This window comes from Benincasa hispida, chromosome 5 (genome assembly GCF_027475165.1).
Source record: "Benincasa hispida cultivar pf3 chromosome 5, pf3_genome.v1.1, whole genome shotgun sequence".
Classification (NCBI taxonomy): Eukaryota; Viridiplantae; Streptophyta; class Magnoliopsida; order Cucurbitales; family Cucurbitaceae; genus Benincasa; species Benincasa hispida.
Window position 1 is genome coordinate 44,704,329 of NC_143482.1, and position 72,089 is coordinate 44,776,417.

Consider the following 72,089-nt stretch of genomic DNA (forward strand, 5'->3'; position numbering starts at 1 on the left):
TTCGTTGCATTCAAGTGTTGCTATTGGACGTATTGGAGACTGATCAAGGGATTCTTGAAGAATAGTTCTTCAAAAGTATGAATACTCTATCCCTTGACTCTCTTGTAGCATGTTGTAATTTCTGTTTGTGCATAATTTGTATGTTTCCGGTTAGACTGTGATTGTTGTGTTCAATCTGAATGGAATTTGGAACGATCCATTTTCGCTGCTCATGGAGATCCCCATTTGTGATTTTCTTCAATTGGTATCAGAACCAAGTTGTTCTGATATTCCAAATTCCATTGTTGTATTGAACTTCTTTTAGTCGTGGTGGATTTTAAGTGTTTTGCAATGCGTTTAAGAGTTAAATGTGTTTATGGATGTTTACGGGATGGTTGCCTCTGTTTAAAGCTTTTTTTAAGATTACAAAGTGTTAATTTTTAAGGGCCCTTACGTTTCTGGGCATAATTAATAAGCAATCGAGTATGTATTCAAAGTGTTTGAAGTTGTTTGAGTCGTTCATGATGAAGTTTCGAAGCATGAAGATGCAGTTCTCATCAGGGAAGAAGATCAAAGGTTGGTCGCATCGTGTAGCCTAGGCTAAACGATCGTTGAGATTTGGCTAAACGATCATGTAGAAAAGTTTTGCTCGGTTGTTTAGTATTAACTAAACGATCGTTTAGCTAATGCTAAATGATGTGTAAAGAGTTTACTCTATCGTATAATGTTGGTTGTTCGATCGTGTGGACACTGGAGGTAAACGATCATATAGAGTTTTTGACACTCATCATTTAGTAAAAGGTGCACGCACTAAACGATCGTGTAGTTTAGCATGCCTCATCGCATAGTCACTGACTGCATGATCACCCAATATACGATACCTTACGCTTACTCAGCGATCGTTTAAACGATTATGCTTCACCACATCGTTGTTGTTTACTTAATCGTTTGAAGTTTGTGTTGCACAATATGCGTTGCACGATTGCATGGCCTTCATACTTCATCGCATAGTCAAAGGTACACGATCATTGCTAAACGATCGTTTATGCCCACACAGCGTTGCTAGGCGATCACAAGAAGTTGTTACACGATCAAGGAGACACGATCTTTGCCCGGACGGTTCAACACCCAGTTCGCCTGTTTGAACTAGTGGACTCAATTGTTCTTTGTAATAGTTAGCTTTATTTTATTATTATTATTATTATTATTATTATTATTATTATTATTTTTGAGGATTTGAGGCTCATTATCCCAATTCATCAACTTTGATTTAATATACATGAGATATATGTTTGTTTATATGCCATAGTGTATGTGTAACACCCCGAATTTTTATTATTTATGTCATTTCAGTAATTTTTATTAATTGAGAGAATTTTTGGAATTTTTGGACTTAAGTGTAATTGCAGGAATTTAATTATTGACGTCAAAATTATTCAATTTGAAAATTAATGGTAGGAATTAATTTCATTTTGGGAAGGAAAGGAATTTAATAAAATAAAGTAGAATAAGGAAATAGAATAAACTATTCTATTTCCTTTTAATTTTTTTTTTTTTAAAATTATTATTGTATAAAACAAAATCCCTTTTCTTCTTCTTCCACACGCATACCCCCTCCCCCTCTATTTTCGTTTTCCCCTTGCCATTCACGTTCCCTAGCAGCCGCCTCAACTCCCGCCGTTCAGACTAAGCCACATGCTATCGCCAATGCCGTCAAGCCACATTCTCACGTCGTCGACCTAGCCAGCAGCGTCTAACCGCCTGATCTGTTCCTCTAGCCCTTACACCAGCTCGCCACCGAGTAGAGTCGTCCCGACAGTTCGCTCGCGCCAGATTTACCCAATCGTTCCCAATTAACATTGCGTCAGATTTTGCCAGCCCTTCCGTCCGTTCTAGCGCCACATTCATCTTGTTAGTGTCGGATCATTTCGTCTGTTCCATTCACACCCTCTGTTCGCTGTCTGCCGCCGCCGCCATTGTTGGGTTTAGCCGGATCTGGTAGTTTTGGGTAAGATCAGTTGAGTTTTGAAGGTTCTTATTTGCCCATTAAATTTTGGATTTACTTTTTGGTTGATACCTATTGTATTTGAAATTTAGATCCAAGATTGAAGTAGTTTGGAGTGTGCAACGTGCTGTTCAGTGAGTCAAGTTCGTTTCCAATAAGAAATTTGGTAACATTTGTGGTTCTTGAGGTTGATCTTCGAACACGCACTAATGATTGGATTAAGTAATGACTTAACTATTGTATTTTGAAGGTTTAAGGTCGCTGTCCATCAGAATTAGAGGTTGTTTTTCTTTGTGGAATTTAGTGGAGATTTTGGAGCCAAAGCTTGGAAGTGACCATTGATCAAGCCACACTTTAGGTAAATTATTTTGGGGTTGATTAATGAATTGATGGGTGGAATTAGGCCTTGGTGTGAATTAAATGTTGGGTTTATGTTGTAGGTTTAATTTGAGTTTCATTATTGAATAGTTGCTTGGAGGGAAATATTTGGACTTGTGATTTGAGGTAAGTAATCTTACTACTGGAACTGCCCACGGGCCAGGCACTAGATGTATGCTAGCATGATAAATGAATATTATGACAGAACGATAACATGATAAACGGATAGTATAGTATAACTGATGTATGTTCTTGTATGAGGATCTGAAAGATTTTTTTTGTGCACGTAGATACTTGCATGCTGGCATGAGATGATACTTGATTCCATGAGGTTGTATTTTATATGAGGATATTGAGGTATATATGTATGTTGTAGAGCCATGATGTTGAGGTGTATATGTATGTTATAGAACCACGTAATAATAGTTGTGATGTTGAGATTGTGATAGTGTCCTTATTGATTAATTAGATTCCTACTAGATGTTGTGTTTACTTCGGGATTCACCAGAGATTGTGTTTCCTTCGGGATTCACCAAGGGTTGTGTTTTCTTCAGGATTCACCAGATATTGTGTTTCCTTCGGGATTCACCAGAGGTTGTGTTTCCTTCGAGATTCACCAGAGATTGTGTTTCCTTCGGGATTCACCAGAGTTTGTGTTCCTTCGGGATTCACCAGAGGTTGTGTTTCCTTCGGGAATCACCAGAAGATGTGGGTCCTTAGGGACTTACTAGAGGTAGTAGGCATACTTAACTACAGTAAGATAAAAATCATTTTTTCATGTATGTATGTGTCCCATGTGTTGGGGTTGATGCCCTAAAGTCTCGTGTCCTGTAGTTTGTAAATAGTATGTACGAACGCTTGTGTTGTTAATATATGATATTTAATTCACATCTTGTATTTTTGCTCAGTTGCTTGTTTTATTTGCTTTACCACAAACCAATCAACATAAAATCCCTGGTTATCTGTATGTGACTCAAGCATGTATGTGGTGACATACAAGTGGATCATGTCTTCAGTGATAACCAAAATGGTTTGTAGTATATGGATATAGGAGGGAAACCTTATCCTGGTAACGCTACGGATACGGCCCGCTTTTTGGAATGGTCACAAGTATTGTCACTTGTCACAGATGGTCTGATCCTAATCATTCATGTTGGGGACATGCGAGCGGGGGCATCCTATACAAAGAGTTTGTATAAAATCTGACCACAAGTGTTAACGTCTCGTTATATAACACCGTTCATGACGGAGACTTCACTTCACTAGGATGACCATAGGTAACATGACCTCAATCTTGAGTGAGTTGGGAACTCTTGCCATTGAGGGCGGTTCTTTGATTTGTATGGGTGCGACTGGCCAGTTTACTGATTCAAACCTATCATTTTGGGGATTCATTTGATTTAGGAGCTGGAAACTCAGCTACACAAGATGGAATTCACTCCTTCCCTGAAGTAGGGGTAAGTAGATAGATAGCTTCTTTAAGGGCTGATTCTGGGGCTTGAACGATGTGGCGCCACACACCTTCTCTTGGCCCAAGAGGTGTTCACACATAGTTAGACTATGTTGTATTGTTCATTAGAGGAATCAGTGGTAGTTAAGAAGTGAGATGTAACTACAGGAGCAAAATGGTAATTTGGCCAAGCTGTACTTATGAGCATCTGTGAAGGGTCATCGTACTCATGATTGATTATATCTTATGGACACAGAAATATATATGTGGTAAGAAGAGTTCAGTTGTTGGTCTTTGGTGAAATGTCTGACAGTTAACGGATGGTAGATCTCGTGGTTAAAGAGTTTAGTCAGCTATTCGCGAACCGTTGGAGCTTCAAGCCATAAGTCCATTAGGTCCCCTGGGTAGCTTGGATAAAGTCGAGAACCAGTATTTGGGTTAATTTGAAATGTTCAAATTGACAAGAGAAAGTTCGATTATATATGATATAATTGGACTGGTTAATTATATATGATATAATTGGCTAAATGTATGAGATACATTATTTTGGAGAAAATTAGATATAAATATGATTTATATCAAGCAGAAGAGAAAATACTATAGTAAATATTTGATATCAAACTATAGGATAAAAATATAATATGATTATATTTATTTATTAATTAATTGGTTAATTATATGATAATTAAGCCAATTTTCACGTTTGGACGTGGGTTAAGGGGAATGAGTCGGTTATTGTAATCGATGAAATAAAAATGAAATCGTTTCATTTTTTAAGTGAATGTTCAATCGTCATCCAAAAGAAAGAGAGCGCGCGTTGGTAGAAAGTAAAAACGATAGCTTAAGAAAATCGAAAGACTATACGATAGCTCTTCTCCGCCTAAACGATCATCTATCTCGCGCTAAACGATCTCATACTGTCGTCTACATGATCGGATAGCTTCTTTAAACGATCGTATAGTGTGTTGAATTTACTAAACGATCGTGTACCTTTTTCTAAACGATCATTTAGTAAATCCTACACGATCGTGTAGCTCCTCCTAAACAATAAGCATTTCTGCTATGCGATAGTGACTTTCTCCTTCCCACTTGCTTATCGCCTACACGATTCATGTTTCCTCCTTCCTTTACCAAATTCACCAAAGACCACCCTTTGGGTTTTCACTCCGAGAATACCTGAGGCTCTTTAGTGGTAGTGTCATCCCCATGGTGTTCGTGTTTACGGTTGTTCGTGCTACTTTTGTTGACACTGCTGCTGGCCGGTGGTAGATCGCGTGGAGGGTTTCCACTGCATTGGAGTTCTGAAGTGTGAAGAATGTCTTCAACTAGTATGGAATTATTTCCCTTATTATTTTTGTGTTCAAAGTATGCCGTTAATTTAGATTTGTTTGCATAACTGTATGTTGAATGTATATAGTTGTATTTCGGTCACTGTGAGATCGGAGCGATCCAATTGTGCTCATGGAACTCTTAAATATGTGGTCTTTCACCATGAGGACTAGAGAAGTTTATATGTTTCCACCAAAGGTAGGTATCTAGAGGACATAGATGCCCAGCTTGACCCCAATAGTGGGGTTACTTACTGAGTATTTTGTACTCATCCTTTCTCATGTTATTGTTTCAGGTAAAGGTAGAGATGCACCGACGATTGATAAGTAGATTCCGTGATCAAGCCATTGGGACCTCTTTGCATGTTCTTTTTAACTTTCAGTTTTGGTGTTTGAAACTTTCTATTAAGACTTGTTTTCAGACTTATTTACTATCATTTATGATTTATGGGTACCCTATTGTTTTTTTTTTAATATTTTAATTTAATGAAGGACTTTTGAATTTACCTTATTTATTTAGCATTTATTTCACCATAAAAGGGTGTCATTTTAAGTTTCATGCATGCATGTATTTAGTAACGACCTAACTTGAGTCCTAGGGGGTCGGATCGTTACGGTATGACATATAGATTCAAAACTCACCTTAGGTTATTCATGTTATTCATGCATCCTATATTATAAGTTTTATAATATAGTTAATGACATGACGAAATTACAAGAAAGCATGCTCATGCATCATAAAATATAAGAGTTATATTTATGGATGAATTAAGCATATTCATACATCATCTTTATATTATAAGAGTTATAGTATAAAGGTATATAAGAGCATGTATGCTTGGTTCATTTCTTTGTTATATAAGTGTTATATACAAGCAGTAAAGAATGAACAATGCATGGAGCATGACACTTAGATGAACTCATGTTTTAAAAGGGTTTTAAATTTGGATTGAGATAGACCTAAGTTCCGAGTTCTAATGAGATTACATACCTAAGTTTAATCTTTTGAATCGGTTTAATAGGATTAAATTGATTTTCATAAAAGATTAAATTTGTATTAAATCTATCTATAAGGGACCTTTTGTCTAATGTGAGTTCTTTCTAGGCTGGGGTATTTAAGTTGACGGAAACGGAACACCCCTACCTGGGAACCTACCTGGAAAAGTGAACTAGATAGATTTGTTACAAGCATGCATCAGTTGATCAAAGATTTCGTTAAAGAGTTTAATGGATGATGATCAAAAGTTGTTCAACTTTTCAAAGTAAGCGTTACTTTTGGGCAAACCTAAAAAGTCACTTAGTTAAAATCCTTAGTCGTGTTTTTTTTTTCTAAGTAAACTAAACCCTAAATTATAAAATACTCAGTGGACGAAAATATATATATGATATTGTTGGGGTTGATGCCCTAAAGTCTCGTGTCCTGTAATTTATAAATAGTATGTACGAACACTTGTGTTGTTAATATATGATATTTACTTCACATATTGTATTTTGCTCGGTTAATTGTTTTATTTGCTTTACCACAAACCAATAAACATAAAATCTATGGTTATCTGTATGTGACTCAAGCATGTATATGGTGACATATAAGTGGATCATGTCTTGAGTGATAACCAAAATGGTCTGTAGTAAATGGATAAAGGAGGAAAATCTTATCCTAGTCATGCTACGAACGCGGCCCAATTTATGGAATGGTCATAAGTGTTGTGACTTGTCACAGATAGTCTGATCCGGATCATTCGTGTTGGGGACATGCGAGCGAGGGCATCCTATACAAAGAGTTTGTACAAGACCTGACCACGAAGTGTTAATGTCTCTTTATATAATACCGTTCATGACAGAGACTTCACTTCACTAGGATGACCATAAGTAACATGACCTCAATCCTGAGTGAGTTAGGAACTCCTGCCATTGTGGGCGGTTCTTTAATTTGTATGGGTGCGAATGGCCAGGTCGCCGATTCAAACCTACCATTTTGGGGATTTGTCTGATTTGAGAGTTGGGAACTCAACTACACAAGATGGAATTCACTCCTTCTCCGAGGTAGGGGTAAGTAGATAGATGGCTCCCTTAAGGGTTGATTTCGAGGCTTGAACTATGTGGCTCCACACACATTCTCTTGGCCCGAGAAGTGTTCACACATAGTTGGACTATGTTGTCTTGTTCATTAGAGGAATTAGTGGAACTTAAGGAGTGAGTTGTAACTAGAGGGGCAAAACGGTAAATTGGTCCAGCTGTACTTACGAGCATCTGTGAAGGATCATAGTACTCATGATTGGTATATCTGATGGACATAGAAATATATCTGTGGTAAGAAGAGTTCAGCTATTGGTCTTTAGTGGAATCACTAACAGTTAACGGATGGTGGATCTCGTGGCTAAAGAGTTTAGTCAGCTATTCATGTACTATTGGAGCTTCGAGCCACATGTCCATTAGGTCCCCTGGGTAGCTTGGATAAAGTCGAGAACCAGTGTTTGGGTTAATTTGAAATGTTCAAATTGACAAGAGGAAGTTCAATTGTATATGATATAATTGGATTGATTAATTATATAAGATATGATTGGCTAAATGTATGAGATACATTATTTTGGAGAAAATTAGATATAAATATGATTTATATCAAGTAGAGGAGAAAATACTATAGTAGATATGTGATATCAAACTATAGGATATAAATATATGTGATTATATTAATTAATTGATTGATTGATTAATTATATGATAATTAACCAATTTTTCCACGTTCGGACGTGGGCAGTGGGCAGCGTTGGTTATGGTAACTGGCGGGTTAAAAATGAAAAGAGTTTTCATTTTTCATATCGAGCATTCATTAATTTCGTCCGCCTAAAAAGAATTTGTGAAACGATCGCCCGAGAGCCTATACGATAAAAGCTCTTTCGTCTAAACGATTATCTACCTCAAGATTTATCTAAACGATCGTATACGTTTTTCCTACACGATTGTTCAGCTTTTCCTACACGATCGTGTAACTCTTCTATATGATAAGCACTTCTGCTATATGATAGCACTGAATTATCTCCCACTTGCTTATCTTCTACACGACTCGTTGTCCTCCGTCCTCTAGCAAACTCACCAAATCCCACCCTTTGGGTTTTCACTCCAAGAATACCTAGGGTTCATTAGTGGTGGTATCATCCCCGCTGCAGCGTTCGTGTTCATGTTGATTGTACTGTTGCAGTCGACGTTCCCGTCGGGTGTTGGTAGATCTTTTGGAGGGATCCGCTGTGTTGGGATTCTAAAGTTTGAAGACAGTCTTCAACTGGTATGGAATCCTTTCCCTATTATTCTTTTTGTTCTGAGCATGCCTATAATTAGATTTATGTGCATAACTGTATGTGTTGAATGTATATCATTTGTACTTCGGTCACAGTGAAATCGAAGCGATCTGAACACGCTCATAGAACTCTCGATATGAGATCCTTCAGATATGTCAATTTCACTCACGTTTCTCCCTGAATGTTCACGTCATGAGATTCATGCTTGGCCTCGTGGTGCTCTGGAAGCATCCCCCTTCGGATGGTGTTTGCACGAATCAATATCAAGGTGGATCGAGAGAGTGTTTATAGTAAGTGGGTGAAGGATGTGTCTCAACATGTTTTGTGGTCATCTTCATTGGTTTGCACCATGAGATCTTCTTACACGGCCTCGTGGCGCCCTAGGAACGTCTCTCTTCGGATGGTTTTTGTGCGGTTGGTCAATATCAAGGTGAACTCTATAAATGGATAGGTCGCTTTATTTTTTGCCCCAATCGATTTTTTCCCTTCGGATTGGCTGCTTAGGGCAGAACTTTAGGGTCTAAAATGAACTGTCACACTTACAGGAAATTGTTAAGCAATTTAATGATTTCTTGACCAAATTAATTATTGCTAGTCGTTATAGGAACAAGAGTTGTTCTGGTATTAATGATTGGTTGAGAGTGTCTCAATTCAAATGAGGAATAAATTGACTCCCCTTCGGTGACTTTTTTCCTAAACCACTGAAGCGTCATTGCAAAACTAGATGTCACATGGGGTTCATTTAGATTTTACTAAACCAAATTGAATGTTGTTTTTCAAGAGTATTTGCTAAAATCTAATGTAGATCAATGTGTTTGTTTTTTTAGCAACATGTATGATTTTCCGTTAGTTGCCTCTTTTAATTTACCAATTACATACATTGGAAAGAGTCTCTAAAAACATATTTCGTGGTAAACAATCTTGAGTTTGTCAGGATTGAGGAGTGTTCTTAAGTCCCACCCTTGATGCACCGCGAGGTGTTCGTAATGCATATGAGGTGTGGATGAAGGCTAACTCGTTAGCCCGACATCACATTTTGGCTAGCATACCTGTTGCATTGGCCAAAAGGGTTGAGAACATTCATTACATGTAAGATCATGGATTCATTGCAAAAATTGTTTGAACGTCAGTTCTCATTTTTTAGCACAAAGGGATGGATGACAAAGACACTAGTAGTATTCGTTTCCAAAATAACCTCTAGTCTTTCTTGAATGTCAAGGGACTACAAGAGAAAGTAATTGTTGTTGACTCTGGAAAAGTTCATCAATGAGAATTGTTTTCTAAAATGGAACTTAGAGCTTATTTAGGTTCTGATACTGATCCTACTACTCTCTAGAAGAGGAAAAAGCCTAAAGACAGTAAATGTGATTTATTTGTCTTGGAGACGTAGAGAATGATGATTCTACCTGGATACTTGATTCAGGTGCTACTAATCACGTAAGTACTTCCTACCAAGGATTTAGTTCCTGGAAAACATTGGAAGATAGAGAGTTGACAGTTGGTAGTGGTGAGGTTGTTTTAGTTGTTGCTGTAGGTAGGCTGAAGTTATTTTTGAACAAGAAACGTTATCTGTTACTAGATAATGTTTTGTAGTACCTCATATCAAGTGGAACTTAATCTCGATTTCTTGTCTGATTTAACAAGGTTACATCGTTTCCTTTTCTGAGAATAAAGTATTTATTTTCAAGAATGGCATGGAGATTGGTTTTGGTTCAATAGAAAATAACTTGTATGTACTAAGGCCGTTAGTCATAAAAGCCTTGCTTAATACTGAAATGTTCAAAACAGCGACAACTGCAAAAAGACCAAAAGTTTCTCCTAAGGAAAACGCTCATCTTTGGCGCCTAAGGTTAGGTCACATCAACCTCAATAGGATTGAGAAGTTGGTGAAATGTGGACTTCTAAAGAGTTTAGAAGAAAACTCCTTGCCGGTATGTGAGTCATGCCCTGAAGGCAAGATGACCAAATGACCTTTTACTAGAAAAGGTTATAGAGTTAAGGAAACCTTGGAGCTTATACATTCAGACCTCTGTGGTCCGATGAGTGTTAGAACTCGAGGTGAATATGAATATTTCATCTTTTTCATAGATGATTATTCAAGATATGGGTATCTATACCTAATGCAACGTAAGTTTGAAGCCCTTGACAAGTTCAAGGAGTATAAGGCTGAAGTTGAAAACTTGTTAGGTAAGAAGATAAAAACACTATGATCTAATCGTGGTGGAAAGTATATGGCCCTTGAATTCCAGAACTATATGATAAAACATGGAATCACGTCCTAACTCTCGGCCTCAGGTACACCTTAGCATAATGGTGTATCAGAAAGGAGAAACAAAACTCTATTGGACATAATTCGGTCTACGATGAGTTACGCTCATCTTCCATACTCGTTTTGAGGATTTAGTGGAGATTACATGTTAAATTTTGAGCAACGTTCCCTCGAAAAGTGTTTCTACAACACCTTTTGAGATGTGGACAGACCGTAAAGGTAGTTTATGCCACTTCAGGATTTGGGGATGTTCGACCCACGTGCTAGTGGCTAACCCTAAAAAGTTGGAACCGCGTTCGAAAGTTTGCCTCTTTGTAGGTTACCCCAAGAAAACGAGAAGTGGATACTTCTATGATCCAAGTGAGAATAAGGTGTTTGTGACGACAAATGCTATCTCTTGGAAGAAGACCACATCAGAGATCATAAACCACGAAGCAAGCTTATTTTACATGAGATTTCTAGTGAGACTACTAAGAGTTCAACAAAAGTTGTTAAACAAACTGATAGATCAACAAAAGTTGTTGATGTCGGTTCATCTAGTCAACCATCTCAAGAGTTGAGACTGCCTCGACGTAGTGGGAGTGTTGGAAATCCATCAGAACACTACATAGGTTTGACTAAAGCCCAAAACATCATGTCTAATAATGGAGTTGAGGATCCATTGTTTTATAAGCAAGCAATGGGGGATGCTGACAATGATGAGAGGATTAAAGCCACGAATCAGGAAATGGAGTCTATGTACTTCAATTATGTTTGGAACTTGTGGATCAGCCTGACGGGGTAAAACCTATAGGGTGTAAGTGGATCTATAAGAGAAAATGAGGGTAGATGGAAAGGTGCAAATGTTTAAGCCTAGACTCATGGTAAAAGGTTATACCTAGGTCGAGGGAGTGGATTATGAGGAACTTTTCTCACCTGTTGTCATGTTGAAGTCTATCAAGATTCTCCTATCCATAGTCACATTTTATGATTATGAGATGTGGAAAATGGACGTCAAGACTGCCTTACTGAATGGTAATCTTAAGACCATTTACATAGCTCAACCAGAAGGGTTCATTGTTCCAAATCAAGAGCAAAGAGTTTGCGAGCTTAATAGGTCCATTTATGGGCTGAAACAAGCATCTAGATCGTGGAACATTAGATTTGATAGTGCGATCAAATCATTTGGCTTTGATAAAAATGTTGATAAGCCTTGTGTTTACAAGAAAATTATCAACAACTTAATAGCTTTCCTGGTACTATATGTGGATAATATCCTACTTATTGAGAATGATGTAGGTTTTCTGACTGACATTAAATCGTGATTAGCCGCTCATTCCACACGAAATATTTGGGAAAGCGCAATATGTTCTAGGGATCCAGATCATTCGGGATCATAAGAACAAAAGATTGGCCTTATCTCAAGCATCGTACATTGACAAGATGTTGATCAGGTACTCAGTGCAGAATTTCAAGAGGGGTTTATTACCTGAAATTGTATTGTTTAAGGAACAATATCCTAAGAAACCTCAAGAGGTGAGGAAATGAGATGAATTCTATATGCTTCGGCTATTGGAAGCCTCATGTATGCAATGTTATGTACTGGACCTGACATTTTCTTTACAGTAGGGATTGTCAATCGTCATCAATCCAATTAAGGATTAGATCACTGGATGACGGTCAAAATAATTCTCAAGTATCTTCGGGGAACGAGAGATATGCTCGTGTATGAGATAAGGATTTGATCCTTACAGGATATACAGACTCTAACTTTCGGACTAATAGAGATTCTAGGAAATCGACATCAGGGTCAGTGTTCACTCTGAATGAAGGGGTTGTAGTATGGCGAATACGTAAGGATGCATCGCAAACTCCACTATGGAAGCCGAATACGTAGCCACTTGTGAAGCTGCTAAGGAGACTGTTTGGCTTAGGAAGTTCCTTACAAATTTGGAAGTTGTTCCAAATATGTCTTTGTTGATCACACTCTATTGTAATAATAGTGGAGCTGTGGCAAATTCTAAGGAACCTCGGAGTCATCGTTGAGGCAAGCATATCGAACGGAAGTATCATTTGTCAGGAAGATGGTGCATAGCGGTGATGTGATAGTCACAAAGATCGCGTCGGAGTACAACGTTGCTGATTCGTTTACAAAAGCCCTCACGACTAAAGTATTTGAGGGACATCTGGAGAGTCTGGGTCTATGGGACATGCGACATCTTGTCTAAGGCAAGTGGGAGATGATACTAGGGTATAGAGTATGTCCTAGTTTATTGTATATTGTACTATTTTTATATATTGTACATTAGTCTCCCGAGGCATTAGAACAAGTGGAAGATTGTTGGGATTGGTATCCTAATTCTCCCAGAGTCTCGTAGTTTGTAAACTTCTGTACACATTGTTATTAATAAAACAAGTGTTATTTTATTTGAATTTACTCATATCCAATAAACTAAGATTCGTGATTATTTCTTGTAACTAAAGTATGTATGTGAGACATACAAGTGGATCATGCCTTAAGTAATAACCTAAATGGTCTGTAGTATAAGGATAAAAGAGGGATACCTTATCCTAGTGACATTACGAATATGGACTGCTTTGTAGATATTTACAAGTGTTGTAAAGTGCTACAAATGGTCTGATCCAGACCATTCATGTGGAGACATACGAGCGGGGGTGTCCTATACAAAGAGTTTGTATAAGACCAAACCATGAGATAATTAGTCTCTTTATATAACGCTGTTGATAACTAAGACTTACATTCCACTAAAATGACCATAGGTGACATGACCGATTAGGGAGTTGGGAACTCAGTTACACAAGACGGAATTCACTCCTTCCCTGAAATAGGGGTAAGTAGATAAATTGCTCCCTTAAGGGTTGATTCCGAGTCTTGAACATAGTGGCCACACCCTCTCCTTGGAAGAGAAGATAAAGTCATAGTGGGATTATGGCTTATTGTTCATTAGAGGAAACAGTGGTACTTAAGGAGTTAGATGTAACTACAGGGGCATAACGGTAAATTGGCCCAACTGTACTTATGAGCGATTTGTGAAGGGTTATCGCATTGTTGATTGGTTATACGGAAAGTACAGTTGTCGGTCTTTAGTGATGTGCCTGATAGTTATGGATGGTGGATCTCGTGACTAAAGAGTTTAGTCGGTTATTCACGTACCGTTGGAGCTTCAAGCTACAGGTCCATGAGGTCCTTTTGGTAGCTCAATGGATTTAAGTTGAGAATCAGATTTTGGGTTAGTTTGAAGTGTTCAAATTAACAAGAGGTAATTCAATTATATGTGATATAATTGGTGTGTTATACGAGATACATTAAATGGAGAAATTAATATAAATATGATTTATAGTAAGTACCATAAAATAGAAAAACGACTAGTTTATATGTTTCATGTGATGAAATATTAAAACTATAAGTTATAAATATATTATGATAAGTTGGTTATCATATTTATTTATAATATATTAATTATATGATAATTAATCCTTTTTCTCTAATAATGGGAGGTTATTGGAAGTTTTATGGTAACATGAGATAAAAGGAAAATGGTTTTCCAAAAAAAAAAAATTAAAAGATAATTCATTCGAAAAATTCTCACGGAATAGGGCTATCAAGTGAAAATTGTTTTTACTAAGCGAATCGTTTAAGAGTTGACTACACGATAGTTACTCAGCTGATCGTTGCTACACGATCGAGTAGCAAAGTCTATGTGATAAACTTGCGTTTTCTAAACAATCGAGTACATCGCCTATGCAATAGACAGTGTTCTTATCTCCCACTTACTTGATCATATACCTCCTCTCTTCCTCAATTCAAGATCATACAGAGCCCACAACTCCTGGATTCTCACATCGAGAATACCAAGGTAATACTTGTGGTGATGTTCTACATCCATTCGTGAATCGAGTTGGACTCGATTGGGTTTGAGGAGCATCAAATTTTTTGTGTTGTTGGTGTTTCGTTCATTGCATTTGAGTGTTGCTGTTGGACACATTGGAGATTGATCAAGAGATTCTTGAAGAATGGTTCTTTAAAGGTACGCATACTTTATCCCTTGAATCTCCTGTAGCATGCTGTAATTTCTGTTTGTGCATGATCTGTATATTTCCGGTTGGACTGTGATTGTTGTGTTCAATCTGAATGGAATTTGGAACGATCTACTTCCACTGCTTATGGAGATCCTCGTTTGTGATTCCTTTCAAGTTGTTCTTTAGTAGAAGTAGGTTTATCGATCCTTAATGCAAGGTCCATATTCATACACCCGAGAAGTATCTGTAGGCTTTCCTTCCAAATCTTGAAGTTCGATCCATTCAATTTAGGGATTGAACTCAGATTTCTAGATACTTGAGTAAGACCAACTGGAACAATAAAGAGCAAAACATATACTCACAATTAAAAATATCAAAATAATTTCACATATGTGATGAGCCCTTTTAACAAGATACCTAGTACAACATTGATATCCAACTTTTGGCCAAAAACAAACTGTAAATGGTACTCTCAATGCAGTAATTAAAGTACTAACAATAAATTTTGTCAAAAAATAGTCTTTCTTTGGACCGACTATTTTCACATAAGTAATTTTTATAATTGTCACATATTCATTACCACATGCATACTCACAATTTGGCTAAAGGCTGATAATTATCCGCATAAATTCATGAATATACACATCTTATATTTCATAATTAAACTAATCTAAATAACAAAGGCTACTTTGGTAACATATTATTTTGACCAATTCAATCCCAAATATAAGACACGATAATATAATAATATTATTGTACAAAAAATATAGAAGAAGAATACCAAATACCAAATTTCACCCAATAATTACATACACATAATATGATTAAAGCAACATAAACATGTGAATCTCACCAAATATCATCAATCAAATTTAAAGTTAAATTCACCAAAATATCAATCAAATTTAAATTTAAATTACGATGTAATCAATTAATCTTGAATCCACAATATGATTAATCAAATTTAAACTTAAATTCACAAATGATTAATTTAAACTTGAATCCACAACATGATTAATCAAATTTTAACTTAGACATTGATAATGATCAATCTAATTTGAACTTAGATCAATCTAACTATAATTTAGATGTACACAATTGTCAATTAAAATTGAGATTTAAATTCACATAATCATCAATTTTACAAACTAGATCTTAAAATCACAAAGTATTAATTAAAAAACGAGATTCAAAATCTCTAATTTAAACCAATTAAATAGGTAATTATCAACCAATTCCTAATTAGATAGGAATTACAATTCAGATTGATTAAATCTACATACCAAAACAATATTAATCAATCAATTTAAAAAATAATAATAAATTCACAGAATTCATCGAATTAAAACCCACAACATAGAGTGAACCACCGCCGACGAAGCCATAATTCAAAGCGGTACACCGGCAAAATTTAACCCAAAAGAAAAAAAATATGGTCAGTGATGTGATGTCCCCTCCCCGTTCGACTGCACACACAACTTACCGAATTCTTTTTCTTTTTTTTTTTTTTTAATTCTTTAGCCATCTTTATCGAAATGGAAAACGAATATAAACCAACAATCCGACACGAAATTCATGCTCTTATACCACTTGTTAGCATAATTACTTTAAATATATATTGAATAGGTTTAATCCTATGATCATTCATGCTACCATTAAGATTGATGATAGTTCCAAAATGACAATCTATAGTGTCTCTCAACCAAAATTCTGAATATCTGGATTCAACAAAAATGGGTATTTATTATGTTTTGGTATATTGGAAACCATATCTCTTTATATACTAGTTAAATTAGTTTCCCTTAAAGATCCTAAATAACTAGAAATAGGGTTAGGGTCTTAATTAATTAGATCACATAATATGGTTCAATCTAACAAAATAACTAATGTGATAATTATTAATCTACATATATAGCCCATACTTTAATTAAACGTATTATTATTTAAGTACATCTAACCGTTTTTATTTACTATTATTAGAATTATGTTGTTTGCTAGTGATTTTCAAGAGTTGGCCAAAATAGTGGGATTTGGAGTTCAACAAAGGAAAAATAGTTCGCTTGTGCCAATAAAGGCACTTGGGGCATGCAATGCTCACACAACGTTGACAACCTGAGAGCAATTCACTGAACAGCATTGAATTTTGATGTCTAAATTGCCTTATTATTGTTGATCTCTCATGCAAACAGGCAGGTTAATAACAAATTGATGACGACTACTCTTAATGTCACGTTTCCTAACTTGATTTCAAGAGATTAGGAAAAGTTTCTTCTTCGAAAAAAGAAAACCCAAACTAAAGTATCTAGATTTAAGTACATCAATGAATATAAGAATCCATAAAACATTTGCATGACTTAAAGAATTAATCATTAAATCAACACCCTATATTATTTTTTATATTGAAATTCGATCTTTTGTTATTAGTTTTCAAGTTCAAATTCATAATTTATTTTGTTTCCAACATTTAAATAAAATCAAAACAATTCTCAGATAGTTAAGATAATTTGGACGTTTAATCTCTTGAATGCAATATTTAGTCTCTTGATCATTATAGTAACTTAACCCATACACTTGCGGTCATCAAGCACCCTCACTTCCGTGGGGTCCACATGATTGATTACGTTTACAAAAAAGTATATGTGACATTATAATGGACATTATAGTGAAGAGACTACGTAAACACAAACGTTAAAAGTACTTGTAATTTAACGTGTATATATATACACACACATATAACCTACTGATCACCTTCCCTCTTCCACATGTTGAAGTACTAAAACAATGAAAAGGAGAGAAATTTATGGAGAAGTTTCAAAGCGCTGCCTAGCTTTCTGTAGAATCCAAGTACTCCTTTGATAGGCTTTACATCTAGCTCACTCTTCTTCAGACTTTGCAATTATATTTCTCCCATCTTTCTTTGACTATATTCCCATCTTTGAACTTTTTATTTAATTTTAAATGAATTTATCATTGTTGTCCTTCTATACCAAGCTAAATTTGAATAGGAAAAAAAAAAACAAAACATGAGAACAGCAACCTCAATATATTACTGTCAAATTCCTGTCTTTACATCAAAAGAAAAGTTCCAAAAAAGACTAAAAAAGCAAAAACCCCATTAGCAGAGAAGTCTACAGGCATACTAAAAGAAAGTGGAGCTCTATACAACTTATGAAAAGATCATTCAGGGCCAACATTGAGACTTCAATACTGTGGTGGAGGATAAATTCCAGGATAAGGACCTGAGCAACAACACACACAGAAGCCAAGTTTTAGTTGCATTATAAATTACATTTGATAGAACGTTTAAAACATCAAATTAGACATAAATTTACCTGGAGGATAGAAGGGTGAGACTTGCGGAGGTGGTGGGTAAGGACCAGGAGGATAAGCCGAGGGAGGCGGCGGGTAGGACGTGGGAGGATACCCAGATGGATATGGGGAGGAGTACATGGATGTTTGATAGGCTCCGGAGCTGGGTGGGTAAGAAGGATAGGGAGATTGAAATGATGCATAGGGTGTAGCACTAGGAGGAGGGTAGGCTGTTGGATGTGGCAGTGGCATTGTAGCATACGCGGAAACTTGGGGTGGAGTAGGTGCATGAAATGGTGGTGCCGAGGGTGCAAAAGTTGACGATGGTCTCTGTAATCAAAACAAATAGGTCATTCGTTTGCCCATGAATGTTATACATATAGAAACAGTACTAAACTGTTGTTGACCAATAACTAAAGCTATAATACAAATTCCACTTACATTGGCATTTGCAAAATGTAATATCAGTCGTACTTCCCCAGCATGTCTACAACAAGATGAAAGTGACGGTTAAACTTTTAGATTTTGGACTAATGAGAAATGATGTTATTTGGTGATGCTTGTCGAAATATCATGTCATAATGATAACGAAAACATCTGACTTCCCAGATGATCCAGACAAATCACAAATAGCAAAATGAATCTCAAGCAGAAGAGTCGTTATCATTCAAAACTAACAAAAATGAAAAGAAATCAAACCCTCTAGGGGGTTCTTGTCAAAAGGTAATTGAATCAAACATTCACCCAAAAGATGGAAAGTATTTGCTTACAGGGGAGCAATTTCACCATAGGATAGGGAGGGTAATAGGAAGAGGGGATGGCTATACCAAACTCGATAGTTCTACGATACGAACATCCTAACCTTAAAGCATAGAAGATCCATGACATGCAAAGCCCACAGAAATATTTGCAAAGCATGGCTATCAGAACATATGCCTTTAGTTATTGAGAAACTACATCGAGAAATAAGGTGGAGAACAAATACAATACCCATAATCAACTCCCACGGCATAAATAATAAATTCAAGGTCATGACCAATGTTAGACTTAATTGCCTGAACTCACTTTATGCGCAAGAAATCAAGGGATCATAGATATCTATTTTCAAAACAATTATCTGCTTATATTCCAAAAAATTTCTTCCAAACAATGGTCTAGTGATTTCTTATGTTCAAGTTATCCTACGCTTCATGTTCTTTGTGGGAAGATAAAGTTCAATTGTTCTAAAACAAGCCAAGAAAACAGAACATTAAGCAAGAACTATTTCATAAACAGTAACATGCAATAAACAAAACGTCGAGCCACAAATTGCTTCCAAGTCAAAGCTTCTAACATGATTTTAAATGTGAAAATTTTATCAAACAAATTCTCAGTAGTCATATCATACAATACCTGCCAGTTTTAGTTTGAAGTGACCATGAACTATCGTCATACCCTTCGGCTAGAACTTTAGCCAACTGGATTCTGTGAAACAGAAAATTCAAAACTCAATACCCCAGATGGAAAATCTTAACAATAGGTTAGGTAAACAGATGATAAGATTGACCAGCCACACGTCAAAAACCAAAAGGAAGATAGAACATAAATCTTACTTTCCATTGCCAATGAAGTCATCATAAGTAACTGTATTGCTGTTCCAAACTGTGACATTAATCTCTCTTAGCCCTTCAATCAGAGAAAACACAAATTTCTCTTGGAATGTGGGATTTCTTCCACCATCTATACAATGTCAATCAATTTCACATTCAGTTTAAGATCATCCTCTCAGATCTAAACAGATTAAACCAAGACCAAAAAACAGAACAAGGAACATCCAAAATCAAACCTGTGCAAGTGGTGGTGCGAAACTTTGTACTACCATATTCAAGGCACACATAAGGATCCTGCCTTGAAATCCATTCCGTATCTTTCAACTTTGTGCATCCAATAACTAACCCAAAACAACAAAAGAAACAAAACCCAGAAACGAAATCAACTTCTTTTTTTCCTTTATGGAAAGGAAGAGTAATTAATAATCAAACCCAATTTCAAAACAGAACTAAACAAAACATACCGGTGACTTCAAGAGGTTGACCCTGAATGGTATACGTCGACATAGAAGAATCAAAATTCAGCTGGGTATAATTCTAAAGTCGACTTTGCCCTATAATTTGTTCAAAACTTTTACACTTTTCTGAAGAGACCCAGAATAGAATATTCACAGGAGAGTTCGAACACAACCCACAAAAGAAAATATTGAATCAAGTTCACAGAAGCAGAATGGAATATTAAAAAAAAAAAAAGAAAGAAAGAAAGAGTATTGTAACCCACGAAATCAAAAAGAACAACCAAATCGAATTCCGAAAGCTCCTCCTTTTGCAAAATAAAGAGATAATTAAGATACCCAAAAGATTAAGATAAAGAGAGGATTTTACTTTGTATAAAAGGAAGAGAAGACGGCGTCTGAGGCGCGTGCTGGGTTCTTCGAGGAAGGAAGCAGAGAGATAATAGAAAGAACCTGAGAAATCGTTGGGGTTAAGGACGAAGAAACTTGAGCCCGTCAGAATTTCTCTCGCAATTATGATGCCGCGTCTGCCATTCGAGGAACTTTTCAACTTTGCATCTCTCTTCTCATACGGAATTAGAAATTATAAATATTATAAAAATAAATAGATGTTTTTTACTTTAAAAGTCACATGTTAAATTCATGTTATCTATGTAAAACTACATTTTACTTTTCACTTACATTCGGTGGATCTTAAAATCACATACATTGATGTAAAATTTACCCCAAATTTTTATTAAATTTTCATATTATTAAATTTTATAATTTTAGTTATTTTATTTTATTATTATATTATATTTTCTCTATATCCATTGTGCTTCTCAATTTCACAATACATTATCAGCACGAGCTTCTGTTGCTTCCATCATTGAAGGTAGGTCCTAAAGATAAGTCGACTTTTTTTCCTCTTTATTATAATTAATAAATTAAATATTATTTTGCATATTTAGTATATATTAAATTTCTAATATAAATACAATCTTTTGTGACAGTGTTGTCATGACATATCTTACAAAATTAGAATTCACAACACTTGACATTAATGGTAATAATTATTTGTCATGAGTGCTCGATGCCGAAATTCACTAAGATGCTATGAACTTCAGAAAAACAATTAAAGAAGGAAATACGACATTCAGTCATGACAAAGCAAAAGTTATGATTTTCTTTTCTCATCATCTCCACGAGGGATTAAAATTGAATATCTTATAATATAATAAAAGATCTCTATATCTTGCAAAAAAATTTGAAAGAAATGTGTGATCATCAAAAAACTATTATTCTTCCTAAAGCTCGTTATGAGTGGATGCATTTAAGGCTACAAGGTTTTAAATTAGTAAGTGATTACAATTTTGCATTATTTAAATTCAATTCAAAATTGTTGTTATGCGGAGAGAAAATTACTGATACTGATATGTTAGAAAAGATATTTTCTACATTTCATATCTCGAATATGCTCCTACAACAGCAATATCGAGAGAAAGGTTTTAAACAATACTCTAAACAAATTTCATGTCTTCTCGTGGCCGAACAAAATAACGAGTTATTGATAAAAAAAAATCACGAATCCCGGCCAATTGGAACAACATCATTTCCTAAAGTGGTTGCTGTGAATGTTAGTAATCGAGGTCGAGGTCGTGATCGTGGCAGAGGAAGAAATAATATAGATTTTCATGGTGATCGTTCTAATCATTCAAATTAAAAAAAAATACACAAAATGATGATCACAAAGGAAAAGTTTCACAAGATAAGAGTTCAAAGAGTGTTGAAAATAAATGTTTCTGATGCAAAATGATTGGGCACTAGTCACATACCTGTCCTACGTCAAAATACTTAGTTGACCTCTATCAAGCCTCCCTGAAGGAAAAGGAGAAAAATGTTGAAGCAAATTTTATCCCGTATGACAAATTTGGATGTGATAGACTTCTTTGAATCTCCCAAAGAAAAGATTGGTACAGTTGATAGAACATCAAGCGTTTTTTTTTTTTTACTTTAAGAATATCTAGACTTAATGTTATTGTTTTCTTTTATCTATTTTAATATTTTTTTAGTAGCTTTTGTATATGTTAAGTGTTGCTTTTCTTATTGTAATTATTTTCTTTAATGAAGAAATATGAATCATTTTCATATGTTGGGTGATTAAAAAATGAGCAAAGAAGATCTATATCTAGCAGACAGTACAACTATATACTCAATACTTACAAATAAAAAATACTTTCTCAAATTGACAATGCTAAAAGCAAAAGTAAATATAATATCCGGTTCTGCAAACTTGATCGACGGTTTTGGAAAAACAAATATTATTTTGCCTAGAGGAACAAAATTTACAATTGACAATGCATTATTCTCTAGTCAATCAAAGAAAAATCTTCTAAGTTTTAAAGATATACGTTGCAATGGTTATCATAATGAAACTGATAGTAATAATAATGTGGAATATCTATATATTATCTCTATTGTCTCAAATGAAAAACATATATTAGAAAAGTTGTCTGTTTTATCTTCTGGATTGTATTATACTCATATACGAGTAATTGAAACATGTGCAACAATGAACCTGAAGTTCATGAATATAAATATATTTGCTATTTGGCATGATAGATTGGGTCATCCAGGGTCTATAATGATGAGAAGAATTATTGAGAATTCAAATGGACACTCCTTGAAGAATCAGAAGATTCTTCAATCTAATGAACTATCATATGATGTTTGCTCTCAAAGCAAATTAATATAGACCATCACCAGCTAAAGTGGTAACTGAATCACCTGCATTTTTAGAACAAATTCATGGTGATATATGTGGACCTATTAACCCATCAAGTGGATCATTTAGATATTTTATGATATTAATAGATGCATCCAGTAGATGATCACATATGTGCTTATTATCAAGTCGAAATCTTGCATTTGCAAAATTACTTGCTCAAATAATTCAATTAAGAGCACAATTTCTCGATATACAATTAAGATCATTTATCTTGATAATGCTGGTGAATTTACATCCCAAGATTTTAATAATTATTGTATGTCAATTGGGATAAGTGTTGAACATCTTGTAGCTCAGGTTCATATACAAAATGGTTGAGTAGAATCATTCATAAAATGTTTGCAATTAATTGCAAGACCATTACTTATGAGAGCTAAGCTTCCTTCATCTTTATAGGGACATGCTATTTTGCATGCAGCATCACTTGTACGTATTAGGCCAGTAGCTTATCATAAGTACTCGTCATTACAATTAGCTTGTGGTCATGAGCCAAATATTTCCTATTTGAGAATTTTTTTTTTTTTAGATGTGTAATATATATTCCAATTGCTCCACACAACGTACTAAGATGGGTCCTCAAAGGAGGTTAGGAATATATGTTAGATAGGATCACCCATCAATTATTAAATATCTTGAACCCCTGAGGAATGGTGTATTTATTGCACGATTTGCTGATTGTTATTTTAATGAGACAATTTTTCTAATATTAGGGGGAGGAATTAAGAAATTGGAAAAAGAAATTATATAGAATGCATCGTTATTGTCTCATTTGGATCCCATACAAATCAATGTGAACTTGAAGTTTAAAAAATAATTTACTAGCAAAACATAGTAAATCAATTACCAAATGCATTTATAGATGCAAAAAAAGTAACTAAGTCACATAGACCAATTGCAAATGTTCCATAAAAAATTGATGTCCCTACGCAACAAGTTGTCACTAATGAGTCTAGAATACATTAGAAGCATGGTAGACCAGTGGGTTTCAAAGATAAAAATTCTCGAAAACAAGAAATAATTAATAGTAAAAAAGACTTGATTGAGAATGTAAATACACATTAAGAAATCTTCGACATGATTAGTGACGAAGATGAAATACCTAAAGATAATAATGAGATTTCAATAAACTAAGTTATGATAGGAAAAAGATAGAATCAAAGTAATATAGTTATTGACAACATTTTTGCGTATAACATTACTCTTGATATTATATCTGAAAATGAGGATCCTGAATCAAAATCTGTTGAAGAATGTCGATATAGAAAAGATTGGCTTCAATGGAAAGAAACAATCGAGACAAAATTAAACTCACTTTCAAAACCGCAGATAACTCACTTTCAAAATCGCAAATTTTTTTACCAATAGTCCGAACACCAGAAGGTGTCAAACCTATGGGATACAAATGAGTTTTTGTGAGAAAAAGAAATGAAAATAATGAGGTCACAAGATACAAAGCAAAACTAGTTGCACAAGGTTTTTCACAAAAACCTGGTATTGATTATGATGAGACATATTCTCTTTGATGGATGCAATTACATTAAGATTTTAATTGAATCTGACTGTGTATGAAATTCTTGATATGCACCTTATAGATGTAGTCATAACATATGTATATGGATTTCTTGATAATTATATTGATATTAGAATCCCATAAGAATTTAAAGTACCTGAAACATATACATCAAATTCTTGGGAATTATATTTAATAAAGTTACAGAGATCACTATATGGATTGAAGCAATCAGAAGGATGTGATACAATTGCCTAAGTGGATATTTATTGAAAGAATGAAATCAAAATAATCCAATATATCCGGTGTTTATAAAAAAAATTACAATCAGGATTTACTATTATAACTGTATATGTTGATGACTTGTAGAATATCGTAAGAAATAATTTGGGATGAAAGATTTCAAAAAAAGAAAATTTTGCCTTGGTTTGCAAATTGAGCATTTAGTAGATGGAATATGTATTCATCTTTCAACTTATACATGAAAAAAATTTTAAAAAAATTTTATATGGACAAACCACATCCATTAAATATTCCAATGGAAGTCCGTTTATTGGATATAAAGAAAGATATATTTCGACCTCGAGATGATAATGAAGAACTTCTTGATCCTGAAGTACCATATCTTAGTGCGATTGGTCCATTTATGTACTTGCTAATAACACAATACCAGATATTGCATTTTCAGTAAATTAATTAGCTAGATATAATATTCTCCTACAAAAATACACTAGAACGAAATTAAGCATATACTTTATTATCTCCGAGGAACAATCGATATGGGTTTGTTTTATTCAAATAAATCAAATTTTGACCTAGTTGATTAAGCAGATTCTGGATATTTATTTGATCCACACAAAGTTAGATCTTAAACAGGTTATTTGTTCACATGTAGAGGAACTATGGCGATCAGTGAAACAAACCATAATGGCCACTTCCTCAAATCAGGCTAGAATTTTTGCAATTCACGAGAATTCACGAGACTAGTTTAGAATGTGTATGGCTAAGAGCAATGACTCAGCACATTTCTAAAACATATGGCTTGTCTTCTAATAAAAATCTTCCAACAGTATTATACGAAGACAACATAATTTTGGGCCCCGCTAGGTGTCGCGAGACTGCCACGGGGCCCAATTTTTGTGCGCGAACCTTCCGTCACGAAAAAACGCGAAAACGGACCAAGGGTTAAGAACTATAAAAAAAAGCCGTGTGTTATACAGTTTTGGGAACGGAGCTCGTTTGTACCCCAAACGGCCCCCAGGGCCCCATAACCCAAATCAAATGAGGATATATTAAAGGAGGTAAAATAAAACATATTTCGCTTAAGTTTTTTTACACTCATGATCTTGAAGAAAATGGCGACGTCACTGTACAACAAATTTGTTCGAAAGATAATTTGACAAACTTATTTACAAAGGTATTACCAACCGTAACTTTTAAAAAATTGGTGCATGACATTGGAATGTGGCGATTCAGAGATCTTAAGTGATGTTTTCATGAGAAGAAGTAAATATATTGTATTCTTTTAGGAGTATATATTATATGAAATATTTACTCTTTTTCCTTCACTAGGGTTTTTCCATTAGATTTTTCCTAACAAAGTTTTAAAGAGACATATTTCATATATGTGTGGGTATGTGTCAATCTTCATGTTGTCCATTTGCCTTGTAGTTAGTTATTCATGCTTGATGTGCATGTAAGACCACATCTTAGTTGCCATCTTGCCTATAAATAGTGGTATTTGATGGATCTTAAAATCACACACATTGGTAAGAAATCCACTTCAAATTTCTACTAAATTTCATAGTTTTAGTTATATATTATATTTTCTCAATATCCGTTGTTCTCATCAATTTCACAACAGAAACGACATTTTTCATTATTGATTATACTTATACTTCTATTATAAAATTTAATTTAATTTATATTATTATTATTATTTTTATTTTTATTATTATTATTATTATTTCAGTTCTGTATTAATTTTCAATTGCAAACTTAATAATAAAAATTTGACTAAATTATAAACATATTTGAAAATTTGTTATTTGTTACAAAATAATATTACTTTTGCCATTTCATAAATATTTTAAAATTTCAAATAAAGGAAAATAAGTCTACTTATTTACAAAATATAGTAAAATTTCACTATTAATCAGTGATAGACCGTGATAGACATCTATCATTAATACAAGATAAAGGTTGGTGACAGTGACATTTTGTTATATTTGAAAATATTTTCAATAATTTTATTATTTAAAATAACTATCCTAAAATTAAAAAATCAAAAGTTTAAATTGAGGCCAAAAAGATTAATAATAAATTTGATTTTTGCAAGATGATTTGTTTTAGAACAAAATTTCTTTGGAGAGATTCAAACCGACCTTTTCATCGAAATTATATAGCATTTGAGCTAATAGCTATGCTCAAAATCCATTTCGATAAAAAAAAAAAAAAAAAAAAAAAAAGGCTAAGCTCATAATTATAATATATATTATATATTGTGAATATAAAATTAATTAATGTCTTGTTCTTTCTCCTCACCAACCTTTACTATTTAAAGTAAAAAATAAAATAAAATGTATTTAAGAATTTAAACTTCATGTATTGCACATTAAATTGAACTATAATTAATATTCATTCTTATTTTTTCTTACAAAGAAACTCGTACGTTTTGGTGTTGTGCAAGTAATTCCACATTTGACTTGGACTTGGCATTTGAAGTTTTTATCCTTAAAATACTCCTTCATTGCTTGACCCATTAACACCGTATTTATAAATTATAAATTTTAGAGTCATATTGACTCGGTTTGTTTCTATTTTATTATGTTAAAAGAATATATAAATCAATATAGTTTCTCCACTATATGATTTTAAAATTTTGTAATGTTTATAAAAATTGTTAATTTAATTTAATTAGATTGGAGTTGACTTATCAATCGTAGCATTTATATAATATATGTTTTTTTTAAAAATGGATGATCTTTTGTGATGTTGATGTTTCCAATTTATAACTATGATAGTTTCATGTCATATGACTAAGTCCAAGTCAAATTAGATATTTGTATTTTGACCATAAAACTGATATGGAACTTTAATAACTAAATACAAAGAAAATTACTTTATATTACTAAAATTACTTTATATTACTAATATTTTGAATAAATTTAATAATTTAGTGAAGAAGGCCTAAGAATCAACTAAAACCAGTTATTTACTTTTTCTGTCTACTTTATAGGAAATGGTTATAATAAACATAAAAGGCGTATATGAATTTCATTATCTTTTGCATGTGGCTCCTTCAATATTGACATTTTTAGGAAAACTACAAAAGCTATATATGAATGTTAATATCCAATTTAATCAAAATTCACCTAGATCAACAAATTGAAAAGTTTAAGCATTGATTAATCATTTTGGTTTTTGAAAATTAAGTCTATAAACGCTTCTTTTATCTCTACCTTTTTTTTTTTTTTTTTTTGCATGGCTATCTACTTTCTATCTATATTTTCAAAAATTAAGTCAAATTTTAAAAACTAAGGCCTCGTTTGATAGCCATTTTCGGTTTTTGTTTTTAGTTATTGAAAATTAAGCATATTTTCTCCTCATTTCTTACCATGATTTGCATCTTTCTTGTGTACAATGGTTGAATTCTTAGCCAAATTTCTCCAAAAACAAATTTTTAAAAGCTACTTTTTTAGTTTTCAAATTTTGGCTTGGTTTTTTAAGCTATTAGTAAAAAGTAGGTAACAAAAGAAGAAATTTAGAGACGAAAGTAGTGTCTAAAGGCTTAATTTTCATAAATAAAAAACCAAAAAAAATAAATAGTTACCAAACAGGGTCTAAGCAGTTCTTAAAAAATTATTTTGATTTTTGAAATTTGATTCAGAATTCAACCTTCTTACATAAGAAACATAAAACACATAGTAAGAAATTGAGAAAAACAAATACAATTTTCAAAATTAAAATTGAAAAACAATGTAACTATCAAACGAGGTGATGAAAATGACCATAGGATAATGAATATATTTAAGTTTAATATTTGTTTAGTTAGTTGTTAATTCCGATTAATTAGTATTTTAGAATTAATTAATTAATCTATCTTATTTTCATATATAAATAGCCAATTTGGGATTGTAATAGAATTATCCATTTTAATAGAACATTATTCTTTAGAAAGTATTTTCTCATTTTAGAGATGAATTCTCCTTATTTGGCCATAATACTTATTCCACTGCACCACGAGGCTTCGGTGTAATGGAGTTAAATGGAAGAGTTTGTTGTACGTGTATTACACACATACATACATCCCAACAAAGAAAAACGAATAGCTTAAATTTTGGAAAGAGTACCTTTTTAGTCCACGAGTTTTTTGGAATAAGTGCATTTGATCCTTGAAGTTTTAAATTAGTCATTTTAGTCCCAAATTTTCAATTATTTAAATGCTAATATAACTTGCTAACTAAGTTGATTATTTGGATTTAGATTTGTCTCGTGAAGTTTGTCTCTTGAAATTTGTCTCCTGAAATTACTTCATGAGAAATAAACTCAACTTCACGTCATTTCTGTCTTTTGTCTCATTAAGTTCGTCACACAAGACAAACTTCACGAGAAATGAACTCAACTTCACGTTTTTTCTCAAACTTCATGAGAAATGAACTCATCAAACTCCACGTCATTTTTGTCTTTTATCTTGTGAAGCAAACTTCATGAGACAAACTTCACGAGAAATGATCGAATTGTTTTTAACGAAGAGAACCTTTTAAACCTATTATTGAAAACTTAAAGACTAAAATGGCTAATTTGAAACTTGAGGGACCAAATGCACCTACTGCAAAAACTTAAAGATTAAAAAGATATTTTTTCCAAAATTAAAATCCATTTCATTTGTCCACATGGCCAAAGGCACTCTACAAGATAAGACAAGCTGATTCAGCAAATTACAAGCCTAAATGACAGAAAAACCATGTCAAACAGTCTTCTGCACTTGAGCTTTATTGAACTTTATAGAACAGTATCGTCTTCAAAACGAACTTAAATAACTTCTTTTTTTTTTTTTTTGACATGCTATCTCAATTCAACAATAAACCAGATACTGAGACAGACTTTGAATTTACAACCCAAATGAATGAATCTTAAGGTTCACCTGCAGCACGGTTTTTATGTACAGACGATGGGCCGTGGCTTGGGGCGAATAACATTGTGCCTTCTCATTTAGTCACTCTCATAGTCTTCGTCGTCGCCAAATGTGAAAACAGAAGCATCAGCAGCCATTGCCTTGAATTCACTTTCTGAGTTTGGAACTTCTGGGAGAGAATCAGATCTTCCGACTCCGTCACCTTTTTTATCGCTGGCAGGAGCAGTCTGTTTAGCACCACCATCTCCCAGGGAAACTTGCTTTGTTGCATGTGATAAACTCGCAACATCATCCGATGAAGTCATACTCGTTTGAGATTTAGATGTTGTCTTGACAGCTGATCCTTCAGCCCCTGAACCAGAAGTTGCCTCCTTCTTGCTCTTTGAAGAACCACCTTCTGATTCACTATCAGAAAATACATCATCTTTATCATTAGTTCCTGATTTTCTGTTTTGGTTCCCAGAAACTTCATTTCCATCCGCTGCAGAAGGTTTTGAGCCTGAGCTTTCATCCGACTTTTTGGTAGTATTGTCCATGTTGGGTGACGTATCTACTAGAACAACCTCCACCTGAAATCCAGGGGACGGTAGTTTCCTCTACAAAAAGCAAAATAGGTATTTTTTTAGAACGGTAAACACGTAACAACTCGTAATAAGTATAATACCCAGTTATTTACACGACACAATTAAACTTCAGTACTCACCTTGTCGAACCCATCAAGATCATTCGTGTAGAGCATTTTCCGATTTTCAGTCATGGTTGTGTTTAGCCAACTGAAAATAAAACAGATCAGGTAAACTCAACTGAATTCCTTTACACTACTTAAAAGAAACCCAAGAAGCCGAGTGTTGGGGAGCGGGATTCAGATCATTTACCAATAGAAATCTCCTTGGCGGTCATGGAAATGAACCTTAAAGTCCCCACACAACTCAGCTAGACCAGGCTCCCCAGGCAAGGCGAAGACCATTATCCCCTTCTTTGGTGCAGTAAACCAAAAATCTTCTGGCTACAGATATTAACTACGTTAGTGAGGCTTACAAAGGACTATTACAATAATGTCTAAATAGAAAAAGAATACATTCATTTTTTTACAATGTCTAAATAGAAAAGGTCTTATTCTTTAACATTTTCTTCAATGTTCTTTTTGAAGTTATAGTGACAGAAGTACTAAGATGCTAAACGGAAGGGAGCATAAGCCTGAAGTTAAAAGTTTGTGCCTTTTGCCTAAGCTCCTAGGTGTTGAGAAGGGAAGAATCGTTTTATTCCAGCCTATCCTGTGTCTTATTCTCGTAAGAAAGGAACCTTTTCTTCATTCCATCAATGTTTTGAGGAAATTCTTTGAATTCAGATTCACTTGAAGAAAGATATGAAAAGCTTTTTAGTACCCTCTTATCAAAATGTAGCCTTTCCACCACCTATCTTAACCCAAAATAACCATAGTCTTCACTCCTTTGGATCCAAATATAGGTTTAACAAGAGGAGTTGTTCACTCGACAAAGAACCCTACACCTCATGGTAATGTCTCTCATCAGACTCCAAGGTAAGTTTGAGTGGTGTGGAATCAGTCATTCAGCCCGTGGATCTCAGTATCGAGGCCGATGTTCTAAGAAAATTCTTCTTCCGAAGCTTTCAACTCACTATTTCCAGATTAAGACAAGACGACTCCTATTCCTTCATCCATCCCGGCCAAATTTTCTCCGTCGATAGAACCATGTGGTCTTGAGTTTCGTGAAATTCCTTTGGCTTAAGAAAGAATGTGCAACGGCTTAGCTTTGGAAAGTTTTGTTGTCTTCTATGAGGTTATTGATCGACTCACGTGAAGAGCATTTTTACTTCTTTCCTGGGGATGGTTCTTCCATAGCTTCTTTTTATGGGAGTTCTTGAAAGGATGAAGAAATTTTCAAGTAGTGCAGATTTGGCTTGAAGTTTGGAGTTTGATGGAATCAATTTATTTGATATTGAGAAGCTTTCTCATTTTGTTGCAACAGGTTGCTTGTGGTTGGTTTTAAAAGGTTATTTGTTGATTGATATTTGGTGATCAGTTATTGGATTTCATTGGACGATTTGAAATAGCTATTGGTTTTCGGTGTTTGATGGAGGCCTTAATCATAGGTTACATCATTCATTCACAAGCTCTCTAAGTCTTTCAGACAAAGATATTAGAAAATTCTTGGTTCTTTAAATGTATATTTATTTTCTTGGTTAATCTTTACAAGTTGTATTATACTTTCTCTCCCTTCCAGAGTTCGTATCCTAGAACAACATTTGTTCTTTTTCATAAATGAGAAGTTATTTCTTGTTAAAAATAATATATATGGAACTCTGATGCCAGAAAGACAGAAAAGACTTTGACTGATACTCTCAAAAATCTTAAACTAGATCCATTATTGTTTGCAAGTGAGGCTATTCTCAGTCCCCTACTTTTGAAAATAATCAAATACATACCGAGAGACTTTTGGTTCTTGGATGCATTTTAGTGGAGAACAGAACACCTGCCAATTAGGGAAAGCATTAGAGCAAACTACTAACATTATTTGGATTCTAGATATTTTAAACCCCATTGATAGTTTCATTCTATGCTTAAAGACGAGACTTAAAATCAAAATTAATCATCAAAAGTAACAAACATAGTTAAAAACTATGAAGCATGGACACAACTAATTTCAGACACGTGAATAGACGTTTGGGACACTGCCAGGACATGCCTGAAATTTTTTTTAAAGAGAAAATGGTCCAACCTTTTACATTGGACCCAAATAGACCAAATCAATTATATGTTAAACTAGATTTAAAAGAACAAAAGAAAAGACCATTTTTTTAACCAAAGATAAAAAAACATAAACAAAAAAAAACTGAAGTCAGAAACCTGAACGTTTCTATCTCCTATAATTGTTGATTAACTTGACATTCTGTGTCTTTTTTTTTTTTTTGTGGTGTGTATTTAGTATTTTATGTTAAATTTATCTATATTGTAAAAATAAGTAATAAAAAAAAAAAAAAAGAGTGTATCCCCGATGTATTTGTGTCTTAGTTTTTTTCAAATTGGCGTATCACCGTGTCGTATCGTGTCCGTGGTCCGTGTCCGTGCTTCTTAGTGAAAAATAAAGAAAACAAAGGCAAGGACAAATATGACACCATAAATTATCGGAATAGTGAACTTCTTGGCTGAAAGGAGAATTGTAGATATACCATTATGGTCAGATACAGTAATGGAAGGCCTGATCCAATATGGGCATCTGTGGAGACGAAACCCTCTAAGCACACACCTGCAGAATATTTAATGTGAACATGCTAACTGTAAAGGAAAACAAGAGTAATTGAGAAATAGGAATGATATTAGAGATAAAGAATCATACCTGCGACTGGGAGGATTTTCTCCATTGAAGTATGTTAGAATACGCTCAAAATATTTGACATACCTCTAGAAAGATAGAAAACGATATTATGATAATATTTTAGAAGCTTTTGACATATGAAAAGACTTGATACAAAATTCTCTGAAGGTAATTTTCACTAACAATCTGACTTGGTAAGATCAGGCCTTTGCCATCAAAACACCTTCTCTGGTTGTAGTATTCGATGGATTCTTCAGCGGTTGGAAAGAACTGCAAAAGAGGCAAGCATGCAAAAATCAAAAAAACAAAAAAAAAAAAAAAAAACAACAGAATTAAGAGAGAATCAATATGGAACATTTTTCCATAACTTCCCCAAATTTTTAGATCTAGACAACAAATCCAAACCTTAAGAAATAGAAGAAGACTGGAAATCATCAAGCCTGTCCTGGCCATTCCTGCCTTGCAATGCACAACTACTACATTTTCAATATCATCCTTCAGCCATGAATAAGCACTTTGGCAAAATGATATTATGAGTTGAACTGGCGGACAGTTATGGTCATCAAAAGGAAAACAAGCCACCTGAAGAAAAATCCCAGATTACCATCCATGTCAATTTTTCAACTATCTAGAGAAAAACAAGCGATCTAGAAAACAATCTCAAAAAAACAAAAATGGAAAAAAGAAAAAAAAAAAAAAAAAAAAAAAAAAAAAAAACCCAATGACGTATATGCTTGAAAGTATCAATTAAAAGGGTCTTCTTAAAATCTTTCAGATGAACCAAAGAAATTAAAGATTAAAAATGTCAAAAAGAAAACAGCATATAAATTACATAAATGTACATTAAAGTAAAGAACACACGATATATTCAAATATACTATAACTTTCACTCAGCATGGGAACCGAGTTTCTGGTCGAGAGAACCCTATTGGAACTACAATTAGTAGTTTTCACGTTCAACAAACCTTATTTGACTGCTTGTAATGCTTCATAAGTTTCATTATGAAAAGAATTTGTGACCCCACCCCCATAAAAACTCAGAATATTAATGATAATAAGAGATCATCACGAACCTTTCCTTCAAATAATGAAGCATCATATAGCCTCTCCGAACAAAGATTATATACTTTGTATTTTCCCTGCAGATAAAATAAGAATACAAAACATGAAAACATGAAATGGCAAATCTACAATGCAGATCAATCATGGAAAGACGATCATCTGACAACAGAGTCCAAACGATAAGTAGTTTAAAAAATGAAATGTATCGGGAAAAAATTAAAACAGAAAAAATGCATATCATGGACAAATCCATACATACCTTGTGATGTGTTTCAAAGAACTTGATGACTTCTTCCATATGGTTCCTGTAGAAACCCTGCCTCACAAGTCATATATATTAGAATATCATTCAAACAGAAAATAATGTAAGTCATACAACACGAGTAACAGGGAATAACCTCAACATAACCGAAAAACCCTGAGCTCATGTCACCAGCAGGAAAACCCATAGCAATGATATTTTCAGTAATATAAGTCATATCCAAATCAAATCCACCTTCCTGTAAGAAGAGAACCTTTATAATCATATCATAATAACATAAAAGTAAACACGCATAAAATGTAGGGAATACTTTAACCAGAACCAAATAGTCTTCTCTATATGTTATATGATATCACATTTTGTATTATAAGAAAAAACAAACAAGCATCTGGTATTCCCATTACTCTTATTCATTGATACAAAAAGGAGAACAACGGGACATAATGTACATATTAGAAGTCTAGAAGTTTACATTACATACACACTTACTCAATACTAAGTCAATAAATGCTGTTAGACATATAACATCCAATTTTAGTCAGACAGATATAACTGCTGCTTGAGGTCCAAAATTTGCATTTTCTGCTTTCATTAAAAAAATTTAGAATGCCAAAATGCAAATTACAAACTTCTGCAATCACATCACTACTCCGCGAAGACTGCAAACATAAAATGTTATCTTCCTCTGATCCAAAAACAAATTAGGTTCAGCCATATGTACTGTAAAGCTCAGACGAGAAAATAGTATATACATATATAACTAGCAGTAAAAACTTATAAAATGGTCACATAAGAAAGAAGCTAATGGTATGTGGGAAAAACCTGGTATCTTCGCTTATTTTGGGAGACAACATGACGAGCTTTAACTTGTACAGCCTTTACAGCACTCTTTGAAGAGTCAACCAACCCTCTTGTAATTGATCCCACAAAACTGGGCTGGGCAGGTTTAGAAGTTCCATCTGGGGAATCATTAGGTGGAGCAGATGATTTTGGAGACAAGTTCAAACCTAAGCCACTAGTAAAACGTGCAAAAGCTGACTTCCCAGCAGCATTATCAGTCGCTCCAACTTGTGAAGCTGACTGTGGTTGAGAAATTTTCAAGTTTTTCGCCCATGAAGTTATGCCACTTGGAGATAGCTTAGATGTTGCATCACGGGCTACATTATCCATTCCAGTGGTAGCAGGAGCCTGAGGCCGTACTTCTGGCGGCTTAGTTTCCGAGGAATTAACAGTAGGTGATGTTTGGGAATCAGTAGAATTTGGATCCATTATATGACTAGAGATAGTGTCAAGAACCCCACATAAGCATTACTCCTCGTCTGCAGGAAAAATCACCATGAGAAAACATAGAAGACAAAGAAGCATTTTAAAATGATCATCTTAGATAATGCCAAAGGCAAAAATCCTCAAGCTATACATAACAAGCACAGAAATGCCATCAAATTCAAGGAGCAAGAACACTTCCAGTGGAAAAATTCATTTCGTTTTCAGAAAGACAGAGAGAGTCACAATTAAGCTACCCTGCCGCTGTCATCATTATCTCAAAACTACAGACAACTCTTTATTAAAAAAGAAATCCATAATTAGAAACAAAAACAAAATTGAGATCAAAATTCACAGAGAAATAATGAACAGGGGAAAAACCCATTAACTATACCATCACAAGATCCAAGAAAATTAAAAACACTAACAGAGTGAATAAGTAAAATACTGAAATGAACCCATTAGAATCAAGCACAAAGAGTGCAATCTCATCTTACCCAGAGAAACACAACAATAGCTGAACAATCCAAGGCGAAAAAGGGTGAGAAATTTTCAAAGAGGGAAGTCGATTTAGGGTTTCGAACGTGGGAGGGAGCAACAGAGAGAGGGAGGTGGAGCGGTGAAACTGAAAATCGCCGTGGTTTTGAAGGAATGGGTGAAAGGGTCATTTCGTTCTCGACACGGTCCCCCAGTCAATGCATCGTGTGGTGGCGATCTAGCTTTGGTGATGATCGAGAAATCGGACGGTGCAGACGAATTCATGCTTGGAATATAACAACGACCGTTGGATTAGATTACTTATTATTTTAACCGTGGATAAGTTTGACCCAGATGTGTCCTGTCCGCTCCCAGGGCCTTGGCGTTTCGTTTCCATCTTGCGATTTTTTTTATTATTATTTTAATGCTTTTTGTTAGTGTAGGCTTTTAAGTTACATTTGTTGCATTTATTTTTTCATTTATATATTATGTTACGATTTAATGGCATCATGTTTGGATATGCCTACATTTTCTCTTTAGTCTTTCGAGAAAGAAACTCTTTTTCCTTTTTATTTCCATTCAAGGAGAAATCGCAACAAAACCACTTATGGTACTAAATCACTCTCATTTATAATTTAACACGTTATTATTCATTTATTCTGTAAATTTTACATCAATTTTAAATTATATTTTTGTTGTAGCTATTGAATGGAGGTAGCGTAGTACAAAAACAATTCTTCAATGAAACTATTAACCTTTGAATGGTAATAAGTGTGTTATCTATGGAAGTTATGTTTGAATCAACCACTTGAAAGAAAATTTACTATCTTTTTTTTCTATATCATTTACATTTTATAGACATTATTATTATTATTATTATTATTATATATTTTTTAATTTAGCAACATGTTGATTGGATTTTTTTAAAACAAATATCACAAACAATTACATATCCAACGAAGTGAAATCAATCATAACTACCCAACAAATCCAAATAGGGAAATTATCCCACCAACAACGAGAATCCTCCTCATTTGCTGTCCAATGAACAATTCCATCAGCTACCATATTCTAGGATTGTTAGATTTGACGTCTCCTTTTGTATCCCCATGAATAGAATGCCTTCCTCACAAATTTCACTGATTTATCTATTAAATCACTAATTGACCCAAAAGTTTAAACTGATGGTTGAAGGTAAATTTAATTTTACATCATCTAACACTTCTCAGCTGTGAGCTTGAAATATGTAGAAAAGTCAAACAAAAACAAGTGAAAATCAATATTAAATAAAGAAAAATAACATTGCAGGGACTTAAACACACAGTGACCTCTTTGGACCACCTACTTTGATACCATTTTAAATCGCTAATTAAACCAAAAGCTTAACTTATGGATGAAGGTAAATTTAACACAGAATCATCTAACATTATCTTCTTCCTCGCCCGTTAATAAACGCACAATAATCATATTGTCCAACTCCATTGCTAGATGCATATGTACCAATGAACCCACCCCTAATTAGTTCGAACTTTAACCATTTAGCTTAAAATATATATATTTAACTAAATGAATTATAAGTAGAAAAAAGAAATTAGTAATCAATCACCCATCAACATGTCATTATTTTAAAATGAATGAAATAATAATAAATTATTAAAATATGAACGAATTGTAAATTGATATGCATCTCAAATTAAGGTCAACTTAGGTCATATAGCAATTAAACTGAAAATGCTGTAATTTGACCTAAAGTTCAAAGCTCAAAAGAGTTGGGGCTAGTTCCAACAATGTCAGTAAAAGGTTAGGCTCAGTCAAAGAAGCTCACACAATACCCATGGGGCTCTATTAGGAAATATCTTCATTTTAGAGTTTTTGAGGCATTCATGGAGAACCTATGGATTTTGAAAAGAAAAAATAGAAAATCATATAGGGAACTCACAAAAATCAGATGACTCTTCAAGATACAAAAACTTGACCAAGTTTGCTAAAGCTAGAAGTAATTAATATTAGGTTAAAAATCACTTTTAGTCTCTAAACTTTCATAAAAGTAATAATTTAGTCATTGTACTTTCAATTTTATAACAATTTAGTCATTGCATTTTACTGTGTAACAATTTAGTCTTTGTACTTTAAAATTTGTACCGATTTAGTCCTTATTATAGAAATTAGTGTTAAGATTTAATGAGATTTATTGCATTAATAAACCGATAAATTAGTTAGAGACTCGATATTTTTACAAAATACAAAGTGTAAATCATAAAATAATAAAAATTGACATATAATTTTGTTTTTTTTTTTTTTTTACGTTAGGGAATAAATTGTTGCAAACTTGAAAGCATAAGGATTAAAAGTCTTATATACTAAAGTTCAAGGACTAAATTGTTGCGAAATTGAAAGTACAGGAACCAAATCAATACAAACCAAAGTTTAATGGCTAAATTGTTACTTTCATAAAAGTTCAGGGGTAAAAGTGTTTTTTAATCTTAATACTATTACAAATTCAAGTTGAATTTCATGAACTAAGGGTGTGCTTGGAATGTATTTTCAAGTATTTAATTTAAAAAATAAGTCATTTTTGTAAGAAATTGGACTGTTTGGTAACCATTTATAATATCTTTTAAAGTACATTTTAATCGATTTTTATTAAAAATGTTTAAATAAAAATGAGTTTTTAAAAAAACATGTTTTCCTTAATTCAATTCGAACACAAAATTTGTTGTGAGAATGTATTTAGGTTGACACAATTTCATGTAACTAAGTAATAAATACATGTTAGTGAAATGTTGAAGTTTTAATTAAAAGTTTGAAAATAGTATATAAATTTTTATTAATGTAATAAATAAATATTATTTAAACTTAGTGTTTGTTATCATAATTATTTAAAAGTAGTAAAATAAATCATTTTCAATAATATATAAGGTACTCACAAAAATATTTTAGTGGATACAATATTTTAAAATATAATATATATAATTGATATTATAGGTATATTTATAATTATTGTTTATATTAAAATGGCGTGTCTCATGTCTCTAACCTTTTTTTTAAAAGGTGTAGAATTGCAATAAAATAAAGTGGAGCTCATAGTTCAAAGTTAAAGGCACATTCAAACCACAAAACATCAAAGGAATTAAGTGAAGAACAAGCATTAAACAAACAAACCAATTACATAGAAAATACACACACAACTAAAGAAAAAAGTCCTAGAGAGGAGAACCTACTTGAGTCCCCTCGATATAAGCCCCAAGCTATTGAGAACAATAAAGAAAAATCTCAGACCGCACAATAGGATGCAAGGTAGCTCCATGAACACAAACATTATGTTCGTGCCAAATATGATAAATAAATCATGCTAAGTGACTTTCCAGACCTTATGCCTTAAACGATTAGCTGCATTAAAATGACAAATCCAATTGAACGTTGTATCCCAATAAACGATCATGTGGGAACAACTCTCCATAAGAGCATGTCCCCTAGACAAAGGGCAATCAAAGAATAAATGGTCTCTAGTCTCAACTCTACCAGTGGAGGCACACTAGGAACATCGCTGTCTATAACTAATTTCGAATAGAAAGTCAAATAATAAAAGAATGTCTGGGAATATTACTTCCAAACCAAAGATGGTTAGATCAAGTCACCATAGGATGTCTAGGGTGCAACGACTCTCAGGCATTAGTGACTAAAAAACACTCCCGAATGGCAAAGGAACCAAGTCACACGAACCTCCTCGTCTTTATAGTATCTTCCTTTGAGTGTTTTGAATAAGAGGCTATCCGATTTTCTCAGGATACATCAACTATGCTTTGCACGATTTCTTGATTAAAAAGAGTTGTATCCTTGAAGCTCATCCCCTACTAAATCTTTGTTCTTATCAGGGCCTTCCTTTTATCCATCGAGAACCCCATCAAAATCGAGCAGAACATTGATTGAACTCGTTGCAAAAACTTTGAGGTAGATGAAACAACTTAGTTTGGAATTGAATGGATTATGCCCTAAAAACTTAGAAAAACAATATTTGTTTAAAACGACAATATTCTAAAATAATTATGAGAAAACAAAGTAATTAGGATAAAACAAGTACAATTAAAAAAAATCAATGTTAAAAACCCACCAAACAGTACTTTGCAATGTCAAAATACTTTCAAATCTGAACGAAATTTGTAGAAACTAGAAATACAAACACAACTAACCAAAATAACACACGAACAATAGTAAATAACAATAATAACAAAATAAAAACATTTTCCTTTTTTCAGTTTTTAAAATTTCAAAAGAACAACCACATCCAAGACTAAGAGTAAGAGTAAGAATTGATAAATATATACAATTTATCTTCAAAGCAAATGAGATGGAAGTTTGTTACAAGTTTTCGCCCGAGGAAACTTTATATACAATGTCACCATCAATATTTGAAAGACCAAGGTGAATTATAACACAATCAAAGTTCAATACTGTAAAAAGAAAATAAGCCCCACGAGAGCAGAGACAAATAAATGGGGAGGATCTCATCAAGTTTCCACTTCTAATAGCTTTCTGTACTCTAGACCTGTGTTCAAATGGTTGATTTCAGGGACGACACCGACCACCATTGCCAGACTTCTCAAGCACCAACGAACAACTCCCCAAACTTCTGAATTCCCTTCGTACGTTTCGCAGGAAGCCGCTTCAGCAGTTTGACTCCCATTGTGCTGTCTTTGTCCTGTGTTTCATCCATTTACAATGATTAGATTATATCAAACATGAACTTGATTGTTGAATGAGTATCATGAGTTAACAGGACAAGGACAAGGAACTCATTGAAGAATAAGCATTGGTTAGAAAACTATGTGATGTGACTTACGATTAGGCAAGTTCCTGCCTCAAGGTCACAGATGGGATATTCATGTGGACAGCAACTGTAATGGTCATCACAACAGGTTGCGGACTCGAGTGGGCAGCATCCCCAACCAAAGCAGGTGCTTCCATACTGATAGATACAGCAGCAGGTAGTTCCTTCCTCACACGAGTAGTAGTCGTCGCATTCTGTCGGGGGCTTGACAGGAGATGGTGGAGAAGCAGCAGGTTTTGGAGGGTTCGATCCGGTTTTGATGGGGTATGAAGGCTGTACTGCTATACCACATTTGCCTGTGGTAATGTTGGCCACATTTCTCTCCAACCTGATATAACCACTCTCTCCCCAGTTTTTACCCCATGAATTCCTCACAATCCAATAATCTGTACCATTTTCTGTACCATATCCAACCGCAACAACACCGTGATCCAGATTGGTTCCGCAACGGCCAGTGAAGACTCCCTGAATTGATGTATAAACACAAATTGTCTTCAAACACTTAACACACACAATCACAACACCTTGAATGATGCATAAGCACAAATTGACTTTAAAACACACAACAAATTAATCTCAAATAAGCGTTTGTGTCGGGGTCCATAGTGATGCACCCTGGTTGATATAGCTAACATCCGGTCTAATAATAAACTCTCTAATCCTAGAGATGCCTTGATCTTATATTCTCTCTAATAATAAATTGTAGTTTGAAACACCTATCATTTCACAAGCCTGGATGATGCACAAATACATATTGTTTTTTGTCTTCAAAACACACACACACACACACAACAGTTTAAACTCGACTTGAATATCGATTCCTAAGCCTGAATGATGCTTAATCACAGACAGTCTTTAAAACAAGCATACACACAACAGAATATGCTCGAATAAGCATTTAAAATAGATATTCTTTCCTAGGACAGAGATGTCAAAGCCTTTGCTTAGTGAAACAACATTCAAGAAATTGTTCAAAGTTGAAGAGATTACCGATTGGTAAAGTTGGAAGGCTCTGCCACCAGCTTCAATGGCAACACTAACTGGTTGATTTGCCACAGCCTTTTTCAAAGAGCTCTCATCATTCTCAGGAACATCTTCAAACCCATCTATGGTTACAACCTTGGCATTTTTCTGTTGACAAAACATTAGCAACCAAGTCAAATTAGGATGTCAGGTAAGATATATGAATCAAATGAAGCCGATCCGAACAAACCCGGTTGGGATCACAAGCGGCATCATGGCCCTTGTAAGGGTAATCTTCCTCAGTGTCAATTCCACCATTGTCAATGATGAACTGGAAAGCATAGTCCATAAGACCACCATTGCACCCCATGTTATATGATTTGTCACAGTCCACAAGTTCCTGCTCCGACAGAGAGATCAATTCACCAGTGACGATTTGGTTAATTCCTTCCACTGCAGCAACTGTCGAGAAAGCCCAACAGCTCCCTTCATTCAAAACATAACCCAGTTACGTTAATTACCATCCAGGAATAGCCATTATTAAAACAATCCTCGAAGATAAAAGGTTACTTGGAAAACAAGTTTTGATCGGAAAGTTTTTAACGCATTTTCTGGTTTGATCGATAATCATCAACAAATCCTCAGAGATTAAATGAAGCTAGTTTTAACAGATATAAATTATGATCAGGGTTGAACATTGGCCAATATCTAATGAATCTATTTGTGAAAAATATTCCCTATAAATATGGATCTCGTAACAAATTTCCAGAGAAACTCAGCACCAACTCAAACAGACGCAAATCGATAACGACTTGTCGTTTACAAGAGTCAAAAGAACAAAGACCAAAGGAGAAAACGAAAAGAAAACACAAAATCCAAGCATCATTCCCATCGGATTAGTCCAACAAAAAATGGTTAAAAAAAAGAGGAAAAAAAACTCACCACACTGTCCTTGATCTTTAACAGCCGCAACAGCGCCCTTCTTTCTCCAATCAACATGATCCGGAAGATCATCGCCGAGCGCCGCCGCATACCTACCGCTCTTGGCGGCGGATAAGCGAGGCTTCCCGGGGAATCGGCCACCCAAAAACCTTGCCCGATATTCCTCATTGGTGAGATCGGCAAAACGGGTCAATCCAACCTTATACGTCCGCGATTCCCGGTTATGTTCATCAATGAACCTGAGATTATCCTTGAAAATCTCAAATCGCCTCTCCTTCTCGCCGAGAGCATTGTAAGCTTTCCTATGATGGACCAACCAGGACTCGTACAGAGCCGCAACCTCGTCGTCGGTCCGTTGAGGGGATCTTAGGTGATCAGAATCGGCAATATCGGGGATACCCATGTGGTGTTTTGCGTTTTCATCGATGATGGAGAAGGTGGATGAATGAGAAGCCGATGAAAATGGGGAAAAACAGAGGAAGAGGGCTAGAAAAGCGAGGGTGAGGAAGGAGAAAGTGGAGGAAATCGCCATGGTTGAGGGATTTGGGAGAAAGAGAAATGGGTATGAAGGGAAAGTAAAGGTGAATGGAGAATTAAATAGGGAAGTTGAGAAGAAGAGATGGAATTTGGTAAGGAAGTCCGCAATTGCAGAGAATATTTGCAAGTTCGAATTTGTTTGAAAACTCCACGCTGTTCCCGGGGTTCTCCATAAAGATTCTAAATTTAAATAAATAAATAATTTTGAAATAAAAATCTCAAAACTAAGATGATGTGGATAATGGATATTGCCCAGTACTTTTATTCCTATTTTATTACAGAAAAAAAATATATCTTTTTTATGTAGTTTTCATTTGGTCTAAATATTACACATTTAGGCTTTGGGTTATTGTAGCCTTTAAAACAATTCTGTTTTCTGAAAAATAAATTGTAAAAAAAAAGTAAATTTGTGTTTGGTAAAATTTATTTTTAAATTAGAAAAAACTAAAGTTGGATAAACTAATACTAAATTGGTTTGATTCAATTATATGAACTAAATATACTTAATTATTTTAATTATTTTCATATTGATAATTAATTACGATATATATCTTTTAAAATTTTATATGATTTGAATTTCAATCAATTAAAATTTAAAAATATATGTGAAAAATATATTAATATGAAAGAGTATTATTATAATATATTTATTTAAATGGTTAAAAAATCAACAAATTTTTAAAAAAGAATTAAAAGCTACTACTATTAACTTTCACATGTTATTTGTAATTTAAAAATTCTACTCATTGCTCCAAATGGAGCTTTAGTTTGACTTCAAAAATGAAGACTAAAAGTCTAAATCACGAAACTTAAATAATCAAATTGAAACAAAAATCAAAGGACGTTATATCTTTTGAAACCTAGGCTAAATTGAAATCAAATTCAAAACTTGAATAAATGTGTTAACTTTTTTCAAATAGAAATTAAACCCAAAATTTAGGAAAAAAAGATATTTTTTATATTGATTTATTTCATGGATCCATAGTACCTAAAATTTATTGGATTTCTTTTTATGGAGTTGTATGTGTGTTTCATGATTCATCCTCCTATAAAAGGGGAATTGAAACTAAAGGAGGTATTTTTTTAAAAAAAATAAAATAAATAAATAAAGCATTACAAAAAAAAAAAAAAAAAAAAAGAAGAGATCTATTCTTCATCCAGTAATTTCTTTGGAGTTGAACCCATCTCTAAATTTGGGATGAACATGAATAAATGAGCTGTTACTTACTAAATTTAAAATCAATTTTCAAATAAAGTATCATTTTTTTTTTAAACGGAATCAATTTTTGATGGAGAGTTTTTCTTTCTAAAGAAAAAATTGATGGAGAGCTTAAGAAGTTGGTATTTTAAAAATTAATCAAACTAAATCAAATAGTGTATAGTTTAGAAGATAACATATCAGTTATTATTGTACTATGATTTGATATGGGTTTCAATTTTTATTTCAGTATTTTTTTTTAAAAGAAATATTAATAAAATAAATTTATTTCTCCATGACCATTATGAAATGGACGAAGCTTTAATAATATATGTATATAAACTTTTATTGGAATAATCATACTTTTTTAGATTCATTGAATTACTCATAATATGCTTTGACTTTTATTATTAAATTGATTGAAATTAGTGATTTTCTACACAGAATTTTACGTCACTTTTTTATATTAATGATCCAAGTTTTTTTTTTCCCTATTAGTGTAAAAAAAAAGTTTTCTATTTTATATTATTTTTTTTAATTAGGTTCGGTAAGCCCACGTATGGTATGTTAGGTTCCGAGTTCCAAAATGTGTTTGATATTTGTCAAATTGTTATTTAAAGATAATTAACAAATAAAGTAGATTCGTATTTAAAACAAAAAACAATAAATTAGATTCTCATACAAGATTTGAAAATGGAGTAATTTATCATTAAATTTAATCAATTAATATATTTTATATTGAATGTCATATTACTTTAGTTAATATTTTTAATTCATTAAATTCAATATTAGTAATTTAATTTTAATTAAATAATATATAAAAATATATTTTAATAAATAATATATTATATAAAAAAGTGAAAAATGAGATAAAAATATGATATGCTAATAAGGAATACTGATTTTTTTTATATATAAATATGTTATATTAATAATGAGTGAAGTGATAAAAATTAATCACAATGAATAATTAACCGAGTATAGTTAATGAATCATGATTATAGGTTCATAATGAGTGACCAAATTTGAATTAATTTCAATAAATAATTATTTGATTAAAAAAAACAATGTAATCAAATATTACAATTGAAAAATAAATTTTTGTACTAACTAAATTTAAACAATTATAGTTTACTAATTAAATATATTTAAGATATTGTGAACCAATTAATTAATAGTTATGTAAATAAGTAATTGCAACAATTTAATAATTTTTTAAAATAAAATGAGTAAATATTTTAATAGATTATTATTTACTTATTGAAAAATATTTATATTGATTTGGTTAAATTAATATAGTTAATTAACTATATTTAAAATAAAATTATATCTAAAATGAAAAATAAAAGAACTAGGGAAAAGAGAAAACTTATCGTTTTAATAGTGAAAATAAAGCTCTTATATGTGGAATAAGATGATTTTTGGAAATTGTTTATTCTAGACAAAATGTTGAAAACTGTGAAACAAATATAAGTTTAGATGCATCTATCAATTTTCATCCAAAAAACTCTCAAACCAAACGACCATTAAAGATAATTTTGGTGAGTTTTCTTTCCAATTTATTTTATTTTCAATTAGAATTCATAATAACATGTGAATGCACCTTGGAATTCATATGCTCCTACCTTTACCCTCTAAATATTAAGTTTAACCAAATTTATATAATTATAATTTTACAATATCATATAATTTATAACATATTATTTTATACCATATTATTTTATACGAAGAATCTCAAGGTTGTTAGGACAATTTTTCCAATTGGCTTTGTATTATAGTCGAGGCAGATACGACTTTGATGTCTTTATAATTGTTTCTTGATTGCTTTTCTAGAAAAAAAAACATATTATTTTATACATATTTTAACCTATCTCAAAAAAAAAAAAAAATACAAATTTTAACTTTTAACAAAAATAAAATGAGTTCATAACATGAAAATTTACATAAAAAAAGGGTAGGGAGATTTGTAGTAGTCCTTGTCCCACAACGCTTAGGTTTGTAAGTTGAAGAAAACGGGTACAAATACATATTATTATAAATATTTTAATAATAGATGTCTCAGCATTATACAATATTAGTGTTCATGTAATCTACACATTTTTGGAACCTACATTGAGCAAAATCCATGAAAATTAGAGAAAATGGGAGATTTTAGAGAAATTCATTATTTCATATTCTGTTAATTTATTTTATTTTATTTGTATTATTTTTCGTTTATTCTAATATTTATTTATTTTATTATTATATTATATTATATTTATTTTAATATTGTATTTTATTGGTATCTACGTTCTTGTTGTGCACATTTGTGCTCCTTAAATTTATGAGTTTTCGTCGTTTTTCTCGTTAAAGGTAGGTCCTAAAGGTATGTCAGTTTTTCTCTCTTTGTTATAATTAATTAATTAAATGTAGTTTTACATATTTGATATATAATAAATTTCAAATATAAATATAATATTTTGTAATAGTGCTACTATTAAAATATTATAAAATTAGAATTTGTAACATTTGATATTAATGATAATAATTATTTATCATTAGTATTTGATGCCAAAATACACCTGGATGTCATAAAAATGTGGTCATCATAAAACAAATTTTCTTCCTAAAGTTCGTCGTAAATGGATGCACTTGAGACCCCAAAATTTTAAATCAATATGTTAGAGAAACATTTTTCTACATTTCAAATATGCGATTGCAGTAGCAATATCGAGAGAAAGGTTTTAAACATTATTCTGAACTAATTTCATGTCTTCACGTGGTCAAACATAATAACGAGTTACTAATGAAAAATCATGATTCTCGACCAATTGGAATACCACCATTCCCTGAAGTGAATGCTGTGAATGTTAATAATTGTGGTTGAGGTCGTAGTCACGGTCGAGGTCATGACTGTGGCAGAGGAAGAAATTATTATTATTTTCGTGGTGGTCGTTCTAATAATTCAAATTTCAAAAGAACCACACAAAATGACAATCACATAGGAAAAGCTCCATAAGATAAGAGTTCAAAAAGTATTGAAAATAAATTTTTCGATGCGGAATGACTACGCATTGGTCACATACCTGTTGTACGTCAAAACACTTAGTTGATCTCTATCAAGCTTCCCTGAAGGAAAAAGGGAAAAATGTGGAAGCAAAATTTGCATACCAGGATCCTGGTGACACTACGGATACGACCCGTTTTGTAGAGGTTTGCAAGTATCGTAAACTACTACAGATGGTTGATCCGGACCATTCATGTGGAGACGTGGAGTAGGGGTGTCCTATACAAAGAGTTTGTATAAGACCTGGACCACGAGATGACTAGACTCTGTATATAACGCCATTGATACTAGAGACTTGCATCTCACCTAAATGACCATAGGTGACACGACCTCAATCCTGAGTGTTTTGTGAACTCCTGCCTTTGAGGGCGGTCCTTTGATTAGTATGAGTGAGAGTGACCAGATTGCCAACTCAACATGCCTACCTTTTTGGAGACTTGTCTGATCTAGGAGTTGGAAACTCAATCCACAATATAAAATTCACTTCTTTCCCGAAACAAGGATAAGTAGAGAGATTGCTCCCTTAAGGGCTGATTCAGAGGCTTAAACATAGTGGTCACAGCTTTTCTTTGGAAGAGAATACTCAGTCATAGTAGGACTATGATTTATGTTCATTAGAGGGATCAGTGGTACTTAAGGAGACAAATGTAACTACAGAGGCATAACGGTTATTGGCCCAACTGTACTTATGAGCAATCTGTGAAGGGTTGTCGCACTGCTGATTGGTTAAGATGGACACATAATATATCTATAGTGAGGAGAGTTCAGCTGTCGGTCTTTAGTGGAGTGCCTGACAGTTAACGGATGGTGGATCCCGTGACTAAAGAGTTTAGTCAGTTATTCACGTACCGTTGGAGCTTCGGATCTACAGGTCCATGAGGTCCCCTTGGTAGCTTGGATTCATGTTGAAGGATCAAGTTCTTGGTGTTGATTTTAAATATTCAAATTGACAAGAGGTATCTTGATTATATATGATATAATCGGTATGATGTATAAGATACATTTAGTGGAGGATTGATGTAAATGAGATTTACATTAAGTACCATGGAATAGGAAAAGAACTATGGTTTATATGTTTCATGAGATGAAATATTAAAACTATAAGTTATAAATATAGTATGATAAATTGGTTATCATTTATGTTTATAATAATATTAATTATTAGATAATTAATACTTTTTCTTTTAAATAACCAAAATAGTGGGTGGTTATTGATCATGGTAACCGTGAGTTTAAAAGGAAACCGGTTTCCTATTTTGAAAAAAAAAAAAGTTTTCACAAAAGTTTGAAAAGTTTTTGAGTTTTCTCTCCGGCGAAAATAAACTCACGGAAGTCATCAAGTAAATACAGATTTACTAAACGACGGCCGGAACGATCGTGCAGGTGTTAGCTAAACGATCACATAGCTTTGCTAAACGATCGTTGGCCTAAGGTAAACGATCGTGTAGAGTCTGTTGAGCTAAACGATCGTATAGCTTTTGCTAGATGATCGCATAGCTTTATCTAAACGATTGGGCATCGACCTATACGATAGGTCTCTGACTTTTCCCACTTGCCTAGTCGTGTACACGATCTGTCTTTCCTCTGTTCATTTTCCTCACACCAAGTCCGAACAGAGCCCACCCTCTAGATTCTCACACCAAGAATACCAAGGTTGCATGTTGGTGGTGTCAGACTCAGCTTGACACCGTCGAGATTTTCCGGAGGGCGTTCGTGGTGCTTTGGAAGAGTCCGTTCGTGGTGTTGCAGAGGAGTTCGTGTTGTGGAGAAGTTCTTGACTAAGGAGATCGTTGAGAACGAGCGCGAAGTGTTCGTGCCTTGTTTGTGCGGTGTTGCGATCGTGTAGATCAAGCGCTCGTGGTTGCGGTTGTTCGATCTGCGTCGCACATCGGAGCGTGGAGACGTTTCTGCATATGTGCGTAGAGTTCTCTTTGTACATTTGTATTGTTTCATGCTGTAATTTTTCTGTAATTTGCATAACCGTTTATATTTGAAGTCAACTGTAAATGTATTGTTGATTCATGATTGTAATTTGGGATTGTCTTGTTTCGCTGTTCATGGAAATCTCGAGTGTCGATTTCCTTCAATAACATACTTGGATGTGACACATTTTTTCAAATCTCCTGAAGAGAAAATCGGTAGAATTGATGGAATATCAAGTGTTTCATTTGACTTTGAAAATATCTAGATTTAATATTTTTTTATTCATCTCCATGCTTTTTTTCTTCTCTTAGTAGATGTTAACATTTGTATATTCCAATTTTGTTTTTCTTATTGCTTTTAATGATGAAATTTAGATTATTTTTATATGTTGGGTGACTAAAAAATGAGTAAAGAAGACCTATGTCTAGCAGACAGTGCAACTACACATACAATATTTACAAGTATAAAATATTTTTCCAAACTGACAATGCTGGAAGGAAAAGTCCATACGATATCAAGTTCTACAAACATGGTTGAAGGCTTTGGAAAAACAAATATTATTTTGTCTAGAGGAACAAAATTTACAATTGACAATTCATTTTCTTTAGTCAATCAAAGATAAATCTACTTAATTTTAAAGATACATGTTGCAATGGTTATCATATTGACAATGCATTTTCAATGATTATCATATTGAGACTGATAGAAAGAATAATATGAAATATCATATTGGTTGTCTCAACATTACACAATATTAGTGTCTATGTAATCAACCTTTTACTTGTCAAATTGCTTGTAAATAGTGTCATTTGGTAGATTTTGGAACACACACATTGGACAAAATTCATGAAAATTGGAGAAAGTGGAGATTTTAGAGAAATTCCTTATTTCATATTTTGTTAATTTAATTTAATTTGATTTATTTATATATTATGTTTGATTTTTTTTATTATTATATTATATTTTATTGGTACCCACATTCTCGTTGTGTATCGTTGTGCTTCTCAAATTTACTAACACATACATCATTCTTGTCTTTTTGCATATTTTCCGTTTGGAGATAAAGTAGTACCATATTGCTTAGGTAACAAATTGAAGAAATTGGGTATAACTATACAACACATCATTTCTTCCTTTTACATTTTTCTTTTAAAATGGGATTCCTAATCTACATCATTCTCATTTCTTATACATATTGTCCAATGGATTTCTTTTTTCATTAAATTTGAGCTTTATTTATTATCATAATTTATTGAATTCCACAAGAGTGACCTCTTGTTTGTTATCTTATCTATTATGTACGTTTAGGTTTACTGAAAGATCTAGAATTTTTGTTGGGCTTACTTTAAAACTTTGGATATATATTAAAATGAGTAAAGAAAACTACTTTTTTTTTTATTTATTATTATTTTTTTTATTTTGTGTCTTATAGATTATTGAATTTTAAAAATTTCTATAGAGATTTGATTTTTCAAGTTCATGTCCAATATCTTCTTCACATAATATTTCTTAAAAAATTAATTAATCTATTAGATATAAAATTAAAAATTTATGTCAAAATTGAAAGTTTAAGACTTAATATACACAAAATTAAAAGTTTAAATTTACACTTTTTAAAGTTCATTGATCAAATAAATACAACTTTTACAATTTTAAAACTAAACACGTAATTTAATGATAAAAATAATTTCTTATTCAATATATATATTTAATTTACATCATCATTAAAGGATAATTCATGTAATTTTTTTTAAAAAAAAATTTACTATACAATCAAATGTAATGTCACGGTTAATATAACTATAACAACAAAGTCAAAAGTAAAAATAAACTCACGTTCAATCCTCATTTCCATAATGGTTGTATTAAAAAAAGAAAAACAACAAAGTTAATAGTTAATAATAAATTTTAGTGTCTTGCATAGAAGGATTCGAATATCAATATTGGTAAATAATATAACTTTCTTTTATAATAATATAAAAACCAGCTTTGAAAGTGTTCTAAAGAAGGTAGAAAATGAAAGATGCTAAAATATAGGAATTTGTAACTTACTATGACAAATTACCTTTGACACATAATCTTCACATTATATCGTCACCATGCCACATAAGTACTTGTTTGATAGGGTAAAATGGTAAGGACCGATTAGATATAAAATTGAAAATTCAATGACTTTTAGCTAGACAAATTTTAAAGCTTAAGAACGTAATATACATAACTTGTTCAAAAATTAAATTTATAATTTTTTGACAATAAGTGAGGTGGATGATCAATCCTCTAACTTCAATGTCAATAGTATATAAACATACGTCGAATCTACACATTTTGGCTATTTAACATTTAAACTTTTATGTACCATCAAATAAACATCATGCTAGCTACCAAAAAGGCAGTGCCCAAAATAAATAAATAAATCAAGGGGTGAGACGTGAGAAAGAGGTAACAAAAAAGTTCAAAATAAATTATAGCAAACTAAAGATATAACTTCCGTTTGGGAGACAGTTTTCTAATTTAAGAATTGGAATAAGGGATAAGAATCCCTATATTAAATTTGTGAGAAAAAATTAGTTTTCATTTTGTTTCTTAGTTTTAGGAATTAAATCGATTCAGTTTTGTCGATTTTGAAATCAATTAGAAACTAAATTGAATCATTTGATTTTAGGAAGAAGAGAGTTTTGATTCTCTTTGATTCTCAATTTTTTGCATTTTCATTTTTCTTCTTCTAATTGTTTACTTTTATTTCCACTTTTGTTTGAATTGGTCTTTTTTGCTATTTTAAAATTAATATTGAGTCTTATTTCCTTTTTACCTATTGAAATTAGGCTTTTTTCTTGGTACTTTTCTTAGTAACAAATATAATAAGCCCCATAATAATTGGTTTTTCCTAAACTAACAAATATATATATATATCACAAAAATGGTTTTTTTTTTCCTAAACAACAAATATACCTAATGATAGACTTTTTTAAGGGTTCATATATACCATCAATTTTAATTAAAAATTTCAATTAAAAATCGATTTGAACTACTTTTTTGTTATCTCCAAATATAAATCAAGATGTCTAACTAATAAATTAAATCAGACCAGTGGATTGGTTTGGATTTTCAGTTTTTTTTTTTTTTTTTTTGTTACACTCAATATGATATATTAGTGAAAATTTAAGAGTAAGAGCTTAAAATCTTCGAATTCATTGGGTTTAAATGGAAACTATACAAAAACTCAAAGGTATTATTAAAAAAAAAAAAATTCAAAGGTAAAAAATCATCCTTTTGAAACCTATGAAATCGATGAACCAAATGAAAATCTTCATAAAACTAAAGATCAAAAAGATATTTCTTTCTAAATTTTAAGTTAAAATATTAATTTTTATTCCTATTTTCTTGGGTTTCATATTATTTAAGTCTTTGTATTTTTTAAATGTTTAAATTTAGTTTTCGTACTTTACATAAATCTCTTGAAATGTCCTTGCTATGAATTTAGTGTTAACTATTCTATAAAGAAAGATCTCTATTAACTTTTGTATTGTAAATTTTGAAAACATAATTCACGTTGGCTTTATTTTATTTTGCATGAAAATTGTTTTTATTATATTTGACCGATTTATATAAAAAGTAACTTTAAAGGTAAATAGACATTTACAAGATACAAAATTAAAATGGCATGAGATAACAATATATTGATCAAAATAGTATTTTAACCCAAAACTTATTATTATGTGTTCTTTCTAAATAAAATGTTACATACACAAAAGTTATAAAGTTGCTTTCAAATAAAGAAAAATAAGCTAACTTATTTCCAAATCACTACAATAAAGTTGACCATTTTCGACGATCACAACCTTCGAAAAAACATTTAATAGATATTCGATACATCTTTTTTCAAAGGTTATCTTAACCTTTAAAAAGTGTCAAAATAGATCCCATTGAAAAAACTTGTTCAAAAGTTTACTTACCTTTGAAAATTATAATTTTCCAAAGGTTTATTAACCTTCAAAAATAATTATTTTTCTAAGGTCACGTATCTTTGATAATTGTCAAATTATTCATCGATGATTATTTATTGCCAAATGTTCTTTTTCAAAGTTTTTTTATTATATTTGGAGACTTATAATACTAGTTTCAAAGATTAAAGTCTTCGGATGTAATTTTTATCAACAATTGTAAACTCTTCGAAAAACATCACTAAATCATAATTAAATTAGAGTCTAAAATTGCAGTAAGCCAAATGAACAAACACAATAATCTCAAAATTTCCTATAAATTTCGTACCGTTCTGTAACTCAATTTTCTCATTTCTAAGACATAATAGACTAAATTGTATCATGAATAAAAAAAGAGAATTAAAAAGTGACCTAAATTATTTGTTCAACCTAGTTACTTTTTCTCCTTTCCCAATAAAAGGTAGGATGAGCCCTACTGCAAGCCATCCTCCTATTTTTCGACTCCCATATTTTGATACCAGAGCCTGTTGATAAAAAAGGAAAACTTTAACGATAAAATATTGGAAAATAACATTCTTTTCTTCGTCCCCATTAATATAATTCACATACTTGTCTTTAAAAAAATTTCAAATTGTTATAGTACATGCATTTCATTTGTGTTTCTCTGACATTAGAAACGGGCATATAATGCAAATCAATAGAGATTAGTCATTTCATAGTCTGTTAGGTTCAAAATTGATGGCAAAATACAAAAACACTTTCTTTTTTTGCTTTGCCCAAAAAGATTCAATACTACAATGTGTTAAGTTATGCACTATTCTTCTCAACATTTTGGTTCATATTCTGTTCCCTCGCTTCCCCCAAAACATTAAAAAATCGATTATTGAAGTTTGATGCCTAAATAGGGCATTTCAATTCATGTCTATTCCTAATTCATAGAAAAATAAAAGCTACACAAATTAAATATTTCACTTTCAATAATGGAATATGAAAGTTAACAAAAAGAAGTTAAACAAGCTTTCAAATTCTAGTATCTTATTGTTGCTCAAGAACACCTTCCTCCCTTGATCTCTTCTCAAAGTTATAGTACCTTAGCACTGTTGGATTGTACCAGCACGTAGCGGAAGTGATGAGGATCGATAAGCACTTTAATTGATTAATTTTGGCAGAAACGAAAACATGCTATAGCAGAAATTAATGGGTTTCAAGACATACCTTTGAAAAACCTTTGAAATCTTAATTTTCAGCTACAAAACCTCTCCAAATCTTTGTACAGACCACCACAAGGTCTTCCCTACTATTCTCTTGGTGCTCTAGATTGAGTTGTGGGACTCAAAATGAGTTGGAATAAATGGAACTTGGAGAATACTCACAACAGCAACCCAAAGGAAAAACACCTTCTTCACACGAATTTTCAACTAAAATTCTATCGGATGCATTGTCTCAAATTCACTCTAATCTCTTCAATATATTGCAGACCATCATGCAATGAGAATGACTGCATGAGTTGCAAATCATGCTTGGAGTAATTGAAGACAAAGATGGTGGGTTTAGTGTAGCTACTTGAAGATGAAGATAGAAAAACCCATTTTTCCATTTGTTTAATTTTCTATTTCCAAAATCAAAATTTATTAATTTTACAAATTAATTTCATTAATTCATTTTCTAATAAAATTAATAAATAATTATTTAAACAATTTAAATAATTTTAATTAATTTAATATCCAATATTAAATTAATTTTACACAAATCCATCTTCATATATTTAAATTATATGGATATATATATTCTCTAATTCCGTTTAATTCTAATTTAAACGTTTCAAATTAACTTTGCTACTCTAGAGCTAATCCATTTCTAAGCTAGTAGGGGGACCTCGTGGACCTACAGATCATAGGCTCCAACAATCTAAGATTAATCGACTAAACCCATTAGACAAAACTAACCCCCATTCGTTAACTAATGGGTCACTCCACTACCCATAGTTGAACTCCCCTCACTATAGATATATTATGTCTTCGATATAACCATGATTAGTAAGTTAACCCTTACAAGTTGTTCGTAATAACGGTTGGGTCGAATCTCTGTTTTACCCCTGAAATTACCTCTTGTTTCTTAAGTCCCAATGATCCCCTAATGGATAATTGTTTTGTGATCCAATCAACAAAACCGAGTCCCTCTCGGGCCAATGAGAGGGTGGGGCCCCTTGTTCAAGACCCAAAATCAGCATATAAGGGAACAACCTCTCTATTATCCCTAAAAGCAGTTAGGAGTGAATTTCATCTTGCACCCTACGTCCCCAACTATCTATCCGGCCTTACCCCTGAAATGGGAGGTTATTGAGCTTGAGCCAACCCTCACCTACGCAAATCTAAGAATAATTTCAAATAAATAGGAGTTCATAGTTAGCTCAGGATTAAGATCAAGTTACCTAGGTCATCGCTTTGAAATAGTTAGTCTTAAATAGTAAACAACGTTATAAAGTAAGAGTGACTGATTTCGTGGTCTGATCTTGTACAAACCCTTTTGCACAAGGACACCCCCACTCCTCATGTCCCAACATGAACGAATTAGGATCACTTTGTTTGTATAACAGTTGGTAGCATAGTCGATTTTCATTAATAAAATTAAATCAAAATGAAATCATAGCTTCTAGAATCAAATTTTGCAAACAACAATTTACTGAATAACAAATGAATTTTGAAAGTGGCAAAAACCAAATCCTCATTAGTAATTATGATTGTTTTAAGACTCTTCTATTTGAAAGTTGGATTTTGTTCCACTATATGAAAGAATCTAAACTCTCTTTCTGATGATCCCTTCCCCAAAACCTAATCTCCACTAAACCAAAAATTACCTCTTCTTCTGAAAGAAACAAGATAATTATATAAGTTGGTCTAGAAAACGAATCATACATATATTCAGAATCTATATTGGGTTTTGTTTTGCTCTGTTTTTTTTAACATACTGATGGATCTTGAAGTGGCCTAACTCCTAGCACCCAATAGTAATGAAGTCTTATACTAGAGAATCAGATTTTACAGAATGGAGAAGTGATGAAAGTCATTTTTTCGATATCACAACCATAAACGTGATTGTGTATCTTAATTCGAACCATTTACCTTCATTAACGAAGGTGCATAGATGAGAAAAATGCCGAGGAAAAATGACTGAACAACGACTGAGAAGGAATTGACGATGGTAATGAGGTAGGCGCCAAACTTGATAATTCGTAGTAAGTCTCGAGAGAGGAGTTCGACCATGTACACATTGTACGGAAAACTCTCAAACTCCTCCATCAATTTCTTCCTTATATTCGACAAAATGTTTTGCTGTAATAATTCATTTAAACATGATTCATAAATAAAAAAAATTACAAAATCTCCCAATTAAATTCCAGAAATTATCAAAGCTTATGCTGGAGAAAGAAACATGAGGATGAAGGATGTTTCCTGTTCAACTTTGAAAGAAAGCTCGATCAGATTACTCATCAATGGTGAGTAAAGAACGAGAGAGAGATATAGAGAGGAAAAGAAGGCTGCCATATTAAATCAAAGAAGAAGCTAAGAGTTTCGCCATTGTTGGTGTGGCAGTGAACGACGCACGACCTAACGAGCGGCGAAGCTGCGTCAATCAACGGAGGTGTGTGATGCTGAGATCGAGAGAGAAAGCGAGCGGCGACGCAGTTGCTGATGAAGGGTGGAGAGAGCGGCGGTGAGGGATTCATATGGTTTCTTTTCCTAGGTGAGAGTGGATTGTGCATCCAAAATACTGAGCATACAAAATACATATAAACTCTTTCTTATACATATGTACAAAAAACATATATTTTTAACTTAACATCTTTCTTTTTATCTTTTGGTTTTAAAATTTAATTAATATATCTCACTTTTTTCAAAGATTTTTAATAATCTTTGAATAAAAGTATTATTTTCAAAGGTAAAAACACCTTTGATAAAAGTTAATAATTATTAAAAAAAGATAATGGTCAATACATTTTAATGAATATCATATCTTTATAGATTTTTAATAATTTTTATAGTAGTATTTTTTTCAATAGTTTTGTTGGGCTAACCACTCTTCACAAGGCCCAAATACCCAAGATCAACGCTAGAAAGATGATGAAAAAGCTTAGAAATATTATGCCAAATTCTCAATACTTGGCACCCCATACTCGACGTCTTCCTACTTGATCATCGATGAGAATTTCCTTATTTGTCTGACGAGTCTCTATTAAATCCTCGATGAAACTTGATGAAAATTGAACTAATACTTGATCGTACTCGATGGTTCTTGAACGATACTTGGTGCGACTTGAAGGTGAAAATGATGTACTCGAAGCTACTCGATAGCGAAGAACGATGCACGATTGACTCGATATTCAAATTACTCGATGCGATTTGAATGATGAATGAATGGAACGCGATTTACAATAAAGAAAACACTTGTATGAACAATAAAAATAAGGCAAGAAGATGAAGACACAGTGTTTACGTGGTTCGGTAAGATTGCCTACGTCCACGGGAAGATCTGAATTCCTTTACTGATGAAGATTGCGTACAGTTTTGTTGTTTACAGAAAGCTAAGGAAAATGATGATAACTCTCTCTAAATTGAATTTAAAATCAGAGGTATTTATAGAGTATACCAGCTAACCATTTACAAAGTTACCAACTAACCGTTTACAAAGTTAGTTATAAACAAATAAAAAACTGAGGTATTTGAGTCAAAGCTTCTTCAAATTCTCCACCTTGACTATAATGCCTTGCAATCTTCTGATCTTTCTGATTTTGGCCGATTTGTCTACCCCGTGTCTGAAAGCTCAAAGGCAACCTATTCTAAACATTTACAATTTAAGCTTTGAAACAGGTTTTGTTAACATGTCAACTACATTGTCTGAAGTATGAACCTTTAAAATTTCTATCTCCCCTATCTCAATTTTATCTCTAATGAAATGATACTTGATATCAATGCGCTTAGTTCTCTTGGGATTGTGTTCTAATTCTCTCGGTGGTCTCGTAGTTTGTAAATATTTTGTACACACGTTGTTATTAATAAAATAAATGTTATTTTATTTTCATTTACTCAAATCCAACTAAGATCCGTGGTTATTTCATGTAACTTAAGCATGTATGTGAGACATACAAGTGGATCATGCCTTAAGTAATAACCTAAATGGTCTATAGTATAAGGATAAAGAAGGGATACCTTATCTTGGTGACACTACAGATACAACCCGCTTTGTAGATGAAGGAAATCACAAACGCAGATCTCCATAAGAAGTGGAAGTGGATCGTTCCAAAATCCATACGAATGAACACAAACAATTACAGTCTTAAACGTAAACTAACAAGTTATGCACAACTAGAAATTACAATATGCTACAATAGATTCAAGGGATAGAGTATGCGTACCTTTGAAGAACCATTCTTCAAGAATCCCTCGATAAGTCTCTAATTCGTTCAACAACAGCACTCGAACGCAACGAACAGATCACCAACAACATGAACGTCTAAATGCTCTTTGAACCCAAGTCTAACTCGATTCACGAACAGAGTAAGAACATCACCACAAGTGTTACTTTGGTATTCTCAGTGTGAGAATCCAGGAGTTGTGGACTCTATATGATCTTGGCTTGAGGAAGACCGGAAGTATACGATCGAGTAGATGATTGAGTAAGTGGGAGATATGACACTGTCTATCGCATAGACGATGTACTCGATCGTCTAGTAAACTGAAGCCTATCGCATAGACTTTGCTACTCGATCGTGTAGCAATGATCAGCTGTGTAACTATCGTATAGTCAACTCAACTCAATCGTGTAGTCTCTCAACGACTATAGCTTAGTAAAAACAAATTTCACTTCATAACCGTTTTCCGTGAGAATTATCCGAATGTCATCGACTACTAAATTTGGAAAATAATTTTCCTTTTATTTCACGGTTATCATAAAAATTCCAATAACCTTTCACTCAAACGGTTATTAGAGAAAAAGAATTAATTATCATATAATTTATATATTATAAATAAATATGATACTCAACTTATCATATTATATTTATAACTTATAGTTTTAATATTTTCATCATATGAACATATAAACCATAGTTCTTTTTCTATTTTATGGTACTTTATATAAATCATATTTATATTAATTCCTCTATTTAATGTATCTAATACATCACCACAATTATATCACATATAATTAAATTTCCTCTTGTTAATTTGAACACTTCAAACTAACCCAAAATTTTATTCTCAACTTGAACTTATTGAGCTACCAAGGGGATCTTATGGACTTGTAGCTTCAAGCTCCAATGGTACGTGAATAACTGACTAAACTCTTTAGTCACGAGATCCACCATCCGTTAACTACCGGTCACTCCACTAAAGACCGACAGCTGCACTCTTCTCACTACATAATATTTCTGTGTCCATATAACCAATCAACAGTGCGATAACCCTTCACAAATTGCTCATAAGTACAATTGGGCCAATTTACCGTTTTGCCCCTATAGTTACATCTAACTCCTTAAGTACCACTGATTCCTCTAATGAATAATAAGTCATAGTCCTGCTATGACTGAGTCCTCTCTTCTGAAGAGAGGGTATGACCACTATGTTCAAGACTCAGAATCAACCTTTAAGGGAGCAATTTATCTACTTACCCCTGCTTCGGGAAATGAGTGAATTCCATCTTGTGTAACTGAGTTCCCAGCTCCCCAATCAGATGAATGCCTAAAAAGGTAGGCTTGTTGAGTTGGTAATTTGGCCACTCTCGCCCATACTAATCACAGGACCACCCTCATAGACAGGAGTTCCCAAAACACTTAGGATTAAGGTCATGTCACCTATGGTCATTTTAGTGAGATGTAAGTCTCAATTATCAATGACGTTATATAAACAGATTAATCATCTCGTGGTCCGGTCTTATGCAAACTGTTTGTATAGGACACCCCTGCTCGTATGTCTCCACATGAATAGTCAGGATCAGACCATTTGTAGCACTTTACAATACTTGTAAATATCTAGAAAGCGGACCGTATCCATAGTGTCACTAGGATAAGGTATACCTCATTTATCCTTATACTACAGATCTTTTAGATTATTACTTAAGGCATGATCCACTTGTATGTCTCACATACATGCTGAAGTTTACATGAAATAACCACGAATCTTAGTGTATTGGATATGAGTAAATGCAAATAAAATAACATTTATTTTATTAATAACAATGTGTACAAACTGTTTACAAACTACGAGACTCCGGGAGAATTAGGACACCAATCCTAACAATCTCCCACTTGTCCTAATGCCTTGGGAGACTAATGTATAATACATAAAACAATACAATATAAAATAAACTGGGGCATACTCTATACCCCAGTATCATCTCCCACTTGCCTTAAACAAGGTGTCGCATGTCCCGTAGACCCAAACTCTTCAGATGACCCTCGAACACTTTAGTCGTGAGAGCCTTTGTAAACGGATCTGCAACGTTGTGTTCCGACGCGATCTTCGTGACAATCACATCACTGTGATGCATAATCTCCCTGATCAAATGATACTTCTATTTAATATGCTTGCCTCTATGATGACTCCGAGGTTCCTTAGAATTTGCCACAGTCCCGCTGTTATCACAATAGAGAGTGATCGACAAAGACATATTTGGAACAACTTCCAAATCTATTAGGAACTTACCAAGCCAAACAACATCTTTAGCAGCTTCACAAGCGGCTACGTATTCGGCTTCCATAGTGGAGTCCACGATACATCCTTGCTTGATGCTTCGCCAAACTACATCATCTTCATTCAAAGTGAACACTGACCCTGATGTCGATTTCCGAGAATCTCTATCAATCTGAAAGTCAGAGTCTGTGTATCCTGTAAGGATCAAATCCTTATCTTCATACACGAGCTTATAGTCTCTCATTCTCCAAAGATACTTGAGAATCTTTTTGACTGCCGTCCAGTGATCTAATCTTGGATTGGACTGATAACTACTGACAATCCTTATTGCATAGCAAATGTCAAGTCTAGTATATAACATTGCATCCTAACAACCGAAGCATAAGGAATTCGTCTCATTTCTTCAACCTCTTGAGGTGTCTTAGGACATTGTTCCTTAGACAAAACAATTCCATGCCTGAAGGGTAATAAATCCCTCTTGGAATTCTGCATCTTGTACCTGATCAACATTTGGTCAATGCACGATGTTTGAGACAAGGCCAACCTCTTGTTATTACGATCTCGAATGATCTGAATCCCTAGAACATACTGCACCTCTCCTAAATCTTTCATTCGGAATTGGGCGGTTAGCCACTTCTTAATGCCAGTCAGGAAACCTACATCATTTCCAATGAGTAGGATATCATCCACATACAGCACCAAGAAAGCTACTGAGCTGTAGATGATTTTCTTGTAAACACAAGGCTCATCAACATTCTGATCAAAGCCAATTGATTTGATCGCACTGTTAAATCTAATGTTCCACGATCTAGATGCTTGTTTCAGCCCATAAATGGACCTATTAAGCTTGCAAACCCTTTGATTTTGATCTAGAACAATGAACCCCTCTGGTTGAGCCATATAGATGGTCTTCTCAAGATTACCATTCAGAAAGGCAGTCTTGACGTCCATTTACTATATCTCATAATCATAAAATATGGCTAGATAGGAGAATCTTGATAGACTTCAACATGACAACAGGTGAGAAAGTTTCCTTAAAGCCCACTCCCTCGACCTGGGTATAACCCTTTGCCACGAGTCTAGCCTTAAAGGTTTGCACCTTTCCATTTACACCTCGTTTTCTCTTGTAGATTTACTTACATCCTATAGGTTTTACCCCATCAGGTTGACCCACAAGTTCTAAGATGGAATTGAAGTACATAGATTCCATTTCCTGGTTCATGGCTTTAATCCACTTATCTTTGTCAACATCCTCCATTGCCTGCTTACAAGACAAAAGATCCTCAACTCCATCATCAGATATGATGTTTTGGGCTTCAGTCAAACCCATGTAGCGTTTCGGTGAGTTCGCAACTCTCCCACTACATCGAGGCAGTCTCAACTTTTGAGATGGTTGACTAGATGAACTGACATCAATAACCCTTGTTGATCTATCAGTCTGTTCAACAACTCTTATTGAACTCTTAGTAGTCTCACTAGAAATCTCATTTAAAACAAGCTTCCTTCGTGGTTTATGATCCCTAATGTTGTCTTCTTCCAAGAAGATAACATTTTTTGACACAAACACTTTGTTCTCACTCGAATCATAGAAATATCCACTTCTTGTTTTCTTGGGGTAACCTACAAAGAGGCAAACTTTCGAACGCGGTTCCAACTTTTTAGGGTTAGCCACAAGCACGTGTGCCGGACATCCCCAAATCTTGAAGTGTCATAAACTACCTTTACGGCCTCTCCACAGCTTAAAAGGTGTTTCAGAAACACTCTTTGAGGGGACATTGTTCAAAATATAACATGCAGTCTCCACTGCAAATCCCCAAAATGGGTATGGAAGATAAACATAACTCATCATAGACCGAATCATGTCCAATAGGGTTCTGTTTCTCATTTCTGACACACCATTCTATTGAGGTGTACCTAGGGCCGAGAGCTGGAAAGTGATTCCGTGATCTATCATATAGTTCTGGAATTCAAGGTCCATATACTCCCTACCACGATCAGATCGTAGTGTTTTTATCTTATTACCTAGCAAGTTTTCAACTTCAGCTTTATACTCCTTGAACTTGTCAAGGACTTCAGACTTATGTTGCATTAGGTATAGATACCCGTAAGTTGAATAATCATCTATAAAAGAGATGAAATATTCATACCCACCTCGAGCTCTAATACTCATCGGACCACAGAGGTCTGAATGTATAAGCTTCAAGATTTCTTTGGCTTTATGAGGGAAGGTTGTACAAGGATAGTTTAATGTGCTATTTGTAGAGGTTGATGCAATAGCAATTGGATTACGAGATATGATTCCATTTGTGCAGCTGTCTTTGGTGTTAGAGTCAGAGAATATGACGACCATGCTTTTATTGATAGACAAGGATGAAGTGTAAACTTCGATAAAATATGTATTGAAAGATGTTCTATTCATGAAGACACAATGAAGATCCAATTTCGTCACATTTGCCCATCTCAAAATATGGTGGCTGATGGTATAGCCCGTTAAGCAGTGAAAATGGGCTGTTTCTCATTGTTGGTGGGATGAATTTCTTAATTGGATTTGTCATTTGGTTAAAGTATGTTTGACCTGTTGTCTTTGTAATTGTTTGTCATCTACTTTTCTAACGAAAAGATATTTTTAAAAAAAATTATAATCTAGCCAGTGGCCCGTGTTGCTGACTTAATAAATTACTATTTTAGGGAGTTGTCCAAGTAAGGAGCTGGAAACGTAAGTTATCCAAGTAAGGAACTGGAAACATACCACCACAAGATGTAATTCACTCATTCCCACTTTCAGGAAAAGCAGATGAATTTCTCTCCTAAGTGCTGACTCCGGGTTTTGAACAAAGGACCCCTCCGTATCATTGGCCAGAGAGGGATTTGTTTATGGTATAACCATAAACAAGTTTTTTCATTAAAGGATCAATGTGAATTAAGAATAAAGATGTAATTACATGAGTAAAATGATAATTTTGACCCAGCTGTAATTACGAGTAATTCGTGAAGGATCGACTTATCGATGATTGGGTATATCCATGGGCACAAAAATATATCTACAGTGCAAAGAGTGAAGTTGTGAGCTTTTAGTGGAGTGACACACAATTAATGAATGCTAATTAAGTTAATTAAAGAGTTTAATTAATTTAGTTTCGAATCATTGAAGCTTATAATCTGTAGGTCTATTAGGTCCATCTGTTAGCTTATTAAAGGTAAAACAAGGATCAATTAATTTTGGAATAATTTGAATTATTCAAGTTATTTAAGGAAATTTTATATTAATAAGGATTAGTATAAAATATGATGTATAATAATACATTATATTATATAGTTAATTATAAATATGCTTTATAATTAAAACTATATAATATGAGAGAATAATATTTGAATATTAAATTGATATGAATTGGATTCATATTAAAACCATATAGTAAAATCTAATATGAATTGGATTCATATTAAAACTATAGGATAAGAGAGAGATATGCATTTTATATGATTTAAATGTATAATTAAATAAACATGTGTTATTTATATTGATTAATTAAAAGGTAATTAATTAATTAATGAATCAATATTTATTTTATTATTTATTATATATTAAACATGATTCAATATATATTTATTATTAATTTTATTTTAAAAAATAACTCCATTACAGTTATGCAAAGGAATGGATAGTGGGGTGCAAAGGGATTATTTCCACTCATGTTAGTTTCTGTGGTATATAGAAATGTAGAAACATAATTGAATGTGTCGTGGTGATCTCTCTGCTCTCTCTAAAAATCTCTTAGAGAAAAAATCATCTCTAAAAAAAAGTTTCTTCAATTCCCTGCCTTTTGGATCCTTCCATCCTTGATCATCCTTGAGAATAGTCGAGTAACCTCATGGTGGTGTCTTGTCGTTCATGGCCTTGGAGGATCGTGCAAAAGAATTTCACCAAGATTCTTGAAGAAATTGGTCTTCAAAGGTATTTCTCCTAAATTCCCTTAATTGAACGCTTAGCCTTAGCCTTAGTGTGTTTTTTTTAAATCCCAATTCAAAGACACATTGTTAAAATACTTCCACATTGGGATTCAATCCCTTTAGCTGTATCATAGAAATCTTTGAAACAGATGTGTACAACACATTCTACTATGGAATTAGAGTTTATAGCTCTTGATAAAGCATGAGAAGAAACTAAATGGCTTCAAAGTTTTTTTTTTTGGAGATATTCTAGTGTGGCCTAACCATATAAGTGCAATATGTATTTATTGTGACAACTTAGCAGCTTTTATGAGAGTCAAGAATAATGTCTCTAATGGCAAGTCATGACATATTAGACGAGGCATAATTCGATAAGGCAATTCCTCTCTAATTGAATAATTTCCATTGTTATATGAAATCAAAAGAGAATATTGCAGATCTTTTTATGAAAGGATTGTCAAAAGAAGAAGTCACATATACTTCAAGGGAACTTTTTAAATGGCTTATAGTGGAAACCTAACCTAGTTTATTGGAGATCCCAAGATCTAGGTTCAATAGACAAACTAGTTGGATAATTCATAATTGACACACTAAGAAACTTATAGTTTCTTCCCATTTATATAATGTTCTAGAGTGTTGATCTGTTGATGTTAAAGTTATTTTGATATCTTGTTTTACAGGACGGATAATGACAGAATACTCTTAATCAATACAACCTATGTGAGAGTAGAAGTGGGTTGCTTCTAGAGAACTTTTTAAATGGCTTATGTTCTCTAAAGCTCTCATGAATTCAGGACTTTTCTTGGATCAAAATAGAATTAAACGTATAGAACTCAAAGATATAAGATGAGTTGTGTGTGATATCTATTGTCTCAATTCACCAATGAGAAGGATAGTTCCATTGTTTAATCTCACTATTTCTGTAGTAAATTCGATGGATATTCACTAAGGAAGGTTCAAGTCTATAAGATACCTCTCAAGATGCATAGCTTGTCTGTTTACTCTCAACGGTTATTATTTGATTTTTCTCACTTTCTTTTATTTGAGTTATGTTTGATTTTTGTCAAGTAGCAACTCAATTGAGTTAAATTGGACAAATGTTTAAATTTTTATATTTACTTGATTTTATTTTGTATTTTGGAAGTTATTAAGTTGCTAGTCTATAAATAACAACTTGGTTCTTCATTTGTAGCTCCCATTCCAAATTGAAGAGTTCTCTCCTTTCTTTCATTCATTCATTTTTTTTTGAGTTGAGTTGAGAACAAGTATCGAAGAGTTCTGTCAGATTCGAGTAGTTTGAAGTTGCAATTCTACGAAGTTAGTCATTGTATCCCATTGAGATGATGGCTGTAATCTGCTTGCAGCCCATGTAGAGCGAATACCTGTCTTCAAGACAACGCTTATTAGAAGCGTGTCTCAACTACGTTTTGAGTCTCCAAAGGTTTTGATGTTATTTGAAATCTTTGATTATTTCCATATCTAAGCCTTGTTGCTTCAACTGGCTTATGTTTGAATTTGAATATTATACATTGAGTACACTATTTCTAGTTGAGTTGTAATCAACTTGCTAATGTATTCAGTTCTTACATACCATTTACTCAAACAAAAATAGGCTTAATTTTCAAAAACAAAAAAAAAATGAAATGGTTATCCAACATAGCCTAAATTTCAGATTAAATTATAAATTTAGTTTATATATTTTATATATTCTTTTTCACTTTTTATTATATTTTTATTTTGTTTCAATGGTCAATATCTTTGAAAAAGAGAAAATTGTACAACTGACCTATTTAAAGGCCCAAAATGAAAAATACATCAATTTTTTTAGTGAAATTACGAACTTGCTCTTCTTTCAAATCTCTTTCTTTATTTCTTTCTTTTTTGATAATTCGTACAAAAAAATCTATAAGAAAATGTTTTTTTTTAGTATAACTAGAGTAGAAAAATTTTAAGCAACAAACCTCGTGGTTATTAAGATATTCATTTCATTGAGAATTGTGTAAGTCGGAATTAATGATGTCATAGAGAATTCACGAATTGCAAATCTTAACCTTCACAGCACCTCCTCATGGCTGAGGCTTGACGAAATGCTCATCATTGTTATCGAGGAGGAAGACGACCCTTCAAGCACAGAGCTAGCCTTGTGCCCATATTTCATTTTCATTTTCAATCTTAATTTTTTTATTTTTTTTTATCTATTAACTTTTAACAAAATCTGAAATTCGCATGTGGATCATTGTTAGGAATGTCCACAACTACCACGGTACATACATATGTTCCCACTTGTGAGAGTTCTTGTCTCACATGGAAAGATTAACGAGCGGGAAGAGAGTATCTTACGTGATAGGGCATAGCAAAAACAATCATTTTCAATAATTTATTACTTTTGCCCAACCAAAATACAAATTCTAAATAATTAGTTAAAATATATGTTTTCATCATCAATTTTTCTTTTCCAAAATATTGTGTATTCAATCATTCATAGGCAAAAGCCTTAATAAGACTACTGAATTTTCATCGATATTTCGATATCTCAATAAATTTACATGTCCATAAAACGATATTGATATATGAAACCAATTGACATTGTCATTATATCGTGATTTTTTTTTATAAAATATATAAAAAAAGATGCAAAACAAAATTTCACTAGAATGAATATGATATATAAATTATAAATATTTTAATTTATTTAAAAAGAGTAGAATATTTATTTATTTATTATTATTATTTTTCCTTTTCATAAATATTCTTCGATATCAGCATTTTATAAATATTTTCCTAAGACATTTTTTTTTTAAAATTTGAGATTTTAATATTTTTTTCTATCAATACGGTAAACTTTTGACTTTGGTACCATAGATAAAATAAAAACTAATATAATTATGAATCAAATCACCCATCTTTAGAAAAATAGTAATGAATGTCATATCTATCTCCTAAATTTATAATCATATTGACAAGTATGTTAATTTGATGAAATAATGTTGAGTTGGATTTAAAAGGTAAATGTGGTTTTAATTGCTATTTGATGCAATATATTATTGTTTTTTTCTCTCATTTCAAAGAAAAAATTTCCTTAATAAAACATCTCAAGGTTTAGAAAAACATGATATAAGCATATCACAAAGTTAAAACAAGATAAAACAAATAGTTTTATTTTCTTATTTTGAGAGACAAAATGAGATGAAATTGTGAAAATAGTTAATGGGAAAGACAAAGGAGAACGATCCAACCTCTTGATTTTAAGGTTAAAAGTTACACTATGGTCGACAACATAAATAATTATTGAGAATTATAAATTTTTAAATTTACTATGATAAGTTAACATGGTCTGTCAATTGTATTCTCAAGAATTTGATGTTCATGTACATATATAATAATTATTAACAAGAGTGAAAATTATCGATAATACATCTATATCACTATAGTAAATATTGTTATGTATATATATCATAGTAAAGATGATTTTTTTAATATTTTAAAGATATATAAAGAGACAAAGTGACGACTTTAGTTTAACAGTAATCAACATGACCTTCCTCGTTAGAAGTTGAAGGTTCAATCCCTCATCCTTGTGTAAGATCTACTTTTCTTTTGATAAAACAAAAACTTAACTGCTAGTTGAGCTACATCCAAGTATTAAAATAACTGTGGATTTATCCATAAGTTAGAGGGTTATATCTTTTCATTGTCTGGAATATCGTAGATTTTGAAAGGGTTCTTTCATTTTCTGCTATGCTTATTTAAAGGTAAGTTGTTGTTTTGCTAGGGTTGCGCTTTGAGTATTTTTGTTTGAAGCTTTTCTATTTATGTGATGTCCGAATGTTGTGGTTGTATGCCAATCTCCGTGCTCCAAAATTCTTGTAGACCTTCAAGTTGTACTCTACATCGATGTCGAAGCTTGCTTCAGAGAAGGTTGTCTTGATTTTAGGAGGAACCTAAGATATCATTACTTGAAAAAGGATTCTCAAACTTAGAGGGAGCCTAAGTTCATCAAGTGAAGTGATCTTCACTAGAAGGATGAAAGATTACGGTTGGGAGGGAGTCTCATACTTAGGGGGAAGCATAAGTAATTGCTTACAAATATACACATACTTAGGGGGAGCCTTAAGTCTTCTTGAGAGGAGGTCTCACACTTGGGGAAGCCTAAGTTATCATTCATTGAGTTAAGTTATTCGTGTGTCACTATATTTATCGTTTATTTATAGACAAATACAACGTTGTAATTGTTTGACTTGATATTAGTAGAAGTATCTTTCCTGAGCACAATCACCCAAACGTAGGTAGTATATCATTAAATTGAGTAATTACCAAACTTTGTGTCTTTTCTTTTTCTTTGTTTTTATGTTTGTTCTTGCAATTGCTGATATATTGTATGTGACGTCGTTATATTATGTGGTAGATAGCCTTAACTTCAACGAAAATATATAAATGTTCACACAATATTAAAAAACGCAAATTAATTATCATCTCAATAGGAATATAATACTAATGATAATATTTATAACTTTGTTCATTATCAATACAAACAACTTAATTATTGTATACACTTGAATAACTTTTATAATTTCTTACTGGAAATCTAAAATTTGGATATCAATATTTTGATTATTGACTACAGTTATTACTTATTAGTTGTCACTTCTAACTCAGCTTTGTGGCCCAGTGTCACAGGTCCACTTTGATCATGGTTCTTTTTCAATTTTTGTCAATATTTTATAGTTGGACAAAACCTCCCAAGGTAATTCAGTTATAGTCAAGTATTACTATAAAGAAATTTCTCCTTCTAACAAAATTCATAGCTCAAAATTAATGTAGAAAAGAAATAGAGAACCAATCACGATATTTCAATCTAATTCTCTATTTTTTTTTTTTTTAATTTTAATTTTCTTTGATAGAGATCGAGGTGTGATAGATACTTTTTATTATTTCTATAAATAGTTTGATTTTTTTTTTTTTCGTTTAATGAAAGTTTTATGAAAGTGATCGTATACCACCAAATAAAACTGGTCCAATACTCGTATATATTTTTTGAATTCAGAGTTTTCCCTTTAAATTTGACTTTTCAAAATAGTCTTATGTCTTCTTCCTCCTTTTTCTTCCTATATAATTTCCATGTTCTCTACCGACGATATCAAATGAAAAAAAGAACAAAAAACAAAAACACACAAATTTGCAGAACGGCCCATAAATTAAAATGGCCACAGCCTCTCCTTTTGCATTTTTATCCATCTTTAATCTCCTCCTCTTCTCTTCCTTTTCCTCTGTCGCCCTCGACGTCGACATTGGCATCGGCATCGGCGGTAACGGAAAGACTCCTCCCCCGTCGGAATCCCCTGATTGCAACACTCCTCCTCCACCACCACCTCCTCCTCCTCCTCCACCGCCGCTGCCACCGCCTCCACCACCACCACCTCCGCCGCCTCCACCACCGCCGCCGCCAGTAAAAAAGCCATCACCAACGCCCTCCCCAAAACCTCCTCGAAAACGGCCGCCGGCGCCGGGGCTGCAATTCGAGAGCAAGAGAATCGAAATTGCGTATAATGTGATTCAAAACTACATAAAGAGAATCGAGAATGACCCATTGAAGGTTAAAAAAACATGGGTTGGGACGAACGTCTGCGAATACAGAGGGTTCAGTTGCGACAGAGTTCCTGGTTTCGGAAAACAGAGAGGGGTTTCCGGCCTTAGCTTCAACAATTTCAATTTTAGTGGTTCGAAATTGACCCTCGATGGGCTTGTCGATAAGTTGCCGGATCTCACGTTCTTCCATGCCAATTCAAACTTCTTCTTCTCCACCATCCCCAAGCTCATCTCCAAGGTCAAATTCTTTTACGAGCTCGATCTTAGCAATAACAAATTCAGGGGGCTGTTCCCTGATGAAGTCCTCGGCGCCGTTAACCTGACGTTCTTGGACCTCCGGTTCAATGACTATTACGGTCCGGTTCGGTCGGAGCTGTTTGATATGGATATTATCACCGCTATCTTCCTCAACAACAATAGGTTTAATCAGAACATTCCGGCCAATCTCGGCAACACCCCTGCTCGGTATTATATTCCCCCAAACTTTATTTTAACCAAAAATTTAAGATAAATTGTAGCCCGAGTTATAATCTCAAACTTCCAATCGTAAAAGTTGAACTATTAAACTTATACAAATATTAAAATTGGATCTCGAACTTACAATAGTTATAAAAATGGTAAGTTTGAAAGTCCAATTTTAATATTTATATAAATTTGAGGGCTCATTTTTTAAAATCGATTTTTTTTTTCGAATATAATATAAATTTCATCATATTTTAAGGATGATTTTTATAATTTACTTACCTTTTAAGTTTTAACATATTTCAACCACACTTTTTATGACATTGTATGAAATTTAGAGACGAATAATTTTCCTTATTAAGAAAATCAATTTTTTTAGAAGTTAAGGTAGTTAACTTGTTAATTTTTGGGATAAGATGAATTTTAACTAACTTGTAAAGTTGTATTGATTTTGATCCAAAATTTATAGACGTGTTGCTATTTTACTTAAAACTTTAAAAGTGTTGCTATTTTTCAAATATTAAGGATTACTAGCCTTTTTCTCCTTTTATAATAAAAATTTTAAACTTTAATTCTATTAAAAAAATTGAAATTTTATTCTAGTTTAGTATTTCAACTTTTAATTAATCTCTTTTCGTAAAACAATAATAATAAATTTAGAATGTCGATTTTAATATTGAATTTTTAAAAAGTAATGATTTATGTTCTTATTTTATCATTTAATTTTGTGTATTGACTCAAGTACAAGCTTATGGTAAGTCTCTAATTTTTTTCTAATAATATCTATTTTGGTAGACTAGTTCTCTAAAATCTAAATAACTATTTAAATATATATATATTTTTTTGTTGACAATACAATTTAAGTCCTTGAAAAAATAAAATAAAATATTTTGTCCTATCGTTATTTTCTCTTCCAAACATATGGATAACCTTGCTTATCTTAAAGTGATGCTGTGGACATGGTATCTTAGCCAGACCAGTTAGCCACCAAAATAAATAACAAAAGTTTAGTTAAATTACAAATATGATCATATTCTATTACCATTTGATTTTTTATTTTTAGTTGCTTAAATTTTTTATATCCCACATATCTACTATATATATCAAAGTGAAATGATAAATTAAGATAGATA

General features: G+C 32.9%; 4 protein-coding genes across 8 annotated transcripts in view; 1 reads left to right on the top strand and 3 right to left on the bottom strand.

The window, feature by feature from the left end:
- Window positions 1–17,749: 17,749 nt before the first annotated feature.
- Window positions 17,750–20,674, bottom strand: LOC120078576 (Calcium-dependent lipid-binding (CaLB domain) family protein). 5 transcript variants are annotated; one of them, XM_039032854.2, is made up of 8 exons: window positions 20,449–20,674; window positions 20,088–20,207; window positions 19,860–19,964; window positions 19,627–19,753; window positions 19,427–19,498; window positions 18,476–18,521; window positions 18,058–18,364; window positions 17,750–17,964 (listed from the first exon to the last, which is right to left on the bottom strand). In XM_039032854.2, exons 2-8 carry the CDS (start codon window positions 20,128–20,130, stop codon window positions 17,927–17,929), a joined length of 738 nt encoding a protein of 245 aa, XP_038888782.1. In that variant the 5' UTR covers window positions 20,131–20,207; window positions 20,449–20,674; the 3' UTR covers window positions 17,750–17,926. The 5 variants fall into 5 exon arrangements, with proteins under 5 accessions (XP_038888782.1, XP_038888784.1, XP_090170345.1 ...); XM_039032856.2 differs by having other exon boundaries at window positions 20,088–20,177; window positions 20,449–20,671; XM_090314219.1 differs by having other exon boundaries at window positions 20,088–20,177; window positions 20,345–20,637.
- An 8,621-nt stretch (window positions 20,675–29,295) lies between these two features.
- On the bottom strand, window positions 29,296–36,104 carry PEN2 (PTEN 2). Its single transcript, XM_039032190.2, has 13 exons — window positions 35,912–36,104; window positions 34,974–35,470; window positions 34,288–34,389; window positions 34,149–34,205; window positions 33,901–33,966; window positions 33,233–33,409; window positions 33,011–33,097; window positions 32,849–32,913; window positions 32,682–32,758; window positions 31,938–31,984; window positions 30,368–30,498; window positions 30,196–30,265; window positions 29,296–30,088 (listed from the first exon to the last, which is right to left on the bottom strand). Exons 2-13 carry the CDS (start codon window positions 35,418–35,420, stop codon window positions 29,570–29,572), a joined length of 1,845 nt encoding a protein of 614 aa, XP_038888118.1. The 5' UTR covers window positions 35,421–35,470; window positions 35,912–36,104; the 3' UTR covers window positions 29,296–29,569.
- A 4,085-nt stretch (window positions 36,105–40,189) lies between these two features.
- Window positions 40,190–43,367, bottom strand: LOC120078791 (cysteine proteinase mucunain-like). Its single transcript, XM_039033104.2, has 5 exons — window positions 42,625–43,367; window positions 41,933–42,168; window positions 41,710–41,850; window positions 40,732–41,184; window positions 40,190–40,590 (listed from the first exon to the last, which is right to left on the bottom strand). Exons 1-5 carry the CDS (start codon window positions 43,154–43,156, stop codon window positions 40,492–40,494), a joined length of 1,461 nt encoding a protein of 486 aa, XP_038889032.1. The 5' UTR covers window positions 43,157–43,367; the 3' UTR covers window positions 40,190–40,491.
- Window positions 43,368–69,969: 26,602 nt separating this feature from the next.
- Window positions 69,970–72,089, top strand: part of LOC120078452 (uncharacterized protein At4g06744-like) — a 4,227-nt gene continuing 2,107 nt past the window's right edge. The window contains exon 1 of the mRNA XM_090313860.1: window positions 69,970–70,959. Within this exon, the coding sequence (XP_090169986.1) occupies window positions 70,109–70,959 (851 nt within the window). The 5' untranslated portion in view covers window positions 69,970–70,108. The remainder of the gene's footprint in view (window positions 70,960–72,089) is intronic.

Excerpts from the sequence above, each read along its gene's own strand:
- LOC120078576 (XM_039032854.2), bottom strand. The coding sequence starts at position 20,130 with ATGTCGACGTATACCATTCAGGGTCAACCTCTTGAAGTCACCG. Across the intron at positions 19,965-20,087 it reads TCAACCTCTTGAAGTCACCG|TTATTGGATGCACAAAGTTG; the intron begins GTATGTTTTGTT and ends GTTTTGGGTTAG. Across the intron at positions 19,754-19,859 it reads TCGCACCACCACTTGCACAG|ATGGTGGAAGAAATCCCACA; the intron begins GTTTGATTTTGG and ends GACATTGTATAG.
- LOC120078791 (XM_039033104.2), bottom strand. The coding sequence starts at position 43,156 with ATGGCGATTTCCTCCACTTTCTCCTTCCTCACCCTCGCTTTTCTAGCC. Across the intron at positions 42,169-42,624 it reads TAAAGATCAAGGACAGTGTG|GGAGCTGTTGGGCTTTCTCG; the intron begins GTGAGTTTTTTT and ends TTTTGAATGAAG. Across the intron at positions 41,851-41,932 it reads CCGCTTGTGATCCCAACCGG|AAAAATGCCAAGGTTGTAAC; the intron begins GTTTGTTCGGAT and ends TTTTGTCAACAG.
- PEN2 (XM_039032190.2), bottom strand. The coding sequence starts at position 35,420 with ATGGATCCAAATTCTACTGATTCCCAAACATCACCTACTGTTAATTCC. Across the intron at positions 33,410-33,900 it reads CTTCATTATTTGAAGGAAAG|GTGGCTTGTTTTCCTTTTGA; the intron begins GTTCGTGATGAT and ends ATTTTTCTTCAG. Across the intron at positions 30,089-30,195 it reads ATCTTGATGGGTTCGACAAG|AGGAAACTACCGTCCCCTGG; the intron begins GTGAGTACTGAA and ends TGCTTTTTGTAG.